Source organism: Triticum urartu, chromosome 1, assembly GCF_003073215.2.
Source record: "Triticum urartu cultivar G1812 chromosome 1, Tu2.1, whole genome shotgun sequence".
Taxonomy (NCBI): domain Eukaryota; kingdom Viridiplantae; phylum Streptophyta; class Magnoliopsida; order Poales; family Poaceae; genus Triticum; species Triticum urartu.
Genome location: NC_053022.1, coordinates 237440063 through 237512151, shown reverse-complemented (window position 1 = coordinate 237512151; position 72089 = coordinate 237440063). Strand labels below are relative to the sequence as shown.

The following is a 72089-nucleotide window of genomic DNA, read 5'->3' as shown; positions in this document are numbered from 1 at the left end:
CCCCATTGCAGATAACTTATCTAGGTTAGAGAATGTTCTTGATGACCCACTACCTATTGATGATAGTTTTCCTGATGAACAATTAAATGTCATAAGTACTTCTCGTAGTACCCCTTGGTATGCTGATTATGCTAATTACATAGTTGCTAAATTTATACCACCTAGCTTCACATACCAACAAAAGAAAAAGTTCTTCTATGATTTGAGACATTACTTTTGGGATGACCCACATCTTTATAAGGAAGGAGTAGATGGTGTTATTAGACATTGTGTACCTGAGCATGAACAGGAACAGATCCTACGCAAGTGCCACTCCGAAACTTATGGAGGACACCATGCGGGAGATAGAACTGCACATAAGGTATTGCAATCTGGTTTTTATTGGCCTACTCTCTTCAAGGATGCCCGTAAGTTTGTCCTATCTTGTGATGAATGTCAAAGAATTGGTAATATTAGTAGATGTCAAGAAATGCCTATGAATTATTCACTTGTTATTGAACCGTTTGATGTTTGGGGCTTTGATTATATGGGACCTTTTCCTGCCTCTAATGGATATACACATATTTAAGTTGTTGTTGATTACGTTACTAAGTGGGTAGAAGCTATTCCAACTAGTAGTGATGATCATAACACTTCTATTAAAATGCTTAAAGATGTTATTTTTTCTGAGGTTTGGAGTCCCTAGATATTTAATGACTGATGGTGGTTCACATTTTATTCATGGTGCTTTCCGTAAAATGCTTGCTAAATATGACGTCAATCATAGAATTGCATCTCCATATCACCCACAGTCTAGTGGTCAAGTAGAATTGAGTAATAGAGAACTCAAATTAATTTTGTAAAAGACTGTCAATAGGTCTAGAAAGAATTGATCCAAGAAACTTGATGATGCATTATGGGCCTATAGAACTGCATATAAAAATCCTATGGGTATGTCTCCGTATAAAATGGTATATGGAAAAGCATGTCACTTACCTCTCGAACTAGAACATAAGGCATATTGGGCTATTAAAGAGCTCAACTATGATTTCAAACTTGCCGGTGAAAAGAGGTTATTTGATATTAGCTCACTTGATGAATGGAGAACCCAAGTTTATGAAAATGCCAAGTTGTTTAAAGAAAAGGTTAAAAGATGGCATGACAAAAGGATACAAAAGCGTGAGTTTAATGTAGGTGATTATGTATTGCTATACAACTCTCGTTTAAGATTTTTTTTGCAGGGAAACTTCTCTCTAAATGGGAAGGCCACTATGTTATCGAGGAGGTCTATCGTTCCGGTGCCATAAAAATCAACAACTTCAAAGGCACAAATCCGAAGGTGGTAAACGGTCAAAGAATCAAACACTATATCTCAGGTAATCCCATAAATGTTGAAACCAATATTATTGAAACCGTAACCCCGGAGGAATACATAAGGGACACTTTCCAGAACGTTTCAGACTCCGAAAAGGAATAGGTATGTGGTACGGTAAGTAAACCGACTCCAAAACAATTTTTAAGGCAATATTTCTCCATTTTGGAATATTTAGAAAAATAGAAAATTAAGTAGCAGTCCGGGAAGGACACGAGGGCCCCACGAGGGTGGAGGGCGCGCCCTACCCCCTGGGCACGCCCCCCTACCTCGTGAGCACCTCGTGTGCTTTCCGGACTCCGTTTTCTTGCATGATACGTATTTTGGTCGGTAAAAATTCATTACATATTCTCCCGAAGGTTTTGACTCCCGTATCACGCAAAAATCTCATGTCTTTGTTTCGAGCTATTTTCTGTCAGGGTTGTTAAGGCCAGGCACTATGTCGTCTCCCTCCTCCTCCAACCATGAGGGCAACGATGCTTGGCTAATGAAGATAGAGCTGAAGAGAGAAGAACCTATGGAGATCAACAAGGATGAAGGGATCAAGAAGGTCGTGGAGGACCAAGTTCCAGCAATAGAAGACACCCTTCAACTGGATCATAATCTTCTTACCCTTGCAGAAATCGAAGCTTTCAAGATGATTGAGTTGGTTCGTATACAAAATAAGTATCTCACACGTGAAAATATTTTGTTGAAGGAGCATATCATCGCACTCAAGGGCATTATCCGCAAGTTAGAAGACCTTCTACGCTCGATGTGCGACTATCCATCATCAACAACACCTCCACCTTCTTCTCCAACAAAGAAGAATTGAGTATCTAGGTATGGGCACTCCACTTGGCAACTGCCAAGCTTGGGGGAGTGCCCCGGTATCATATCACCATCACTTTTATCTTTACCGTTTTCCTTAGTTCGATCTTATTAGTAGTATTTTGATCTAGTAGAATAAAGTTTATGGCATGATCTAGTTGTGATTTTTGCTTTATTATCCTTCTATGTAATCGAGTCCGTGAGCTATATAATAAAGATTAGTGTTGAGTCAAGGGCTTGATTATTTTGCCATGATCCCAAGTGAATAAAAGAAAAGAGCGGAAATAAAAAGAAACAAGGAGATCATATGGATCTCATGGAGAGTAATGAGCTCACATAGAAAAGGTATGATGGGTAAAAGTGTTGAGAGTTGACAAGCATAGTTTTGGTCATCGTTGCAATTACTAGGAGGTAATAAAGAAAGAGAGATCTTCACATATAGATATACTATCTTGGACATCTTTTATGATTGTGAGCACTCATTAAAATATGACATGCTAAAGAGTTGACATTGGACAAGGAAGACAACGTAATGGGTTATGTTTTCTTACATCTGAGATAAATTATATTGTCTTGGATCCTCCAACATGTTGAGCTTGCCTTTCCCCCTCATGCTAGCCAAATTCTCAGCACCAAGTAGAGATACTACTTGTGCTTCCAAATACCCTTAAACCAGTTTTGCCATGAGAGTCCACCATACCTACCTATGGATTGAGTAAGATCCTTCAAGTAAGTTGTCATTGGTGCAAAGCAATAAAAATTGCTCTCTAAATATGTATGATTGATTGGTGTGGGAGAAATAAGCTTTATACGATCTTGTGATGTGGAAGTAATAAAAGCGACGGACTGCATAATAAAGGTTCATATCACAAGGGGCAATATAAAGTGATGTTCTTTCGCATTAAGGTTTTGTGCATACAACCATAAAAGCGCATGGCAACCTCTGCTTCCCTCTGCGAAGGGCCTATCTTTTATCATTATCTTCTACCTTATGCAAGAGTCATGATCTTCACCCTTCCTTTTTACATTTTACCCTTTGTCAAGCACAATATGTTGGAAAGATCCTGGTATATATGGCTAATTGGATGTGAGTTTTCATGAACTATTACTGTTGACATTACCCTTGAGGTAAAACGTTGGGAGGCAAGACTATAAGCCCCTATCTTTCTCTGTGTCCGATTAAAACTCCACACCCATAAGTATTGCGTGAGTGTCAACAATTGTGAAAGATTATATGATAGTTCAGTATGTGGACTTGCTGAAAAGCTCTTATACATTGAGTCTTTCCTATGTTATGATAAATTGCAATTGCTTCAATGACTGAGATTGTAGTTTGTTAGATTTCAATGAAGTTTACGATTCATACTTGATATTGTGATTGAATTATTACTCTAGCATTAGAGAACACATGACAAAAATTATATAAGTTGTTGTTATAAGAATGATCATGATGCCCTCATGTCCTATTTTATTTTTATCGACACCTTCATCTCTAAACATGTAGACATATTTTTTGATTTCGGCTTTTCGCTTGAGGACAAGCGAGGTCTAAGCTTGGGGGAGTTGATACGTCCATTTTGCATCATGCTTATATATCAATATTTATTGCATTATGGGCTGTTATTTAACATTATGTCACAATACTTATGGCTATTCTCTCTTATTTTACAAGGTTTACATAAGGAGGGAGAATGCCGGCAGCTGGAATTCTGGGCTGGAAAAGGAGCAAATATTAGAGACCTATTCTGCACAACTCCAAAAGTCCTGAAACTCCACGGAATACCTTATAATAAATAATGAAAAATCCTCGCCAAAGATGAAGACCAGGGGGCCCACACCCTTCTCACGAGGGTGGGGGCCCCCCCCCCCCTTAGGACACGCCCCCCTACCTCGTGGGCCCCCTGGTGGCTCTCCGATGACCATCTTCTCCTATATGAAGTCTTTTGTCGAAAAAAAAGAAGCAACCTTTCAGGACGAAACTCCGCCGCCACGAGGCGGAACCTTGGCAGATCCAATCTAGAGCTCCGACAGAGCTGTTCTGCCGAGGAAACTTCCCTCCCGAAGGGGGAAATCATCGCCATCGTCATCACCAACGCTCCTCTCATCGGGAGAGGGCAATCTCCATCAACATCTTCATCAACACCATCTCATCTCAAAACCCTAGTTCATCTCTTGTATCCAATTCTTGTCTCCAAGTCCGGGATTGGTGCTAGTAGGTTGCTAGTAGTGTTAATTACTCCTTGTAGTTGATGCTAGTTGGTTTAATTGGTGGAATATTATATGTTCAGATCCTATATGCATATTAATACCGCTCTGATTATGAACATGTTTATGCTTTATGAGAAGTTATGTTTGTTCCTGAGGACAAGGGAGAAGTCTTGCTATTAGTAGTCATGTGAATTTGGCATTCGTTCGATATTTTGATGAGATGTATGTTGTCTAGCCTCCAGTAGTGTTATGTGAACGTCGACTACATAACACTTCACCATTATTTGAGCCTAGAGGAAGGCATTGGGAAGTAATAAGTAGATGATGGGTTGCTAGAGTGACAGAAGCTTAAACCCTAGTTTATGTGTTGCTTCGTAAGGGGCTGATTTGGATCCATATGTTTCATGCTATGGTTAGGTTTACCTTAATACTTTTGTTGTAGTTGCGGATGCTTGCAATATAGGTTAATCATAAGTGGGATGCTTGTTCAAGTAAGAACGGCACCCAAGCACCGGTCCACCCACATGTCAAATTATCAAACTACCGAACACGAATCATATGAACGTGATGAAAACTAGCTTGACGATATTCCCATGTGTCCTCGGGAGCGCTTTTCCTTATATAAGAGTTTGTCCAGGCTTGTCCTTTGCTACAAAAAGGATTGGGCCACCTTGCTGCACTTTATTTACTTCTGTTATTTGTTGCTCGTTACAAATTATCTCATCACAAAACTATCTGTTGCCACTTATTTCAGTACTTGCAGAGAATACCTTGCTGAAAACCGTTTATCATTTTCTTCTGCTTCTCGTTGGGCTCGACACTCTTACTTATCGAAAGGACTATGATAGATCCCCTATACTTGTGGGTCATCACATACGTGGCCGGTGAGCAGACCTAACTACCTCCTTCAACAAGGCAGGAGCTTATGCAGTCCAACCTGGCGCGCGTCGCTCAGTCGCTGACGTCTATTAAGCTTCGGCTGATGTATACGAAGCAGAACGCCCATACTATGCCCACGTGATGGTTAGTGCTATCAGGCCAGAGGCCCCTCGGATCAAATATCCAAATCGTAGTGGATTAGGAACGCGCGGTAACAAGCAGAGACTCACAAAAGATGTGACCCCGTCGCCCCGTCTCGAGTACTTGCGGCAAGGGCTAAGAATGCCCGGCCACGCCTCGTAGTTATCTCGCGGGCACCCTCCAGGTCAACCCGACTCCACATCACTCGCAATTAAGCTCGCGCGGGTACCCCTCAGGGCCGACCCGTCTTTAGCAACATGGTTCAGTGTAAAGTCATAGTAACCATAGTAACTGTGTGTCTAACACCAAGGGGAAAACACGAGGAATCACCCCCGGTGAATTCCACTCGATGTAACCATCAAGGTGAACGTAAGAGGATCCACCCTCGAGGTTCACACTTGAGGGGTTGCACGACAGAGCCGTATCGGAAGTGGTTAAGGAAGAAATCACCCTCGATGACCACGACCGGATAGCTACACTACAGAGGTCTCATCAGGAGTGATGTAAGAGGTTCCACCCTTGGCACTCGATGGTAACTCTACAGAGTCATACAACTAAGGGGGGTGATGTGCGGTGTCGGGGCCTGGACATCGATCACGTTGATCGAGTCATCAAACATAAAGCAAGGCAACTGGAACAAGGTGTGGTCACTGATGGATCTCTAACCAACCTATACTAAGCAATTTAGGATAAGCAGGTAAGGTATGAAAGCAGGTAACAACAACAGGCTATGCATCAGAGTACGATCATACATAAAAGCAGTAGCAGTTCTAATGCAAGCATGAGAGGGAAAGAAATGGGCGATATTGGAATGCTCAAGGGGGGTTTGCTTGCCTGGTTGCTCTGGCAAGGAGGGGTCATCGTCAACGTAGTCAATCACAGGGGCAACATCGGTCTCGGGGTCTACTGGAGAGAAGAGGGGGAAGAAACAGTAAATACAGAGCAAACAATGCATCACAAGGCATAACATGATGATAGGCAGAGCTAGGGTTGTCCTAACGTAGTACTACATGTTGCAGACGGAGGGGATAAACATCCGAGGATGAATCCCCGGCGTTAGACGAATTCCGGACAGATGAAAGAGAGGGGAAGGTTCCATGTTCAGCATTCTAGGGGCATGTGACAGGTGAAAGGATCATGCATTCGGATTCGTGGGATTTTTCTAAGCAACTTTCATATATAAAACTTTTTCATCCGAGTTACGGATTATTTTATATGATTTACTAAAGTTTTAGCAATATTCTGAAATTATTATTAATTCAAAAATAATGATTAAAATGCTAGATGCACCCAGCTCTGCATACACAGAAGTGTACCAGAGGGTGACATGTGGGTACATGGGGTCCCTGTTGACCAGTCAATGTTTGACTGGTCAACATGGGGGTGGGGCCCCTTGTCATACACACATCTAGTTAATTACTGATTTAACTTAAATAATCCAGTTCATTAGGTTAATTAAGTTAATTAATCACTTAACTAATTAATTAATTAATTTTATTAATATATATTTTTAACTCTTTTTTTAGGGGAAGGGCCCCAGTTGCCAGTGGCACAAAGGCCACTGGAACGGGCTAACGGGCGCAGGCGCTTGGGCGTAGCCCGCCCGAACACATGCGAGGTCGTCGGGCGATGGGGAGGAGCAGGGCGCGCGGGCAGCGGGACGCCGGTGGCCGCGGTGGTGGGCCGGCAGGGAATGGCACGGTGAAGGCCACGCGGCGGCGACAGGCGTGGGGCGAGCTGCGGCGGAGGCGGGCGGCACAGGGAGGCTGAGCAGCAGCAGCTTGAAGCAGGAGCAGCTAGCGGGAGCAGTAGGGGAGCGGGATGGCGGGCGGCTGCAGGCACGGCGAGCGCGTTCCAGGGGCGAGGCAGGGCATGGCCCAGGCGGGCACGCGCGCGGGGGTGCCGCAGGGGCGCTGCCGGATGCCCAGGGCTCGTGGGAGCGCGGCGAGGAGCCTGGAGAGAGAAGCTCCGACCGCGGCGGCTAAGCTCGGGGGAGGGCACCTACGGCGACCGAATTGACGGGGAAGAAAGGGGAATCGAAGGCGCAGCTCACTGTGGTTCTTTAGGCGAGCTCGAGGTGGTCGGGGATGAACCGGAGATGCGTGAATCGATGATGGGGTCGACGACCGTGGCGGAGCAGATGACGACTATGACGAGCGTACGAGGCTGCCCTTCTTGATTCGCCGCATGTAGACGAAGCAAATGATGGCGGTGAAGCTCCTGATCGTCACCGAGAAGCTCGGGGAGGCTCCGACGCACGAGGCTGACGATGGCGCGGCCATGGTTTCGCTCGGGCGAGCTCGGGATCGTGTGTGAGATGCAAGGGAGGGGAAAACTGAGGGCTTAGGGTTTCGGCGACAGAGAGAGCGTCGAGGGCTTGCTCTTATCCAACCCCTTGACCGTAGGATGGCCGACAGCAGCGGCTTCGGCGGCCATGGCGGGGTGGATGGCCGCCACGCCATCCCCTGGCGTACAGAGGAAAAGGATGAGAGGGGATGGGTTGGGCCTTGCACTATGGGCTTACGGCCCAGACCAACAGTGCGAGCTTTTATTTGCCTTTGCTCTTTTCTGATTTATTCTTTCTACTCTGTTTTCTATTTTTTCAGCTACTGTTTGGTATTTATTTGAGCGAGCAAACGATTTTTGTTATAGACGAAACTCGGCACATAAATACAATGCAGTAGCATAGGGCCACCCTCAAAGTTTCATGTGGATCAGGAAAAGTAAGAATATATGTTGGAATTTAAATGACCAAATTAAACGTTTGCTGGCCCACAAAAATATTGCTATGGCCAAAATAAAAAACCCAATTTGAGTTGATTTATTCATGACAATTACTTGGGCATTATTTGAAACATCTCGAACATTTTTGCTTCTCTGTTTGGAGAATTAATAGTTTGACTTGCAATTTAAATTTGATTTAGAACTTGATGTTTTCGACAAGTGGCAATTAGCATGGTAATCATGATTACATGGCATGATTAGTGGGAGATTGCTGTGGCATGATTCTCGGGTTGTTACAAATCTCCTCCACTACCAGAAATCTTGTCCCGAGATTTAAGAGGTGGAGTAAGGGGGAAGAATTGGGTACGAAATTCTAACGAATCTTCTTGTTCTTGGGGCTCTCATCGAAGAGGTTGATCCATACCGTTGATGGCTTCAATTCGCTACATCAGGGCATCATGATGAAGTCCTCATCCTTTCTTCAGAAATTCCATCATACTTACGAATAGGGTATAAGGGGAAAACTATAAGGACGTATGTCTAAAAAGATTGGCATCCGGTAATTATCTCAAGGAAGGAGATTTTAGAAGCACCAGAAACAAATCAAGAGTGCTATAAGGAGGTTCAACAAGTTTTAACCAGGTAGGCATCAAGCTAATGCCTATAACAGGTGATGAAGGGGTTCGGAGCAATGAAGAATAATGTTGCCTCTGATACCGGAATGAAACATGGTGAAGAAGTTAGCTCGTGAATTACCTACGAAGCCAAGTGCAAAGAATATTTCGGAATCAAAGTTGTACAGGAGAGTCAGGTTTCGATCTCGTGGAACTGTGGGTTATGGGCCCACCTTGTGTGTTCGGAGTAGGAAGAGCGGCGACATCTTGCACGGATATGATAGCAAGGCATGTCATAGGATAGACTGTGAGTTATGTTAGCAACAATGTTGGTACCAAGGGCGAGGGACGAAGAGAACCATTTTCCTGCTCGCAAGGCGAGGCGGACCAATAGGCAAAGTTCTCGTCCATCAGTGGCTACCGGAATGTCATCAACAATAGTAACAAGGGCTTAATGACAGAGCTTGTGCATCGGGGTTTTTTATAAGCAGGGATTTATTTCTGCTTATATCATATAGATCACAAGAAAGGTTCAAACAAAACAAGGGAAAGGGAAATGTGATTATTGATTTAATCAGAACAATGGAAAGGAAAATGTGTTTAAACACAAATATCAGGAGTATATTATTCCCAAGGACAAGCATAGGATGACATCCATGACAAGGTAGTAGATTACCTTCTAGGTAAAGGGGAGAGGAAATTCATGACGTTACCCATACAACAGTGTTTGGATAAGTGATCAAGAAACATTTAGCATTGCGCCTCCAAATGGTTTTAAAGAGGTTCGGAGTACCACAATCATGCTTTCGGATAGCATTGACATGGTCATCAGGTAAAGGTCAGACCTTAGGAGCACAAAGGATCCATCGGAATTTTTAGAACATATCATGATATTTTATCAGGGAAAAGATGAGGAGGTGGCCGATGGGTTCAGTAGCAATCCATCGACATGTCAAAAAGGATGTATACCCAAAATTAATATGAACAAGTTTGTGTTGGGGGGAAGACAAGAATGTTGTCGATGCTGACACAAATCATCGAGAGGTAAGGATGGTATTTCTCATCATGAATTCGGTTGATATCCTGGGAAAGTTTGGAATGATGATGATGATCACAACACATTTGTTGAGAGGTTTCATGAAGATGTAATCGATCGGCGACGACATCAAGTCAAAGGAATGATGAAGCGAAAAGTTATTGGAACCACGGGTACAACACAAACTCGAAATCAAGTTTGTTGTTCAAGGTGAAATGATACGACGAGGAAGATTGACGTAAGTTAGCTCATTATCGAAAATTGTGCTCCGGAAAGGTCCAGGTAGCACAGTTAAAATTTAGCATGACAATGATGTAGCCAATCAGGTAGGAATGATGTGACGGAGTATCACTTCAATTAAGAATTTACAAGAGGTAGTGCAATGACACAATATTCTCGAGATAACATGAGGCAATACTTGAAGGTAGATCAAATTAGACGTTGGACAAGTGAAATGACTTGCAGTAGACAAGTATTTTAACTTGTCCGGGAAATGGAATTAAAGAGAAACTATGGTCGGAACCGCGGTTATGAATGATCAAACCACCGATACCAGATGGACTTATAACAAGGGGTAATTATTCTTACGAGTAGCTTCCATGATAAGTTCTACACTAGGTCCATGGGCATGAACAAAAAGGTTCAAGGTCGACTCCCACTTCTTCAATGCATAATCTTTCATTCACTCCTCGTTTTCGAAGAATTTGTAGCACGAAAGATTTATCTGGTGAAGCACCAGAAGAGTATGACTCACATCTCTTTCGAGTCCACACAGATTTAGGAAAGGTATATGTTCAACCCGTAGGGGTATCTTAGGAACATATACAACTACCTTCCAGAGCATATAACATCAGCTCAATGACAGAGCATGGTTGACAATAAGCAGAGGATACAATTTACCAAAGGAAATATGTATCAGGGGGAAGAGCGCACAAAATTTTGAATATGAAGGACATTGCCGGATAATAATCCAACAAAGGATTCAGCGGTCCTCAATGTGTCTGATGTGAGTATCAGTACTCAATCAGATGAGGGAAAGAATGCGAAGGCATTAGATTATAGAAACAGCTGAATAATTCAACGTTCAAGTTGAAGGGAACTAGGTGGACAATCAACTACAACATGATTGGCCGAGATCCAACTCATGTCTAGAATGATGTATGAGCATGAAGGTCAAATTTCAGGGTGCGACTGATGATTGCGAGCAATCGCAACATAATGAATCAATAGGCTCAGGATGACAATGACAAAGGTTGTTAATGAATATTGCTGGACATATGGATTTAACCACAATGCAGGCAGACAAGACTTTTGGGAGCACTAGGCTGCATAGGATCTTCAGGAGACCGAATTGCATTCGAAGAATTTTGTGAGACATATGATCAACTAGGGATGAACAAATCCCTGATAAGTGTGTGGAATTATTCATAGGGGTATTCATGCGGCAAAGAACTTCAAGGCAGTTGCGGAAGGGGTTCTCGAAACATCGGAGTGTAATTCTAGGCATCTTGTAATAACAAGAGCAACCTGAAAATGATGTATGAACGACAGGTGTATGTAGCTATACATAGGTGTTGACGGTGGAAGTGAATTGCAAAAGTGATGAGCACATGTTCTCGGGAGAACAGCGTAGAGTATCTTCGAAGTCTTCTGGCGAAGCAAGCGATCATCGATAACGTCGGGGCTCTCTGGGAGGAAGTGGGTACGAGAGCCTAATGTTAGAGTTAGTAAAGTGTTTAACCCAAATAGACGAGAGATCGGAGTCCCAGAGTATAGACGAGAAATAAAAGATCCTAATACCACCCAATGGCGACGTGGGCCCGTAAGCCACACAGCCATGTTAGTAAAAGTTTTTTAAGTGACTAGACTCAACTTCGGCCAAGGAGTTGGAAAGGGGGCTACCTACAGGCAGTTGGCTCTGATACCAACTTGTGACACCCTCGATTCAATCGTACACTAATCATACACGCAAATGTGTACGATCAAGATCAAGGACTCACGGGAAGATATCACAACACAACTATAGACACAAATTAAAATAATACAAGCTTTATATTACAAGCCAGGGGCCTCGAGGGCTCGAATACATAGGCTCGAAAACACCAGAGTCAGCGGAAGCAACATTATCTGAGTACAGACATGAGTTAAACAAGTTTGCCTTAAGAAGGCTAGCACAAAACAACATCGATCGAAAAGGCAAGGCCTCCTGCCTGGGAGCCTCCTAACTACTCCAAGTCGTCAGCGGTCGTCACGTAGTAGTAGGCATCCTCGGGATAGCAGTAGTCATCAGTGGTGTCGTCTGGCGCCTGGGATCTGTCATCTGGTCGCAACAATCGGGTATGGGAGAAAAGAGGTAGCAAAGCAACCGTGAGTACTCATTCAAAGTACTCGCAAGACTTACATCAGATCTAAACTAAGTATGCATCTGTATCAAAGGAATGGGTTGTATCTGTGGACTAAACTGCAGAATGCCATAAGGGAAGGGGAAAGCCTAGCCTATCGAAGACTAGCATCTTCTGGAAACCACCATCTTGCAGCAACAGGAGGGAGTAGAGTAGCATAAAGTAAAGTAGTAGAAGTGTTATCAACCTCGGCCAGAGATCCTTTCTCGACTCCCTGCGAGAAAGAAATCCCAGAGCCATACTATCCATTTCTCATATCCATGTCTCATATCCATTCCTCATCTCAAGTATCCAGTTCTAGTTGTATCGATCGGGATACAACTCCAAGTGTCTGTTACCGTAGGACAGGCTATCGATAGATGTTCTCTTCCCTGCAGGGGTGCACCAACTTACCCACCACGCTCGATTAACTCCGGCCGGACACACTTTCCTGGGTCATGCCCGGCCTCGGCCAAACAATACGCCGCAACCCGACCTAGGCTTAATAGAGAGGCCAGCACGCCGGACTAAACCTATGCCCCCAGGGGTCATCGGCCATCTCCCCGGGAACTCCTGCACGTTGCGTACGTGGCCGGTGAGCAGACCTAGCTACCTCCTTCAACAAGGCAGGAGCTTACGCAGTCCAACCCGGCGCATGCCACTCAGTCGCTGGCGTCTATTAAGCTTCGACTGATGTATACGACGCAGAACGCCCATACTATGCCCACGTGATGGTTAGTGCTATCAGGCCAGAGGCCCCTCGGATCAAATATCCAAATCGTAGTGGATTAGGAACGCGTGGTAACAAGCAGAGACTCACGAAAGATGTGACCCCGTCGCTCTGTCTCGAGTACTTGCGGCAAGGGCTAAGAATGCCCGGCCACGCCTCGTAGTTATCTCGCGGGCACCCTCCAGGTCAACCCGACTCCACATCACTCGCAATTAAGCTCGCGTGGGTACCCCTCAGGGCCGACCCGTCTTTAGTAACATGGTTCAGTGTAAAGTCATAGTAACCATAGTAACTGTGTGTCTAACACCAAGGGGAAAACCCGAGGAATCACCCCCGGTGAATTCCACACGATGTAACCATCAAGGTGAACGTAAGATTATCCACCCTCGAGGTTCACACTTGAGGGGTTGCACGACAGAGCCGTATCGGAAGTGGTTAAGGAGGAAATCACCCTCGATGACCACGACCGGATAGCTACACTACAGAGGTCTCATCAGGAGTGATGTAAGAGGTTCCATCCTCGGCACTCGATGGTAACTCTTTAGAGTCGTACAACTAAGGGGGGTGATGTGCGGTGTCGGGGCCTGGACGTCGACCACGTTGATCGAGTCATCAAACATAAAGCGAGGCAACTGGGACAAGGTGGGGTCACTGATGGATCTCTAACCAACCTATACTAAGCAGTTTAGGATAAGCAGATAAGGTATGAAAGCAGGTAACAACAACAGGCTATGCATCAGAGTTGGATCATACATAAAGCAGTAGCAGTAATAATGCAAGAATGAGAGGGAAAGAAATGGGCGATATCGGAATGCTCAAGGGGGGTTTGCTTGCCTGGTTGCTCTGGCAAGGAGGGGTCATCGTCGACGTAGTCGATCACAGGGGCAACATCGGTCTCGGGGTCTACCAGAGAGAAGAGGGGGAAGAAACAGTAAATACAGAGCAAACAATGCATCACGAGGCATAACATGACGATAGGCAGAGCTAGGGTTGTCTTAACGTAGTACTATACGTTGCGGACGGAGGGGATAAACATCCGAGGATGAATCTCTGGCGTTTGACGAATTCCGGACAGATGAAAGAGAGGGGACGGTTCCATATTCAGCATTCTAGGGCATGTGACAGGTGAAAGGACCGCGCATTCGGATTCGTGGGATTTTTCTAAGCAACTTTCATATATAAAACTTTTTCATCCGAGCTACGGATTATTCTATATGATTTACAAAAGTTTTAGCAATATTCTGAAATTACTATTAATTCAAAAATAATGATTAAAACGCTAGATGCACCCAGCTCTGCGTACACAGAAGTGTACCAGAGGGTGACATGTGGGTCCATGGGGTCCCTGTTGACCAGTCAATGTTTGACTGGTCAACATGGGGGTGGGGCCCCTTGTCATACACACATCTAGTTAATTACTGATTTAACTTAAATAATCCAGTTCATTAGGTTAATTAAGTTAATTAATCACTTAACTAATTAATTAATTAATTTTATTAATATATATTTTTAACTCTTTTTTTAGGGGAAGGGCCCCAGTTGCCAGTGGCACAAAGGCCACTGGAACGGGCTAACGGGCGCAGGCGCTTGGGCGTAGCCCGCCCGAACACATGCGAGGTCGTCGGGCGATGGGGAGGAGCAGGGCGCGCATGCAGCGGGACGCCGGTGGCCGCGGTGGTGGGTCGGCAGGGCGTGGCGCGGCGAAGGCCACGCGGCGGCGACAGGCGTGGGGCGAGCCGCGGCGGAGGCAGGCGGCACAGGGAGGCTGAGTAGCAGCAGCTCGAAGTAGGAGCAGCTAGCGGGAGCAGTAGGGGAGCGGGATGGCGGGCGGCTGCAGGCACGACGAGCGCGTTCCAGGGGCGAGGCAAGCCATGGCCCAGGCGGGCGCGCGCGGGGGGGTGCCGCAGGGGCGCTGCCGGATGCCCAGGGCTCGTGGGAGCGCGGCGAGGAGCCTGGAGAGCGAAGCTCCGACCGCGGCGGCTAAGCTCGGGGGAGGGCACCTATGGCGACCGAATCGACGGGGAAGAAGGGGGAATCGAAGGCGCATCTCACTTTGGTTCTTTAGGCGAGCTCGAGGTGGTCGGGGATGAACCGGAGATGCGTGAATCGATGATGGGGTCGACGACCGTGGCGGAGCAGATGACGGCTGTGACGAGCGTACGAGGCCGCCCTTCTCGATTCGACGCATGTAGACGAAGCAAATGACGGCGGTGAAGCTCCTGATCGTCACCGAGAAGCTCGGGGAGGCTCCGGCGCACGAGGCTGACGACGTCGCGGCCATGGTTTTGCTCGGACGAGCTCGGGATCGTGTGTGAGATGCGAGGGAGGGTAAAAACTAAGGGCCTAGGGTTTCAGCGAGAGAGAGTGCGTCGAGGGCTTGCTCTTATCCAACCCCTCGACCGCAGGATGGCCGACAGCAGCGGCTTCGGCGGCCATGGCGGGGTGGATGGCCGCCACGCCATCCCCCGGCGTACAGAGGAAAAGGATGAGAGGGGATGGGTTGGGCCTTGCACTGTGGGCTTATGGCCCAGACCAACAGTGCGAGCTTTTATTTGCCTTTGCTCTTTTCTGATTTATTCTTTCTACTCTGTTTTCTATTTTTTCAGCTACTGTTTGGTATTTATTTGAGCGAGCAAACGATTTTTGTTATAGACGAAACTTGGCACATAAATACAATGCAGTAGCATAGGGCCACCCTCAAAGTTTCATGTGGATCGAGAAAAGTAAGAATATATGTTGGAATTTAAATGACAAAATTAAACGTTTGCTGGCCCACAAAAATATTGCTATGGCCGAATTGAAAAACCCAATTTGAGTTGATTTATTCATGAAAATTACTTGGGCATTATTTGAAACATCTCGAACATTTTTGCTTCTCTGTTTGGAGAATTAATAGTTTGACTTGCAATTTAAATTTGATTTAGAACTTGATGTTTTGGACAAGTGGCAATTAGCAAGGTAATCATGATGACATGCCATGATTAGTGGGAGATTACTATGGCATGATTCTCGGGTTGGACTCCTTTGAAGAATGTCAAGCAAGTCCGAAGTTTTCTCGGTCTCGCCAGCTATTGCCGTCGCTTTGTCGAGAACTTCTCCAAGATTGCCAGGCCTCTGACTAATCTGTTGCATAAGGGCGTCAAGTTCCAATGGACAGACAAGTGTCAGGAAAGCTTCCAGGCACTCAAAGACAAGTTGACTTCTGCCCCAGTGCTTGCTCCACCTGATACTAAGAAGGACTTTGTCATTTACTGCGATGCTTCCCGTCAAGGATTAGGCTGTGTCCTAATGCAAGAGCGCAGAGTGATTGCTTATGCCTCTCGTCAACTGCGCCCTCGTGAAGAAAACTACCCAGTTCACGACCTCGAGCTTGCTGCTGTCATTCATGCTTTGAACCAGTGGCGACATTACCTTCTCGGTAATCGTTGCGAGACCTTCACCGACCACCAAAGTCTGAAGTATCAGTTTACTCAGCCAGATCTGAACCTCCGTCAGCAGAGATGGATGGAGACTGTTGCAGACTTTGACATGGGTATATCCTATACCCCCGACAAGGCTAATGTAATGGATGATGCCTTGAGCCGCAAGTCTTACTGCAACCACCTCCAGGTTCACAAAGTTCAACCCTCGCTTGTTGAAGAATTCAAAAGGCTGAACCTTCATATTGTTCCCCCTGGTGCACTCGCTCCCCCTCCCCCAGAGTTTCAAAAGATGAATCTTCGTGTTGTTACTAAGGGTTCTCTAAATACCCTGGCTATCGTACCAGATCTCGTAGATGGTATAAAGACTATTCAAGGTTGTGACTCTGAAGTCCATAAGATTAAACGCCATCTAGCAGAAGGAAAGCCCTCATTCTTCACTATCGCCGATGATGGCGCCTTGTACTTCAAAGGCCGCCTAGTGGTACCATGTTCGAGGAAAACCTGGATCAGACTAAAAAGGTCATGAAAGAAGCTCATGATACGCCTCTGTCCATCCATCCTGGTAGTACAAAGATGTATCAGGATATTCGTCAGAGATTCTGGTGGTCTAATATGAAGCAGGACATTGCTCGTTATGTTGTTGAGTGTGACGTTTGTTGTAACACCCATGATGCGGCTATATCTCCCACGTGTCGGAGCACGACTTAGAGGCATAACCGCATAGTAGGCATGTCACAAGAGGGAAGAGGGGTAATCTTTACACATCCCATGTACTGAATATGAAAGGGATAAAGAGTTGGCTTACAATCGCCACTTCACACAATACATAAATATAGCATTACATCATCCAGAATACAATCAAGGTCCGACTATGGAACCAAATAAAGAAAGACAACCCCAATGCTAGATCCCCGATCGCCCCACTGGGCTCCACTACTGATCAACTGGAAACGAAACAACACAACGAACACGACTTCGTCGAGCTCCCCTTGAGCTCGGTTGCATCACCTGCACGGTATCATCGGCACCTGCAACTGTTTGAAGTATCTGTGAGTCACGAGGACTCGGCAATCTCACACCCGCGAGATCAAGACTATTTAAGCTTATGGGTAGAAGAAGGTAGTGAGGTGGACTGCAGCAAGCACTAGCATATATGGTGGCTAACAATACGCAAATAAGAGCGAGAAGAGAAGCAATGCAACGTTGTGAACTAGAAGTGATCAAGAAGTGATCCTGAAACTACTTACGTTCAAGCATAACACAAGAACCGTGTTCACTTCCCGACTCCACCGAAAAGAGACCATCACGGCACACACGCGGTTGATGCATTTTAATTAAGTTAAGTGTCAAGTTCTCTACAACCGGATATTAACAAATTCCCATCTGCCCATAACCGCGGGCACGGCTTTCGAAAGTTCAAAACCCCGCAGGGGTGTCCCAACTTAGCCCATCACAAGCTCTCACGGTCAACGAAGGATATTCCCTTTCTCCCAGGAAGACCCGATCAGACTCGGAATCCCGGTTACAAGACATTTCGACAATGGTAAAACAAGACCAGCAAAGCCGCCCGAATGTGCCGACAAATCCCAATAGGAGCTGCACATATCTCATTCTCAGGGCACACCTGATGAGCCAGACGTCGGGTTGGCATAGACCCTGGTTGCCCAGGGAGCGCCGAACATCGCTCAGGTTGGACCAACACTTAGAGAAGCACTATCCCGGGGGGTTAAAATAAAGATGACCCTCGGGCTCCTGAACCAAGGGAAAAAAGGCTAGGTGAGGCAAATGTAAAACCAAGGTTGGGCCTTGGCCTTGCTGGAGGAGTTTTATTCAAAGCGAACTGTCAAGGGGTCCCCATAACATCCAACCGTGTAAGGAACACAAAATCAAGGAACATAACACCGGTATGACGGAAACTAGGGCGGCAAGAGTGGAACAAAACACCAGGCATAAGGTCGAGCCTTCCACCCTTTACCAAGTATATAGATGCATTAATTAAAATAAGAGATATTGTGATATCCCAACATAACCATGTTCCAACATGGAACAAACTTCAGCTTCACCTGCAACTAACAACGCTATAAGAGGGGCTGAGCAAAGCGCTAACATAGCCAAACAACGGTTTGCTAGGACAAGGTGGGTTAGAGGCTTGGCATGGCAATATGGGAGGCATGATAAAGCATGTGGTAGGTATCGCGGCATAGCAATAGAGTGAAACAACTAGCAAGCAAAGATAGAAGTGATTTCGAGGGTACGGTCATCTTGCCTGAGATCCCGCAGGGAATAAGAACGAGTCCATGAAGAAGACAAACGGACGTAGTCGAACGAATCCTCACAAACACACGTTATCAGAACCAACCCGAAGAAGCAACACCGGAAAGAAGCAAACAGCATAGTAAACAACCATCACATAACATGGCATGATGCACAACCAAGTATGATGCATGTCCGGTTTAATGAGGCATGGCATGGCAAAGTGCAACAAGCAATCCTACAAATTAATTGGAGCTCAATATGCAACGAGTTGCATATTGATGAAACACCACATGACTTATTTAGTTCCATCTTGTTTATGTACTCAACAATATTAAATGTTGTTTAGCATGGCAAGGGGTGAAGCAAAGTAAAACTACCTATCTAGGCAAGTTTAAATGAGGCCGGAACAACAAGCAACAAGTCTGGAAAATCCTCATGTGCATATTAATGGATTTGGTACTGTTCTGCCCTAAACACGATTTTAGGGTTGTTAAACATGCAAAGTAAAGTCACCATGATAAACTAGGCATTTTCCACCCCATTTACATATAAAGTTTATTAAATTTGGAGCTACGGTTATTAAGTTATGAAATAAAGCATTTTAGCATGGCATTATGGAAAATACACACAAACACCATTTTAAACATTTTAAACATGGATGGAAGTTGAATATTATGAAACTAGACAAGATTCTAGGCATTTTTCATATATAAATCATTTCACGATTGATGAGTTATTAAATGCATGAACTCTAGGGACTTTTCTGCAAAACTGGCAGCCTCAGGATAAATCGGAAAAACGTCCTGGCAGGAAAAAAATACACAGGCCGAAACTAGCAGGCCCGATGGAACAGGGGAACTGGAGGGCTTCTCACCCATGGGCTCGGCCCAGTAGGAAGCAGAGGATGCCGGATGGGGCAGTGGTTGGGCTGGCCTGCGTGAGGCCCATGCGGCACTGGATCTGGGCCTTGAGCGCGGGGTCAATGCGCTCGGTCTCCTCGAGCACCCGCTTGAGCAGGATGCAGGGGCGGCGGCTACCACGTCAAATGCCGGCGAGGGGCGGTGCAGAGAGGATCGGCGAGGAGCGGGATCCGGCCTGAATGGATGCGGGGCGGCGCGGGCTTCCCAGATCTGCCAGCAGGGAGGCCGGATCGGGTGACTGACGGCTTATACCGGCGACGGCGGCGCAGATCCGAGCCCATGGAGGCTCTGCAGGAAGAGGCAGAGAGAGATGAGGATGAGACAGGGAGAAAACGAGGAGGGAGGAAGGAGAGGGGCGGCCGGGGACGCGACCTGTGGGGCGCCGGCGACAAGGCGGAGCACGATGGCGGCGAGGTTCCAGCGAAGACGACGACCGGCGACGAGGTTGGAGCGGCGCTGGAGTAGGTAGCGCGGGGAGGAACCATGGGAGCGGCGGTGGATGCGCTCAGGGCCCGATGGGCTTCCCGGGGCCCGATCTGAGTCCTGGCGAGCCCGCGGGCTTCGCGGCGGCGCGGGGTGACCAGGGCGACATGGAGGTGTGGGAGTGGCCCTCGGCGGCGACGCGGGTGGCGGCTCGCCCGCTGGGGCAGCGCCAAGTGGCGGCGGCGGGTTCAGGTGGCGCGGAAAGCGAGGTGGAGGTGGGAGGAGGCTGGCGGCGCACTGATTACGAGGAGGGTTTGTCTGCTGCCAAAAATGGAAGGTGCTTCCTTTTATAGCTAGGGCTAGGGCATGAGGGGGTTAGGAGGGGTTTTCGGACCCTCGATCGCGATCCGACGGCTCCGGACACGAGGAGGGGTAGGTTGGAGCGTGTGGGCTGTGCAGAAGGCCTCGGGCTGAGAGGAGAGAAGAGAGATAGAGGCCCGGCGTCTGTTTCCGGAGACCGAAAACGTCCGACGATAGACCGGCTATACTGCCGCTATAGTTTTACGGTTGGGCTATCAAACGAACTCCGAATGCGATGAAACTTGGCAGGCGTCCAACCTACAACATAACAACACCGTATGCCAACTTTCAACCCATTCCGAGAACATTTTCCGGCCACTTATAAAATAATATTTCGGACATGCCGCGGGCGCGTGCGAGTGTGTCTAGGCTCAGAACGGACAACGGGAGGAACTGGGAGATCGGGACAGATGCAAGTTTTGAAAACATGATGATGCAATGCGGATGACATGGCAAGATGCAACACGCAAGCGAATGACATGGCAACGTCGGCGAATAGCTGGAAGACACCTGGCCCATCGGACTCGGGGCGTCACATTTGCCGTCATATCAAAGCAGAACATCAAAGGCCTGCTGGAACTCTGCAACCTATCTCTATTCCTGAATGGAAATGGGACCATGTTGAAATGGACTTCGTCACTGGATTTCCCAAATCGCAGAAAGGTAATGATGCTATTCTTGTCGTCATTGACCGGCTTTCCAAAGTTGCACATTTTCTGGCAATCAAAGAAACAATCACGGCTAGTCAGCTTGCAACTCTCTACATGTCCAGAATTGTTTCACTTCACGGTATTCCACTGGTTATCAGTTCAGACCGTGGCAGCTTATTCACTTCAAGATTCTGGGCAAGTTTCCAAGAAGCTATGGGAACTCATCTGTCATTCAGTACTGCGTTTCATCCTCAGTCGCAAGGACAAGTCAAACATGTCAACCAAGTTCTCGAAGACATGCTTCGAGCTTGTGTAATATCCTTCGGCAAGAAATGGGAGGAATCTATTCTGTATGCTGAGGTCTCTTATAATAATAGCTATCAAGCTAGTCTGAAGATGTCCCCCTTCGAAGTATTATATGGACGAAAGTGTCGAACCCCTCTAAACTGGTTGAAACTGGGGAACGTCCACTCTTCGGTCCAGATATTATCCAACAAGCCGAAGAACAAGTCCGCATTATTCGCGAGAATCTCAAGACTGCTCAGTCACGTCAGAAGAGTCAGTATGACCATCATCACAAAGACATGGTCTATCAACCTGGCAAAAAGGCTTATCTTCGAGTTACACCAATGAAGGGTGCTCACCGCTTCGGGATCAAGGGCAAGCTAGCTCCTCGCTATATCGGTCCCTTCACTATTCTCGAAAGGCGTGGAAAAGTGGCATCTCAATTGGAGCTTCCGCCGAACCTTTCTCAGGTTCACGATGTGTTCCATGTGTCACAGCTCCGTCGTTGCTTCAAGGACCCAATCTGAGCAGCGGATCATGAACATCCGGTCCGCATTCTCGACCAAGCTGAACGCTGCACACGTCAGAAAGCGATCAAGTTCCTCAAGGTCCAATGGTCGCATCACTCTGAAGATGAAGCCACCTAGGAACGCGAGGACCGCCTGCGTGATGAATACCCCGCACTATTTCCTTCTACCTCCTAAATCTCGAGACGAGATTTCTTGTAGTGGAGGAGTTTTGTAACACCCAGATAATCATAATATAGTAATTCCACGTTAACGATGCCACGTCACCTCTGTCACTGTAGTTAATCTCGGGTTAGTTCAAAACCGATTCAAATTCAAAATTAAAATAAAGTTAAATAATAAAAGTTTTCAAAAGTTAAAACAAAAATGTTTGGGCAGTACGATGCCCTAATTTGCATATGTAATTATGGTGTAATAAACACATTTTTATAAAATGCCTAAGTATTTTAAAATGAATTAAAACAGAAAAAAATAAAAAGAAAAACTAAAACTAAAAGAAAAAAAGAAAAAAGAAAAAAGGGAGAAAGCCCCCCCCCCTCAACTGGGTCGGCTGGCCCAGCTGGCCACCGCCCCCCCTTGGGCCTCAACCCACCAGGCCGCCAGGCCGGCCCACCCTCACCCCATAACCTCCCCCACTCCCCCCAATACACACCGACACCCCCACTCCCCCCCCCCCCCGCAAAATATCTCCTCCCCCTCTCTCCGATTGGATCGGGATCGAGGAGGCCGCTCGTCGCCGCCGAACGACGCCGCCGCCCGGAGCCACGTCGCCTCGCGGACCCCCCCCCCTCGCGCCTGCCTCCCGCTCCGCCGCGTCCCCCGTCAACCTCCCCGCTGCCCCGTTGCCCCCCCTACAGCCCCCGTGAGCTTCCTCCTCTCCCCTCGCCCCCCCCCCCCCGCGCGCGCTCACCACCAAACCGCTCGCCCGCGCTGCACCTTGCTGTTGCTGCTGTTGCAGCCTCGCATCGTCGTCGCCCTACCGTGTCGCACCGCGCGCCCGCCCGCAGCTTGCCCCGCACGGCCCGCCACTCCTCTGGCCACGCGCCCGCGCACCCTGCTCCCGCGACCGCCCCCCGCCGCACCCTCGCTTGGACTCGCCCCTGCCTCCCCCTGCCACAGCTGCCCCGCTCCCTCCCCTCGCGCTCGCCTGCGCCGACGCAGGCCCTGGTCGCCCGTCGCCCCGCACCGGCAACGCCTACCCGTGCCCTGTCGTGACGCACCGGCCGCGCCACCCCGTCACCCCCTGCTGCCTACGCCGCCGCCCGTCCCGAACGCCTAAGCTCATAGCACAGCCGCGCCCCGTTGCCCCCTCGCGCTCACCCGCGTCGTTCCCCGCTGGCCCGCCGTGCCGCGCCTCGCCCGGCCATGCCCCGCTCGCCCGCCTCGGCTGCTTGCCGCCCCGTCGCCTAGTCTCCTCCTCCCCGCCGCGCCTGCTCCTGTCGGCCGAGGCCGCCGGCCGCGCCACCTGGCCGTGCCGCGCCGGCACCCCCGCATCCAGAACGGTCGCGGCCGTCGCCCGGGTCTACCCCGGCGGGCACCCCTCGCCCATTCGGGCTACGCCCGCATCCAGCGCCCGTTAGGGCCCTGTGAGCAAATGACAAGTGGGCCTAGCCCCAGAACAAAAATAGATTTAAAAAAGGAATAAATATAAATAAACAAATATATAAATAAATAATTAATTAATTAATTAATTAATTAGTGAATTAATTAACCCTGTTTAATTAATCTAATTAACTAGTTAAGTTAATTAAACCCTAATTAGACTAAACAGTCAATGACGAACGGGACCCACCTGTCAGGTTGACCAGGTCAACTGCTGACGTCATGACGTCAGCAAACACTTTTCTGGACAATGTTGATTTAAATAATTAAATAAATCCTAAAAATAATTTAAATCTTTTAAAATTATTATAAAATAAACCGTAGCTCAGATGGAAAAACTTTGCACATGAAAGTTGCTCAGAACGACGAGACGAATCCGGATACGTAGCCCGTTCGTCTGCCATGCATCCCTAGCATAGCGAACACGCAACTTTCCCCCTCTGATTCATCTGTCCGAAAACACGAAACACCGGGGATAATTTCCCGGATGTTTCCCCCCTTCACCGGTACCACCTCATACCATGTTAGGGCACACCTAGCATCATGCTTTGTCATGTCATGCATCGTCATGCATTTGTTTGCATTATATTTATTGTTTCTTCCCCCTCTTCTCTCGCTAGACACCGAGACCGACGCTGCTGCTACCCAGTACGACTATGGTGTTGACGACCCCTCTCTCTTGCCAGAGCAACCAGGCAAGCCCCCCCTTTGATCAACTCGATATCGCCTATTCTTCTCTCTACTGCTTGCATTAGAGTAGTGTAGCATGCTACTGCTTCCCGTTAATCCTATTCTGATGTATAGCCTGTCCTTGCTACTACTATTGTTACCTTTACCTGCAATCCTAAATTCTTAGTATATGATGCTAGTATTCCATCAGTGGCCCTACATTCTTGTCTGTCTGCCATGCTATACTAGCGGGCCATGATCACTTGGGAGGTTATCGCGGGTATATACTCATACATATATACATGCTATACAAGTGGTGACTAAAGTCGGGTCGGCTCGTTGAGTACTCGCGAGTGATTTCGATGTTGGGGGCTGAAGGGGCAGGTGGCTCCATCCCGGTAGAGGTGGGCCTGAGTTCCTGAAGGCCCCCGACTGTTACTTTGTGGCGGAGCGACAGGGCAGGTTGAGACCACCTAGGAGAGAGGTGGGCCTGGCCCTGGTCGGCGTCCGCGGTTACTTCAAGATAACACGCTTAACGAGATCTTGGTATTTGATCTGAGTCTGGCCATTGGCCTATACGCACTAACCAACTACGCGGGAACAGTTATGGGCACTCAACATCGTGGTATCAGCCGAAGCCTTCTTGACGTCAGCGAATGAGCGGCGCGCGCCGGGTTGGACCGCGTAACGCAACTTCCTTTGTAATGGAGGTTGCTAGGTCTGCTCTCCGGCCGCGTTCGCAACGTGCAGGTGTGCAATGGGCGATGGGCCCAGACCCCTGCGCCATAGGATTTAGACCGGCGTGCTGACCTCTCTGTTGTGCCTAGGTAGGGCTGCGACGTGTTGATCTTCCGAGGCCGGGCATGACCCAGAAAAGTGTCCGGACAAATGGGATCGAGCGTGTTGGGAAATGTGGTGCACCCCGGCAGGGAAGTTAATCTATTCGAATAGCCGTGATCTTTGGTGACAGGACGACTTGGAGTTGTATCTTGACCTTATGACAACTAGAACCGGTTACTTAATAAAACACACCCTCCCAAGTGCCAGATACAACCCGGTGATCGCTCTCTAACAGGGCGACGAGGAGAGGATCGCCGGGTAGGATTATGCTACACGATGCTACTTGGTGAACTTACCATCTACTCTCTTCTACATGCTGCAATATGGAGGTGGCCAGAAGCGTAGTCTTCGATAGGACTAGCTATCCCCCTCTTATTCCGGCATTCTACAGTTCAGTCCACATATGTTACCCTCTTTCCTTATGATACCAATGCATACATGTGTAGTGTAGCTCCTTACTTGCGAGTACTTTGGATGAGTACTCACGGTTGCTTTGCTCCCCCTTTTCCCCCTTTCTATACCCGATTGCTACGACCAGACGATGGAGTCCAGGAGCCAGACGCCACCGTTGACGAGGACTACTACTACTCGGGAGGTGCCTACTACTATGTGCAGCCCGCTGACGACGACCAGGAGTAGTTTAGGAGGATCCCAGGCAGGAGGCCTGCGCCTCTTTCGATCTGTATCCCAGTTTGTGCTAGCCTTCTTAAGGCAAACTTGTTTAACTTATGTTTGTACTCAGATATTGTTGCTTCCACTGACTCGTCTATGATCGAGCTCTTGTATTCGAGCCTTCGAGGCCCCTGGCTTGTAATATGATGCTTGTATGACTTATTTTATTTGTAGAGTTGTGTTGTGATATCTTCCCGTGAGTCCCTGATCTTGATCATACATGTTTGCGTGTATGATTAGTGTACGATTGAATCGGGGGCGTCACAACAATTTATATCTCATCATGTCTCGACCATATCACATCACAACATGCCCTACAAAAACAAGTTAGATGTCCTCTACTTTGTTGTTGCAAGTTTTACGTGGCTGCTACGGGCTTAGCAAGAACCGTTCTTACCTACGGCATAAAAACCACAACATGGTATAGTGATTGCTTTTTGATCTTCAGAAAGAACCCTGTTCATTGAATCCGGTTCAACTAAAGTTGGAGAAACAGACACCCGCCAGCCACCTGTGTGCAAAGCACGTCGGTAGAACCATTCTCATGAACGCGGTCATGTAATGTCGGTCCGGGCCGTTTCATCCAACAATACCACCGAATCAAGAAACAACTTGTGACGGCAAGCAATATGTATATACCCACGCCCACAACTCCTTTGTGTTCTACTCATACATATAACATCTACGCACAGACCTGGCTCGGATGCCACTGTTGGGGAACGCAGTATTTCAAAAAAATTACCTACGATCACGCAAGATCTATCTAGGAGATGCATAGCAACAAGAGGGGAGAGTGTGTCTACGTACCCTCGTAGACCGAAAGCGGAAGCGTTTAGTAACGCGGTTGATGTAGTCGAACGTCTTCGCAATCCAACCGATCCAAGTACCGAACGCACGACACCTCCACGTTCAGCACACGTTCAGCTCGATGACGTCCCTCGGGCTCTTGATCGAGTTGAGGCCGAAGGAGAGTTCCGTCAGCACGACGACGTGGCGACGGTGATGATGAAGTTACCGGCGCAGGGCTTCGCCTAAGCACTACGACGATATGACCGAGGTGTGTAACTGTGGAGGGGGGCATCGCACACGGCTAAGAAAAATCTTGGAGTGCCTTTGGAGTGCCCCTGCCCACGTATATAAAGGAGGGAGGAGGAGGAGGCCGGCCTAGGAGGGGCACGCCTATAGGGGGAGTCCAACTAGGATTCCCAATCCTAGTTGGAGTCCCCTTCCTTTTCCAAGAGGTGAGAGAGGGAAGGAGTAGGAGAAGAAGAAGGAAAGAGAGGGGGGCGCCGCCCCCTCCCTAGTCCAATTTGGACTTGCCATGGAGGGCGCGCGACCAACCCTTGAGGCCATTCTCTCCTTTCCCGTACGGCCCATTAAGGCCTGCTACTTCCCCCGGCGAATTCCCGTAACTCTCCGGTACTCCAAAAAATACCCGAATCACTCGGAACCTTTCCGATGTCCGAATAGAGCCTTCCAGTATATCGATATTTACGTCTCGACCATTTCAAGACTCCTCGTCATGTCCGTGATCTCATCCGGGACTCCGAACAACCTTCGGTACATCAAATCACATAACTCATAATAGAAATCGTCATCGAACATTAAGCGTGCGGACCCTACGGGTTCGAGAACTATGTAGACATGACCGAGACACATCTCCGGTCAATAACCAATAGTGGAACCTGGATGCTCATATTGGCTCCTAGATATTCTACGAAGATCTTTATCGGTCAAACTGCATAACAACATACGTTGTTCCCTTTGTCATCGGTATGTTACTTGCCCGAGATTCGATCGTCGGTATCATCATACCTAGTTCAATCTTGTTACCGGCAAGTCTCTTTACTTGTTCCGTAATGCAACATCCTGCAACTAACTCATTAGTCACATTGCTTGCAAGGCTTATAGTGATGTGCATTACCGAGAGGGCCTAGAGATACCTCTTCGACAATCGGAGTGACAAATCCTAATCTCGACCTATGCCAACTCAACAAACACCATCGGAGGCACATGTAGAGCATCTTTATAATCACCCAGTTATGTTGTGACGTTTGATAGCACACAAGGTGTTCCTCCGGTATTCGGGAGTTGCATAATCTCATAGTCAGAGGAACATGTATAAGTCAAAAGCAATAGCAATAAAACTAAACGATCATTTATGCTAAGCTAACGGATGGGTCTTGTCCATCACATCATTCTCTAATGATGTGATCCCGTTCATCAAATGACAACACATGTCTATGGTTAGGAAACTTAACCATCTTTGGTTAACGAGCTAGTCAAGTAGAGGCATACTAGGGACACTCTGTTTTGTCTATGTATTCACACATGTACTAAGTTTCCGGTTAATACAATTCTAGCATGAATAATAAACATTTATCATGATATAAGGAAATATAAATAACAACTTTATTATTGCCTCTAGGGCATATTTCCTTCACCTACATCATCAACAACTCCATCATCACTACCACCAAAGGAGAATTGAGTATTGGGTATGGGCACTCCCCTTGGCAACTGCCAAGCTTGGGGGAGTGCCCCATTATCGTATCACCATCACACTTCTATCTTTACCGTTTTTCTTAATTCGATCCTTTTGGTAATATCTTGATCTAGTAGAATAAAGTTTCAGCATGATTTAGTTTGGAGTTTTGCTTTATGATCCTTCTATGTAATCGAGTCCGTGAGCTATATATAATAAAGATTAGTGTTGAGTCAAGGGCTTTGCTATCTTGCTATGATCTTGAGAATAAAAGAAAGAATAAAAAGAAATAAATAGATCATATGGATTGTTGGAAATATGCCCTAGAGGCAATAATAAAATGGTTATTATAATATTTCCTTGTTCATGATAATTGTCTATTTTTCATGCTATAATTGTGTTATCCGGAAATCGTAATACATGTGTGAATATATAGACCACAACATGTCCCTAGTAAGCCTCTAGTTGACTAGCTCGTTGATCAATAGATGGTTACGGTTTCCTAACCATGGACATTGGATGTCATTGATAACGGGATCACATCATTAGGAGAATGATGTGATGGACAAGACCCAATCCTAAGCATAGCACAAGATCGTGTAGTTCGTTTGCTAGAGCTTTTCTAAGTGTCAAGTATCATTTCCTTAGACCATGAGATTGTGCAACTCCCGGATACCGTAGGAGTGCTTTGGGTGTGCCAAACGTCACAACGTAACTGGGTGGCTATAAAGGTACACTACAGGTATCTCCGAAAGTGTCTGTTGGGTTGGCATGAATCGAGATTGGGATTTGTCACTCCGTATGACGGAGAGGTATCTCTGGGCCCACTCGGTAATGCATCATCATAATGAGCTCAGTGCGACTAAGTAGTTGGTCACGGGATCATGCATTATGGCATGAGTAAAGTGACTTGCCGGTAACGAGATTGAACGAGGTATTGGGATACCGACGATCGAATCTCGGGCAAGTAACGTACCGATTGACAAAGGGAATTGAATACGGGATTGATTGAATCCTTGACATCGTGGTTCATCTGATGAGATCATCGTGGAATATGTGGGAGCCAACATGGGTATCCAGATCCCGTTGTTGGTTATTGGCCGGAGAGTTGTCTCGGTCATGTCTGCATGGTTCCCGAACCCGGAGGGTCTACACACTTAAGGTTCGGTGACGCTAGGGTTGTAGAGATGTTAGTATGCGGTAACCCGAAAGTTGTTCGGAGTCTCGGATGAGATCCCGGACGTCACGAGGAGTTCTAGAATGGTCCGGAGGTAAAGATTTATATATAGGAAGACCAGTTTCGGCCATCGGGAAAGTTTCAGGGGTAATCGATATTGTACAAGGACCACCGGAAGGGTCCCGGGGGTCCACCGGGTGGGGCCACCTATCTCGGAGGGCCCCATGGGCTGAAGTGGGAGGGGAACCAGCCCCTGGTAGGCTGGTGCGCCCCCTATGGGCCTTCCCCTGCGCCTAGCGTTGGAAACCCTAGGGGTGGGGGCGCCCCACTTGGCTTGGGGGGCAAGTCCCCCTTGGCCGCCGCCCCCCTTGGAGATCCCATCTCCTAGGGTCGGCGCCCCCCTAGGGGCCCTATATATAGTGGGGGGAGGGAGGGCAGCCGCACCAAGTCCCTGGCCCCTCCCTCTCCCCTCGTAACACCTCTCTCTCTCGTTGGAGCTTGGCGAAGCCCTGCCGAGATCACCGCTGCTTCCACCACCACGCCGTTGTGCTGCTGGATCTCCATCAACCTCTCCTTCCCCTTGCTGGATCAAGAAGGAGGAGATGTCTTCCCAACCGTACGTGTGTTGAACGTGGAGGTGCCGTCCGTTCGGCACTTGGTCATCGGTGATTTGGATCACGACGAGTACGACTCCATCAACCCTGTTCTCTTGAACGCTTCCGCTCGCGATCTACAAGGGTATGTAGATGCACTCCCCTTTCCCTCGTTGCTAGATGACTCCATAGATTGATCTTGGTGATGTGTAGAAAATTTTAAAAATTCTGCTACGTTCCCCAACAGTGGCATCATGAGCTAGGTCTATGCGTAGTTTCTATGCACGAGTAGAACACAAGTTGTTGTGGGCGTTGATTTTGTCAACTTACTTGTCGTTACTAGTCTTATCTTGATTCGGCGGCATCGTGGGATGAAGCGGCCCGGACCGACCTTACACGTATGCTTACGTGAGATTGGTTCCACCGACTGACATGCACTAGTTGCATAAGGTGGCTAGCGGGTGTCTGTCTCTCCCACTTTAGTCGGATCGAATTCGATGAAAAGGGTCCTTATGAAGGGTAAATAGAAATTGGCATATCACGTTGTGGTTTTGGCGTAGGTAAGAAACGTTCTTGCTAGAAACCTATAGCGGCCACGTAAAAAAACTTGCAACAACAATTAGAGGACGTCTAACTTGTTTTTGCAGCATGTGTCATGTGATGTGATATGGCCAAAAGGATGTGATGAATGATATATGTGATGTATGAGATTGATCATGTTCATGTAATATGAATCACGACTTGCATGTCGATGAGTATGACAACCGGCAGGAGCCATAGGAGTTGTCTTAATTTATTTATGACCTGCGTGTCAACATAAACGTCATGTAATTACTTTACTTTATTGCTAAACCGTTAGCCATAGTAGTAGAAGTAATAGATGACGAGACAACTTCATGAAGACACGATGATGGAGATCATGGTGTCATGCCGGTGACGATGATGATCATGGCGCCCCGAAGATGGAGATCAAAAGGAGCAAATGATATTGGCCATATCATGTCACTATTTGATTGCATGTGATGTTTATCATGTTTTTGCTTCTTATTTGCTTAGAACGACGGTAGTAAATAAGATGATCCCTCACAATAATTTCAAGAAAGTGTTCCCCCTAACTGTGCACCGTTGCTAAGGTTCGTTGTTCCGAAGCACCATGTGATGATCGGGTGTGATAGGTTCTAACGTTCACATACAACGGGTGTAAGCCAGATTTACACACGCAATACACTTAGGTTGACTTGACGAGCCTAGCATGTACAGACATGGCCTCGGAACACGGAAGACCGAAAGGTCGAACATGAGTCGTATAGAAGATACGATCAACATGAAGATGTTCACCGATGATGACTAGTCCGTCTCACGTGATGATCGGACACGGCCTAGTTGAATCGGATCATGTATCACTTAGATGACTAGAGGGATGTCTATCTGAGCGGGAGTTCATTGAATGATTTGATTAGATGAACTTAATTATCATGAACTTAGTCTAAAATCTTTACAATATGTCTTGTAGATCAAATGGCCCACGCTAATGTTGTCCTCAACTTCAACGCGTTCCTAGAGAAAACCAAGCTGAAAGACGATGGTAGCAACTATACGGACTGGGTCCGGAACTTGAGGATCATCCTCATAGCTGCCAAGAAAGCATATGTCCTTGAAGCACCGCTAGGTGAAGCACCACCCCCAGCAAACCAAGACGTTATGAACGCTTGGCAGTCCCGTGTTGATGATTACTCCCTGGTTCAGTGCGGCATGCTTTACAGCTTAGAACCGGGGCTCCAGAAGCATTTTGAGCAACACGGAGCATATGAGATGTTCCAAGAGCTGAAAATGGTTTTCCAAGCTCATGCCTGGGTCGAGAGATATGAAGTCTCCAACAAGTTCTATAGTTGTAGGATGGAGGAGAATAGTTCCGTCAGCGAGCACATACTCAAAATGTCTGGGTTGCACAACCGCTTGTCTCAGCTGGGAGTTAATCTCCCGGATGATGCGGTTGTTGATAGAATCCTTCATTCGCTCCCACCTAGCTACAAGAGCTTTGTGATGAACTTCAATATGTAGGGGATGGAAAAGACCATTCCCGAGGTATATTCGATGCTGAAATCAGCGGAGGTGGAAATCAAAAAGGAACATCAAGTGTTGATGGTGAATAAAACCACTAAGTTCAAGAAAGGCAAGGGTAAAAAGAACTTCAAGAAGGACGGCAAGGGAGTTGCCGTGCCCGGTAAGCAAGCTGCCGGGAAGAAGCCAAAGAATGGACCCAAGCCCGAGACTGAGTGTTTTTATTGCAAGGGAAGTGGTCACTGGAAGCGGAACTGCCCCAAGTACTTAGCGGACAAGAAGGCCGGCAACACCAAAGGTATATGTGATATACATGTTATTGATGTGTACCTTACCAGTACTCGTAGTAGCTCCTGGGTATTTGATACCGATGCGGTTGCTCATATTTGTAACTCAAAACAGGAGCTGTGGAATAAGCGGAGACTAGCGAAGGACGAGGTGACCATGCGCGTCGGGAATGGTTCCAAGGTCGATGTGATCGCCGTCGGCACGCTACCTCTGCATTTACCTACGGGATTAGTTTTAAACCTCAATAATTGTTATTTAGTGTCAGCTTTGAGCATGAACATTGTATCAGGATCTCGTTTAATATGAAATGGCTACTCATTTAAATCCGAGAATAATGGTTGTTCTATTTATATGAGAGATATGTTTTATGGTCATGCCCCGCTGGTCAATGGTTTATTCTTATTTAATCTCGAACGTAATGTTACACATATTCATAGTGTGAATACCAAAAGATGTAAGGTTGATAATGATAGTCCCACATACTTGTGGCACTGCCGCCTTGGTCACATTGGTGTCAAACGCATGAAGAAACTCCATGCAGATGGACTTTTGGAGTCTCTTGATTATGAATCATTTGACACGTGCGAACCATGCCTCATGGTCAAAATGACCAAGACTCCGCTCTCCGGAACAATGGAGCGAGCAACCAACTTGTTGGAAATCATACATACTGATGTGTGCGGTCCAATGAGTGTTGAGGCTCACGGTGGCTATCGTTATGTTCTCACCCTCACTGATGACTTGAGTAGATATGGGTATGTCTACTTAATGAAACACAAGTCTGAGACCTTTGAAAAGTTCAAGGAATTTCAGAGTGAGGTTGAGAATCAACGTGACAGGAAAATCAAGTTCTTGCGATCAGATCGTGGGGGAGAATACTTGAGTCACGAATTTGGCACGCACTTAAGGAAATGTGGAATAGTTTCACAACTCACGCTGCCTGGAACACCTCAGCGTAATGGTGTGTCCGAACGTCGTAACCGCACTCTATTGGATATGGTGCGATCTATGATGTCTCTTACTGATCTACCGCTGTCATTTTGGGGCTATGCTTTAGAGACTGCCGCATTCACTTTAAATAGGGCTCCTTCGAAATCCGTTGAGACGACACCGCATGAATTATGGTTTGGGAAGAAACCTAAGCTGTCGTTTCTAAAAGTTTGGGGATGCGATGCTTATGTGAAGAAACTTCAACCTGAAAAGCTCGAACCCAAATAGGAAAAATGCGTCTTCATAGGATACCCTAAAGAAACTATTGGGTATACCTTCTACCTCAGATCCGAAGGCAAGATCTTTGTTGCCAAGAATGGATCCTTTCTAGAGAAAGAGTTTCTCTCGAAAGAAGTAAGTGGGAGGAAAGTAGAACTTGATGAAGTATTGCCTCTTGAACCGGAGAGTGGCGCAGCTCAAGAAAATGTTCCTAAGGTGCCTGCACCGACTAGAGAGGAAGTTAATTATGATGATCATGAAACTTCACATCAAGTTGCTACTGAACTTTGTAGGTCCACAAGGACACGTTCCGCACCAGAGTGGTACGGCAACCCTGTCCTGGAAATCATGTTGCTAGACAATGGTGAACCTTCGAACTATGAAGAAGTGATGGCGGGCCCAGATTCCGACAAATGGCTGGAAGCCATGAAATCCGAGATAGGATCCATGTATGAAAACGAAGTATGGACTTTGACTGACTTGCCCGATGATCGGCGAGCCATAGAAAATAAATGGATCTTTAAGAAGAAGACAGACGCGGATGGTAATGTGACCATCTATAAAGCTCGGCTTGTCGCTAAGGGTTGTCGACAAGTTCAAGGGGTTGACTACGATGAGACTTTCTCACCCGTAGCAAAGCTGAAGTCCGTCCGAATCATGTTAGCAATCGTCGCATTCTATGATTATGAGATATGGCAAATGGACGTCAAAACGGCATTCCTTAATGGTTTCCTTAAGGAAGAATTGTATATGATGCAGCCGGAAGGTTTTGTTGATCCTAAGAATGCTGACAAGGTGTGCAAGCTCCAACGCTCGATCTATGGGCTGGTGCAAGCATCTCGGAGTTGGAACATTCGTTTTGATGAGATTATCAAAGCGTTTGGGTTTACGCAGACTTATGGAGAAGCCTGCGTTTACAAGAAAGTGAGTGGGAGCTCTGTAGCATTTCTCATATTGTATGTGGATGACATACTATTGATGGGAAATGATATAGAATTCTTGGAAAGCAAAAAGGCCTACTTGAACAAGTGTTTTTCAATGAAGGATCTTGGAGAAGCTGCTTACATATTAGGCATCAAGATCTATAGAGATAGATCGAGACGCCTCATTGGTCTTTCACAGAGTACGTACCTTGAAAAGATATTGAAGAAGTTCAATATGGATCAGTCAAAGAAGGGGTTCTTGCCTGTGTTGTAAGGCACGAGATTGAGCATGGCTCAATGCCCGACCACGGCAGAAGATAGAGAAAAGATGAGTGTCTTCCCCTATGCCTCGGCCATAGGGTCTATCATGTATGCCATGCTGTGTACCAGACCTGATGTAAACCTTGCCGTAAGTTTGGTAGGAAGGTACCAAAGTAATCCCGGCATGGAACACTGGACAACGGTCAAGAATATCCTGAAGTACCTGAAAAGGACTAAGGATATGTTTCTCATTTATGGAGGTGACGAAGAGCTCGTCGTAAAGGGTTACGTCGATGCTAGCTTCGACACATATCTGGATGACTCCAAGTCACAAACCGGATACGTGTATATTTTGAATGGTGGGGCGGTTAGCTGGTGCAGTTGCAAGCAAAGCGTCGTGGCGGGATCTACATGTGAAGCGGAGTACATGGCAGCCTCGGAGGCAGCACAAGAAGCAATCTGGGTGAAGGAGTTCATTACCGACCTAGGAGTTATTACCAATGCGTCGGGCCCGATGACTCTCTTCTGTGACAACACTGGAGCTATTGCCCTTGCCAAGGAGCCCAGGTTTCACAGGAAGACCAGGCATATCAAGCGTCGCTTCAACTCCATTCGTGAAAATGTTCAAAATGGAGACATAGATATTTGTAAAGTGCATACGGACCTGAATGTCGCAGATCCGTTGACTAAACCTCTCCCTCGAGCAAAACATGATCAACACCAGAACTCTATGGGTGTTCGATTCATCACAATGTAACTAGATTATTGACTCTAGTGCAAGTGGGAGACTGTTGGAAATATGCCCTAGAGGCAATAATAAAATGGTTATTATTATATTTCCTTGTTCATGATAATTGTCTATTATTCATGCTATAATTGTGTTATCCGGAAATCGTAATACATGTGTGAATATATAGACCACAACATGTCCCTAGTAAGCCTCTAGTTGACTAGCTCGTTGATCAGTAGATGGTTATGGTTTCCTGACCATGGACATTGGATGTCATTGATAATGGGATCACATCATTAGGAGAATGATGTGATGGACAAGACCCAATCCTAAGCATAGCACAAGATCGTGTAGTTCGTTTGCTAGAGCTTTTCTAAGTGTCAAGTATCATTTCCTTAGACCATGAGATTGTGCAACTCCCGGATACCGTAGGAGTGCTTTGGGTGTGCCAAACGTCACAACGTAACTGGGTGGCTATAAAGGTACACTACAGGTATCTCCGAAAGTGTCTGTTGGGTTGGCATGAATCGAGACTGGGATTTGTCACTCCGTATGACGGAGAGGTATCTCTGGGCCCACTCGGTAATGCATCATCATAATGAGCTCAGTGTGACTAAGTAGTTGGTCACGGGATCATGCATTACGGCATGAGTAAAGTGACTTGCCGGTAACGAGATTGAACGAGGTATTGGGATACCGACGATTGAATCTCGGGCAAGTAATGTACCAATTGACAAAGGGAATTGAATACGAGATTGATTGAATCCTTGACATCGTGGTTCATTCGATGAGATCATCGTGGAATATGTGGGAGCCAACATGGGTATCCAGATCCCGCTATTGGTTATTGGCCGGAGAGTTGTCTCGGTCATGTCTGCATGGTTCCCGAACCCGGAGGGTCTACACACTTAAGGTTCGGTGACGCTAGGGTTGTAGAGATGTTAGTATGCGGTAACCCGAAAGTTGTTCGGAGTCCCGGATGAGATCCCGGATGTCACGAGGAGTTCCGGAATGGTCCGGAGGTAGAGATTTATATATAGGAAGACCAGTTTCGGCCATCGGGAAAGTTTCGGGGGTAATCGATATTGTACCGGGACCACCGGAAGGGTCCCGGGGGTCCACCGGGTGGGGCCACCTATCCCAGAGGGCCCCATGGGCTGAAGTGGGAGGGGAAGCAGCCCCTGGTGGGCTGGTGTGCCCCCTATGGGCCTCCCCTGCGCCTAGGGTTGGAAACCCTAGGGGTGGGGGGCGCCCCACTTGGCTTGGGGGGCAAGTCCCCCTTGGCCCCCCCTTGGAGATCCTATCTCCTAGGGCCGGCGCCCCCTAGGGGCCCTATATATAGTGGGGGAGGGAGGGCAGCCTCACCAAGTCCCTGGCCCCTCCCTCTCCCCTCGTAACACCTCTCTCTCTCTTGTTGGAGCTTGGCGAAGCCCTGCCGAGATCACCGCTGCTTCCACCACCACGCCATCGTGCTGCTGGATCTCCATCAACCTCTCCTTACCCTTGCTGGATCAAGAAGGAGGAGACGTCTTCCCAACCGTATGTGTGTTGAATGCGGATGTGCCGTCCGTTCGGCACTTGGTCATCGGTGATTTGGATCACGACGAGTACGACTCCATCAACCCCGTTCTCTTGAACGCTTTCGCTCGCGATCTACAAGGGTATGTAGATGCACTCCCCTTTCCCTCGTTGCTAGATGACTCCATAGATTGATCTTGGTGATGCGTAGAAAATTTTAAAAATTCTGCTACGTTCCCCAACTGGATCTTATGGAGAGTAACGACTTCACATATAAAGAGTATGATGAATAAAAGTTATTGAGAGTTGACAAACATAGTTTTGGTCATCGTTGCAATTAATAGGAAGTAATAAAGAAAGAGAGGTTTTCACATATAAGTATACTACCTTAGACATCTTTTATGATTGTGAGCACTCATTAAAATATGATATGCTAAAAAGTTGACGTTGGACAAGGAAGACAACGTAATGGGTTATGTTTTCTTACATCCGAAATAAATTATATTGTCATGTGCCGGGGCTGCTGATCCACGGGCACCTATGGGACCGGCGGACCGGGTCCCTTTTGGTTCGGCGGGGGCGGAGGTCACGCAAAGAGCAGATCGAGGCGAGTCACGCGAGCGATTTACCCAGGTTCGGGCCGCACGGATGCGTAAAACCCTACTCCTGCTTTGTGGATTTGTGTTGATTTCTAGCTCGGGAGCGCGGAGTGCTATGGTACACACCGGCGGCTAGCAGGACCGAGCATGGGTGGACGAACTGGCTAACCCCCTCCCTCGTTGCACTCGGGCCTCCTTTTATATGCTCAAGGGGTTACCGACATAGCAACGGAGGTAAAGGGCAAAAATGGAAAGGTGCTTGTGGTAGGTACAGCTACCTGCTACAGTGTTATCATACCTAACCCTGGCGGCAGGGGACAAGGGCATTAATTGCCCGTCTGTGTCGCCTAGACAGTACCGAAAGGGACCGCTAGGGACGCCACCATTTGCCACGATGGTTATCTTGTCAGCGCCTGCTTGCCACCTCGCACCCCTAGCAGCACGGCCTCCTGCCACGTGTGCTTGGGAGGGTCCCAGAGCGACACGTTGGCAGGTGTGCTGGAGCGCGGGCGCGAAGTGGGGTTTTCCCGCGGCAAGCTCCTTGCCGCGGTCGTCGTCTTGTCGTGTTCGGGAGCTTGTCGCTCACCGGGCCTTGCCGGGACGCACGGCGCGTCGCGGCAAGCTTTCTTGGTATGCCTTGAGTGGTCTTCCCGACAAGCTCCTCTTGCCGGGGCCTTGTTTTGAGTACTTTGTTCTTGAATGGTCTTCAAAGTAGCCGCGGAGGGTCTTGGTGGCCACCGCGGCAAGCCTTGCCGCGGGATGCTGCGACTGCCCGTGCACAAGTTCGGGATACTAGGGTACCCCTACTCTAGTACACCGACAGGAGCCCCCGGGCCTGGGCCAGACACGGTGCCGAGCGCTGTTGGGCCAGGCCCAAAACAGTGCACGGGCACGCGCGGCCTAGGTCACGCCACATTCCCCGCTTCTACCGCGCACGCACGGAACGGCACGCGTTGAATGCGGCGTCGCGGTCAAGTTCGTGGGTGGTTATTTTATTCGGAAATGCGGAACGTCCGCCCCCCTCCCCTTTTATAAGCAGAGGAAATGGGGGCAGTTCGCACATTCGCCCGTTGCTGTTTCCAATCTCAGAAACCTCCGCCGCTCCCTCGCCTTCCCAGAGCAGAGAGAGAGAGCACCAGTCCACCCACATATCAAATTATCAAAGTAACGAACGCGAATCATATGAACGTGATGAAAACTAGCTTGACGATAATTCTCATGTGTCCTCGGGAGCGCTTTCCTTTATATAAGAGTTTTTCTAGGCTTGTCCTTTGCTACAAAAAGGATTGGGCCATCTTGTTGCACCTTATTACTTTTATTACTTATTACCCGTTACAAATTACCTTATCACAAAACTATCTGTTACCGATAATTTCAGTGCTTGTAGAGAATACCTTACTGAAAACTGCTTATTATTTCCTTCTGCTCCTCGTTGGGTTCGACACTCTTACTTATCGAAAGGACTACGATAGATCCCCTATACTTGTGGGTCATCAGTGAGCAGCCTATATGATGCAACAACAATAAGCACACAAGCAAGCAAGTGATACAACACAATATAAGCTTGCACAAGTAAAGGTGAGAGATAACCAATAGTGGAGCCGACAGAGACAAGGGTATGTTATCGAAGTTCCTTCCCTTTGAGAGGAAGTACATCTTCGTTGGAGCGGTGTGGAGGCACAATGCTCCCCAAGACACCATTAGGGTCACTGTATTCTCCTCACACCCTCACACAATGCAAGATCCCGTGATTCCACTATTGGTGCCCTTGAAGGCGGCGACTGAACCTTTACAAACAAGGTTGGGGCTCTCTCCACAACCGAATTGGAGGCTCCCAACGAAACCACGGAGCTTCACCACAATGGAATGTGGCTCCGAGGTGACCTCAACCGTCTACGGTGCTCAAACACCCAAGAGTAACAAAATCTACACAAGAAAGTATGGAGGAATCAAGTATCCTTTGGTGGAAGTGTAGATCTAGGTCTCCTCCTTCAATCACTAGCAACTCAACAAGTTTGAGTGGCTAGCTAGAGAGAGAGAGAGATCGGGCAAGAAAGCTTGAAGGGAATTAATAGTGGAGAGAAAGAGGCAAGAGGTGATAGTGGTAGGTGGAAGAACCTCCCTTATATAGCAAACCCTAAAATCCAACCGTTACTGCGAAAACAGCACTGCAGTGGTACAATCGCTCCTCATCCCGGTACAACCCGAACTCACGGGTATACTGCAGAAACCCTACCAAGCGGTACAACCGGACAGACAAGCGGTAGTACCGGTTGTGAAGAACAACCGCTCAGCCACCGCTCAACCACCCCTTTGAAACAGAAGGGAGTCACCCCTGTGAGCGGTGATCGAGCGGTACTGCGTCGGTGCAACCGCCTAGCCCTGGTACCCCGGGTGGCTAAGTCCTTGTGGTAGAACCGCTTAGGGCACCGGTGGTACTGGTGTGTAGAGTACAACCGGAACAACCGGGCCACCACCGCCCGAGTACCGCATCAAACTAGAACCATGTCTGGTAGTTGAGCGGTACTTGGCCGGTTTAACCGCCAATGAGCTCCGCAGATACTTTTAAGCGTGGTGGCGGTACCACTGCCCAAGGGCAGCGGTACAACCGCTTGGTCATATACTGGGAAGTTCAACCCCAGGGTATCACCCCCAGGGGGGAGGTTGGGCCGGTACCAAGGGCCAGCGGTACAACCGCTCGAGCGAGCGGTACAACCGCTGAGAGATCACAACAACGGTTGAAAACTAAGGAGAGCTCTCTCTCAAGCAAGGAACAAAAGGCCAAGGTGGGTGGGGAAAATGTGTACGTGCAGTGATTCACCCAACTCCTTCCGATGTGGATTCCCTCTTAATAGTACGGGTTTCCTACGACCAAAGAGATAAACACATAGACAAACACCGTCTTCGATCTTTTCCTTCCAGAGAGAATAACTAAATGATGCAAGCCTAATCACCGAGAACCTGAAGCACCTAACACAAGATTAGACCAACGGAGAGTTGTCATTATCATCCAAAACACAAAGTAGGGAAATGACCTTACACAGAGGAACAAGACGTTGGGTTTCTCGCATAAAACTAACTTCTAGAGCATCCATGTCCCAAAACCAAGCAAGAAAGATGGATTCCACCTCCTCCATCTCATGATTGAGTTCAGCACGGATCACCAAAAGCTTCGCATGACAAGCAGAAACAATGATCATATCCGCAAGTGGGTAGAATCTCATGGAGAAGCAGATTATAAACTTAGAGATGACTTCTTTCGCATCCAGAGGGACATTGCGACGATCACCATGAAAGAAGTCATCGATGAGAAGGGGATGTTCCACCACGGCCCTATATCGCGAGCTGACGTCCGAACTCGCATAGGCATGCAACGTTGGGACCTCACGCCATTCAAGAAGCTAGGGTCCATCCTCGATGATATGGAAGGATGGAACTACTAGTGATCTACGATGCTGATGATGATATATGTCGGTTGAACTTGTATACTTTCTGCAGCGATGAAACTTTGTGATGTCTACGGTCCATGCCGAACTTGCGTAACACTACTTTGTTAGTTTGGGTACGATGACCTACGTACCTCTAGTTAATTAGTTTGCGTACTATATGTTGCATCTAGTTGCTAACCCTTTCTTTTTCGTGTTGCTCTAGTATTTTTTGTTGCATATGATTGTACATTCTCTAGATGAAGATGCATCTCTAACAAGTACCTAGATTTTTGATGATGAAGAAGCAATGCTATGTTGTGTACAAAGGGAAGGTTCCAGGAGTGTACGACGAGTGGCCTGAGTGTCAGGCACAAGTGGATGGGGTCTCGGGCGCCAGCCATAAAGGCTTCAAAAGCAAATAAGAAGCAGAAGTAGTTACTTGAGGTTCACGCTAGCGCGAGAGAGGACTCATAACCGTCGCCTCATGTACTGCATAGTTTCACTCTCACTCATAGTGATAGCTCTTCTCGCGTATATCATTGTTTAGATGGATGACGATGTAGTTGCAAGTATTCGAGACTTGTATCGCTATATTCGAGATGATGACGAGAGACGACTTTGTGTTGGATGATGATTATGATGATGATATGATTTGATGAGACTATTTGTATGTATATGCTATAGTTACATTTGTATGTGTATGATATGATAGAGATTATTGTATAAAGCCCTAAAAAATTCAACAGCACAAAATATGGAGGAGAAAAAGAAAATTCAGAAACTAATAATAGTAGCGCGGGGTATGACTTTAGCAGCATCGAGTTCTTAGCAGTAGCGCTCTTTGTTCAAGGGCGCTACAGCTATTAGCAGCAGCACGTGTTGGAGACCGACGCTGCTGCTATCCCTAGATAGCAGTAGCGCGGGTCAAACCGCGCTACTGATAAGCGTTAGCTGTAGCGCCGTATGAGTAGCATGGCCACCCGCGCTACTGCTAAGCATTTAACCCGCGCTACTGTTAGGCTTTTCACTAGTAGTGCTTGAAGACTTACCTGAGTGATTGGGCGAGAACTAAGTGACCTTAACTCAAGGGGAATAAGGTGAAGACGTGGTCTTCTCAGTTCAATCTCAGCCTCCCTAACCAGACGTATAGTTGTCACAACAGCTGGAATTGGTCTACCAAATCTTTGTCTTCGTCAAGCAACTGGTTCTGTCACTTCACCCTTTACTTACAGTTTAGCTTCGTGAAGTCTATGCTTGTCTGTTCCATTTTAATTCATTGTGTGAAGACTATCATCTCTGTTTGCATAATTGGCTTCATAATGTCTTCCTATTTTGATCTGCCCTACCTAGCTGCTATCTGTCTTCGTGCTTTCATTGTACTGTTTCCTTGACTGTAGCATGACCAGTGTAGGTTATCCTCCGCTGCATCCTGTTTAGGTATTATTTGATTGTCTATCTTCGAAGACATTGCTTGTCTTGAAGACTTTCATAAAAATTGCCTATTCACCCCCTATAGTCGATAACTAGTACTTTCACTTTGCCAGCGGAAGGGCTATGTTTTTCAGATGTTTCTTCGAATTATGTTAGGGTTTGTGCCCTGTTCAGGAAGACGAGACGATGGTGGCTCCCTGAAGATGGAATAAGGTCCTCCCCGTCCAGCTCCGTGCCGGTGGTGTGTCTAGCATTGTCGGTGGGGCGTGTGGAGATGTGTCTCTGGTGGATCTGTCTTTGATGGATTTGCTCAAATCTAGTCATAGTTCCTCTACATTCGTGTGACTTCAGTTTGGATCCTTCCGATCTACACTACTCTTCATCGGCGACGGTTGCTGTTCTACTGCGCTGGTCCTATGGGGCCTTAGCACGACGACTTTCCGACTGTCTACTACAAACGTTTTGTCCGGCTCCAACGAGGAAGGGGCGATGACGGCGGCGCACCTTCGGCTCGCTTCAGTGATTGTAGTCGTCGCTAGATGGTCTACGGATTTAAATGTAATTTTTATTATTTCTGGTATTTATTTTACTGTTATGATTGAAGATAAGTAGATTGAAAGTTTTCTGTAAAAACATGACATTATTCTGATGAGTTTTTTTTCGGTGAGTTAAGTTTTTTTTAGGAAAAAAGGGTAGTGATGATACGGAGGGTTAAATTTTACACGTTAAATTTAGCAGAAGGGCCCAAGATGCTCTTACCGTCTCAAACTAAAGATCTTCTGTTCATCCTCGATCCAACGGCGGTGGTCAGTCCTTATTTTAAAGCTTACTAACCCCACACCACCACTCCCCAGCCCCCGGGTCTCCGGCGAAGTCTCCTCGCCCCTCGCGCTCTGCATCTCGTCGGCGACGAACCCAAAACCCTCACAAATCCTTTCCTGATGTGCGGTTCACAGTCCGAATCCTCTGTCGTGTAGCAACTCCGATCGAAGCGGCGGGAGGGCCTCGGGTCGAAGCGCACCTCCCCCATGGCGACGACAGGAGGGTCCCGATCTGGGGTTTCGTGGGCGGCGTTCGCTCTGCTAGCGGTGGTGCTCGTGGGATGCCTCGGTGGTGGCGTCTCGGTTGCCGAGATCAGGCGACAGAAGAACGTGCAGGTGGCGCTCCGGGCCAAGTGGGCCGGCACGCCGCTGCTGCTCGAAGCCAGGTGAGTGGTTTCCGGCACGATATGCTGGTATACTTGTCCTTGTTTGATCGAGATTTTTCGTTTTGCACCGATTTAGTGGTCCTCAGTAAGTTCATTCTGTGGTTTGCTGGTTTACCACTGGGACCTGGCGATCCTGGAAACTAGTAGCGAGCCATTCTGCCGATGCCTGGTTAATTAATATGTTTAGCTAATTGTGCTAAGAATTCAGTCGTTTCCTTCTAATTGTTAGAAGCGTATTAGTATAGTATGTTGTCGAACAGTCATGCGCACTATGCAACACACTAGAATACCACTCACCGGTCAGTAATATGCACTCGTGGTTCAGTAACACACATTCACCAGATGAATTATGGTGTTTATAATAAACCGAATCCTACCAAATTACAAAATTATTGCAGTGAGAGATTAATGAGGTTTTATGTTTCATAAACTATTAGACTCTAATGTGACAGATAAGAGCACCATGTCTCTTCTGTTCACTTGAAGGCTGAAACATTTGCTTTCGTTGCGACACTTGAAGGCTGGTAGTAAATTTATTTCATTGTTCTTGACTCAAGATTATCTTTGTGTGCTATTGTAGCCAAATTTATTATATGTAGTCTAATGTGACAGATAAGAGCACCATGTCTCTTCTGTTCACTTGAAGGCTGAAACATTTGCTTTCGTTGCGACACTTGAAGGCTGGTAGTAAATTTATTTCATTGTTCTTAACTCAAGATTATCTTTGTGTGCTATTGTAGCCAAATTTATTATATGTAGCCAGATGCTGTACTGGTACGTTTTAGATCTAATCGAGAAATATCTTTCCATGAGGAAACATAGATAAATGTAGTACATGCTAATGAATATTTGCATCACTATTGTTGTTGGCCAATATTACTTGTTATTTTTTCTGGAAATACCTAATCCTGTCCGTTTACTACTTTGATTAGTGAACTGCTTTCAAAAGAATGGAAGGATTATTTTTGGGATTTTATTGGCCATTGGAAGGAACTGGACAAAGGATCTGAATGTCTGACAGCTAAATGTTGTGCCCAGAAGATTGTTGAGGATGTTCGCTCATTTCTCAGCGAGCCACTGGCTTCAATTTTTGAGTTTTCTCTTACACTTAGATCAGCATCGCCAAGATTAGTGCTTTATAGGCAGCTTGCAGAGGAATCTTTATCTTCAGTTCCTGTCAAAGATGATGCACTAGAGCAAATTTCTGGCAGCGGTGCTGTGGAAGGAACTTGCTGCTGGGTAGATACAGGAAACACTCTGTTTTTCAACTCAGATGATCTACATAAATGGCTCGAGGGATCAGGCGAAGGGTAAGCATCTTCATCTTTTATTTCTTAGTCACTTCGTTTAGGGCTTCTGGCTACAGGGTTGAAACTCAGAACTTATGTTGAACAGAGCTACGGACTCCACTGGACAACCTGAACTATTTGACTTTGACCATGTATATCCTCGCTCAAATATTACTGCTCCAGTTGCTATATTTTATGGCGCTGTTGGGACAAAATGCTTCAAAGAGTTGCATGTTCATCTGGCAGAAGCATCAAAGCAGGTGACATACTCTTGACTTGTTTTCTGGTATATTTCAAGGCATCCGAGGTCTTGAGAAAACAATGAACCATGGAAAGTAAGATACATGGTCTTATACAGGGGCATTGTATATCAAATACCCATTAATATATATGGTGTTAGAGCGATACTTTTAATGAGTGCTTAGCTACCATGTCAACATATGGACTGTTTGTATTGGAGCCCAAGTGCGCCATGCTAGATTTTGGTATTACCAGCCACTTTTTGCTAGGTTTTGCTCTTAAGTCATCGTTCAAGCCGAATATTTAATTGTGCAGCTTCAGTTGAATCAAGGAACAGAGAATTATCTTCCACCAGCCTGTTTTGCTTCCATGTCGGACCTTAAATTCCTTCCCACCTTCTCTTGAATTTGCTCTGTAGCTTCAGATGTAGCTGCCATTCTTTTAGTTGCATGTACCTCGTTGATTTCCTTGCTATTCACACATAACTAACATAGATAATAGAGAGTAGAGAATAACTGTGGTTGTTTTAAGTCCCAGAGTATCTTTGGCTCGTTCATGATTCTATGTTGTAACATGCATGTTGATGCATGGAAATGTTGGTAGTCTATTTCTTTCCAAACCAGTAGCCTATGCAACTTTGCCAAGTACATCTAATTACCAAAATACATGGCTTGCCAATATTTTGTCATGGCAACTTGGGGGTGAACAAACCAAACAGCCTCGTAATCACTGATAGCCTATTGCTTCTTGCTGTTTCTAGTTGATAGTCCTAATAACTGGAAGTTCATCTTCCACATGGTAATAGAACTTAGATGAATGTAGTCATATCACTGGTAATATTTGTGAGCAACTGAACATATATTGTTTCAATGAATCATGTCAAACCTCTGCATGATAGTACTTGGTTATCCTACTATTTGGATCCTGAATAATTTGTATATGTATTAACCTCTTCCTGGACAGCAACCGCATATGTAATGGTTTTAACTTTGAACATGTCTGTAGATAGTCAAATGTGTCTTATTCTAATGGTGAAATTGATTCTGTTTTTATTAATCTAGTTTTCTTTGCCATCATATCACACTTTATGTCTTCTTTTGCTTCTCTAATTTTGCTGCATTGGCTGTAAGCTGCAAATGTCTAATATATAGTATATGTTGTATTCAGGGAAAAGTCAGATATGCACTGCGCCCTGTTCTGCCATCTGGATGTCAGGCTACATCTAGCTTTTGTGGTTCCATTGGTGCTGCAGATGCAGTCACTTTGAGTGGTTATGGGGTGGAACTCGCCCTAAAAAACATGGAATACAAAGCCATGGATGACACTGCTATAAAGAAGGGTAACTCTGCTTGTGCTAGGTGTTTTATTTGCACCGAGCATGCACTCATCTCCACTCAGCTCTTAATAAGCAAGAATTCCAATATGTGATTTAGTAAATCTGCTGCATCCCCTTGAAAATGACCAAGTAAAAATAACTTACACACACCTCTTTGTCTGAAATAAATCAGTTGGGAAGACGAGTTCAACCCTTTTTGTCTTTTGGCTGCTTGATGCTGTGTGCGTACGGGTGGGTGGCTGAGCTGGGCATCGTAGCTGGCAGCTATATATGTTCTCTCTTCTTGTAAGGTGTGAGATTCAGCATGTAGGAGTAACTACACCGGGTTGAAACCTCTGTCCTACAACCGAGTGTAGGTACTCCCACATGCCAAACCTTAGGGAGTAACTACACTCCATTGAAACCTTTTTCCTACAACCAGGTGTAGTTATATTGACATGCCGAATGTCACAACTTAGAGAGTTTGTAGCGGTAGTATGTAAAATCACCTAACCACACTCATTTGTAAGATGCATTTTCCGTATATGTTTGAACATAAAAAGGAGTATGTCCAAAAGAATGCATACCACCTAAAAAATAGTAACTATATACTACCTACATGGCCTTACATACTTTGTATTGTGGCCCGCACTCCACAGTGTGCTATATACTCTCTAGTCTCTACATTTTTAGAGTCGTATCGTGGGCGCGCACTCTACAGTGCGCTATATACTCTCTACATTGTTAGAGTTGGCACGTGAGAGTAGCCACACCTGGTTGTAGGAAAAACGTTTCATATATATATGTATGCATATTTCAAATCTTAATGATCCTTATTTTGTTCTTCCGTATAACACACACTCAGTCACAAATTTCATATCTTAATGATCCTTACTATGTTTTTCCAGGTGTTGCACTGGAAGATCCTAAAACTGAGGACCTCAGTCAAGAAGTCAGAGGGTTCATATTTTCCAAGATTTTGGTTCGTTTAGTTTAGTCATAACAATAACTATGGTGACTATTTATTGCATATGGAGAAAGTATTCATCTTTTTTTATCCTCGTCTATTGTTCTCTAGGAACGCAAGCCAGAGCTAAATGCTGAGATAATGTCCTTCAGGGATTATCTATTGTCATCAACAGTATCAGACACACTTGAAGTTTGGGAACTCAAAGGTATTGTTGGCCATTGTCTTGATTCTATCTGTCCTACAAGTTATAACTGTGCATCATGTGATGACATAGAAGCACCTCTTTTATATATGTTCTTCTCCACACTACAGATTTGGGTCATCAAACAGCACAGAGGATTCTTCATGCATCAGATCCTTTACAGTCAATGCAGGAAATCAATCAAAATTTCCCAAGTGTAGTTTCTTCACTATCACGAATGAAGGTAAGTGCCATATCTGGAGCTCCCTTTTAACCTTCAGCTATGCACACAAGTAATGACATTTGAAAAAAAGTGAGTTGTAAAGGTGTTGTTTGTAAGGAAGTTCATATGAACTACTTCCACTGTTCCAGGTTCAGATTATTAACAACTTTTTAATATCGTACAGGTTGACGATTCAATCAAAGATGAAATCATAGCAAACCAGCGAATGGTGCCACCTGGCAAGTCATTAATGGCTTTGAACGGTGCTTTGATTAATATCGAGGATCTTGATCTCTACCTGTATGTTCTACCATACTTCCTGGATAATGGTGTTTCTGATTATTTACTTTGTTTCCTCACCTTGATGAGCTAACTTCAACTTAATTTGCCTTTGTGTTATGCCCAATGTGGATTTTAATCAGTGTATCCTGGCAACAACTGACAACTAATTTTTTGCTTCTACTTGTCATTAGAAACCTGGCAACAGAGCATGCATTATCACAAGTGACAGTTTCGAAATCATAATGAAAGAAGATTGTACAAATAATAGTGTGTTGGCTCTTTTCAATTTACTCAGAGAGAAAAATGTCGTGTTTTCTCCCAAAGCGTGGCATACACCATTTATCCTGTGTCTGATAAGCCCCTCTCCAACTGCAACAACACTCAGCTATAACCAAACAAGAAAGAAAGAGCAAGCGCGCAACCAACTGATTAGAGAATTTTAGTCAAGAAGATTATAACAAATATGGCTTTTATTCCTATGATTTTGGGAGCATATGAAGACAATGATGGACATGTGATTTGCTAGTTGCAATTCCGGTTCACTTATGTAGCATATAGGGGTTTGCTAGGTTTTGCGGTGGGGTTGGCATAACCGTATAATAGTTATTATTATTGAAGCAGATCAATTTGGGATTCATTTCATTTCTCTACTGGTCTACTTCCTTCTCCATCAGCTCTTTGTATTTCCTGACTCTGGCCCTTTTTCTTTCTTTGCTCTGGTTTTGGGCTCTACTTGACATTACATCACTAACTTCAAAAGTTTGTGTTAAAATGCTCATTGATTTTACAGTTTGACATAAATATATTATATATAATAACTAGCAAAATAGATATTTAACTATGATTTATCTGGCAGGTTAATGGACATGGTCCGTGAGGAATTGTCTTTAGCTGATCAGTTCATCCGATTAAAGGTGAATTTTATTTAAGTGTACTATTAGATGTGTTACCTGGCTAGTTCTTTTTGTTTGTTAGTATTAGTAATGGACAGCGCATCAGCACCTATCTGTATATTATTGGAGAAGCTAGTTGAATCTCGTTGTTGAAAAAAGGAAATCTAGTTTGGCCAACTTGATTAGGGCATCTCCAACGTTATCCCCCAGCAGACAACCCCTAATTGTCTGCGGACACGTCAACCGCTAGGAGTGCAGTTACCCAACGCTAAACCAATTTTTTTTACCCGGTATCCGGACATTTAAACGATTTCAAACTAGATTCAGATATAGTTCGGATATATTACATCAAACTTAGTTCAAATTTACATAAAACTTAGCTAAGCTACTCTAATCTACCTAATGAACTGAACTTGGATCTCCAACACCATCTGGGTTCTGCCGTTGCCGCCAACGCTGCCGTCATCGTTGCTCCAGTCGCCGCGGCATCCGTCCTGGGCTGCGGCGACACGCTCGTGGCGGAGCGCCTTGGCTTTCTCCTCCGCCCGCCGGCCGGCCTCGCGCTCGGAGATGAGGATCCCCTCCCGTGGCGCCTCGGTGTTGAGCCGCCGGTGGCGACGGGCGTCATATTCCTTGGTCATCTTCGAGTGGTCGAGCGCCCACTCGATAGCACGCTGTGGGTCGGCGAGGATGTGCGGCGGCGCCACCTGCCACATCGCGAAGGACATCGAGTGTTGCGAGGATGTGACCGCTCCGCGCTACGAGCTGCTTGAGCCGTCGAGGACTATTTCACGGCGGCAGGGAGGGTAGGCGCTGACTCTGAGGAGGTGGGGGGCGCGGCGGCTGGGACGACAATGCATGAGAGGAGCCGCGGCCCTGTGGGGGCGGCGTGTTGAGCAGCGAGGCCTGTAGCGCCTCCGAGAGCTGCTCGCTGACCTCCCTCTCGATGTCTGACCAGTTGATGTCGTCCTCCTCCTCGCCGGAGCTTGATTCAGCCCCGTCCAGGGACGCGGGCGCCACCTGGGAGGAGGATGGCTGCGGGATAAGGACAACGATCGCGCGGACGAGAAGGGTCCCGGTGACAGGCGGCGGCTTAGGGGTGCGGACAGGGTCAACCATGTTGGGAGCCCGATCCGCCGTCGCGTCGAGGCGGCAGCTGATCGGACCGGAAGGTGCCGAGCAGCCACGCCATCTGGCAGCGCTCCCGCAACTCCTTGGTTATCCGGCGGGCCATCGCAGGGGTACACGGGGTGGTGGTTGGCCGCTAGGGTATGGGTGGGCGGTGGAGAGTTGAGAGTGGGAGTGAGGGAGAGGGGCCGGGTTAAAGAAAGGGGGGAGGGGACTGGGCTGACGTGGCGGACAGTCCGGACCCCCCCCCCCCCCCCCCCCCTGCGCCCCCACAACACACATTTGGGACTGGACATGGGATATCGTACTGCCCGGGCTGAAATGGTGGAGCCCGTTGAATGGCATTTTTTGTCCGGACCGGACAAATAGGGGCGGAATGGGGGAGCCTGTTGGAGATGCGCTTATAGTTTTCTTGTGAGTTGTGAAGCCTTCACATGAAATGCCGAGTAGAAATGCAGAATGAAATATGTGGGTTATATACTTCCACCTTTGTTGCTCATTCTAGAACCTTTATACCACAAATACTTTTTAGCATTGCTGTCTATATACATTTTCTTACCGTAGCTTCCGGCATTTGATTTTGACTAAATAAAAGGCTATCAGAGCATTTCTGCTCCACAGTTAGGTTGTATGGAGTATTTCTTGGCGATATCCGAATGACACTTTCATTTCAGCAGCTGTCCTTTTATAACCAATATTTACCAAATGCTAATACATTCAACCTTTTAGATTATTACCGTGTTATGAGTCAACAGAATTATATTATCTAGCTAATGATTAAATAGATGTGCCATATCCCTCTATTCTGAACATGTGATTGTTCGGCTGGTGCCTGGGGACTCCGTGAGCTGCTCCTAAGGTCGCTCACCCCAGACACTTAGTCCTTCTCCTGGGCGAGCTGGTCATGTATATTTGTGTCTGTGTAACAATCCTTTACTAGCTTATTTCAGTGTGTGTGGGTGTGGCGTGTGTGTTTGAGGCGAGGGTCTTTATGCCCTCTCCTCTGTACATTTCCTTCAACTTAATGAAATAACAGGCAGCTCTCCTGCTTGTTCTATTATTTACTTTGCTATTGTTGTCAAATGCCTTCCAGTTGCCTCAAAGTGCTGCCCGCAAGATCCTGTCAGCAGCGCCACCAGCAGAATCTAATTCATTCCGCGTTGACTTCCGGTCTTCACATGTTCACTACCTTAATAACTTGGAGGAAGATGCCTTGTATAAAAGGTGGCGAAGCAACCTCAATGAGGTCTGTTCACTTATCTTTTATCAACATATTGAACGGAGATTGTCATTTGACCGTTGCTTCTGTGGCAAGTCAAATGAGGAACTTGAATTCAAATATATTATTTTCATGCTTTAGGGGCATAAGGGAATTGCATGTATGTCTTTAAATCTTGTCCATAAGATATCTTAAACAGCAGTATCGCCATGGTTTCACTTATCGTCAATTTTTTCTAGCATGGTTGCTATTGGTTTGTTGCAATGCTGTTACGTTTTTTAGTTTTCTCTATCATCTATGGAAAAGTTCATTGACTATCTCTGTTGGGGTTCTAACTGTAAGTAGTTTATGCAATACACCATTTATTTGGCTGTTCCTCCCCATACCCTGGTTAAATTGTATCACATAACTACTTGCAATCTTTAATGATTATCTCTTCTTTTTTTACTTCTTTCTTTGTAGCTATTGATGCCAGTGTACCCTGGTCAGATGCGTTACATCCGTAAAAATTTGTTCCATGCTGTGTATGTGTTCGATCCAGCTTCAGCCTGTGGTGCAGAGGCTAGTCTCTTTCTTACCTTTTCTCTTAGTACGCATTTGTTTTTCACACACTCTTTATGCTGTGCTCATTTATTGGCTTGGTATTTCCATTTCACTTGAAACTTTACAGACTATTGACACAATCCTGTCTCTGCACCAAGATAGTGTCCCTGTAAGGTTTGGTATCATAATGTACTCTTCTAGACTCATAAATGTTATTGAAGAAAATGATGGATCCAAGAGCGATGAAGACACTTCCACTTTGGTAATCATGTTTTCTGTATTTCATTACTGTGATTTGTTGGGAGCTCTTTGCTTGGATGTATACAACAGCAAATTGGTTTTACATCATTGCTACCTATGTCTGGGACAATTTCTACCTCTCTTTTTCTAGCCCTTGTCATTACTAGTGCTTTTTGGGTACATGAAATAATAGAAGCACATAATTACACTCGATTGCATATTATCATCATGATGTCCAGCTTTTTCACAGCAAGGATTTGTATCATAATACTATATATTAAAGCAACATTAATATGGTCTTCCAGCTTCACATAGGTTCCTTTCTTACACTTGTAGGGTGATACTAGTGTAAACTTGATATTTGGGATAACTACCTTGCAGAGGATGGCTACACACCCTCATAGAATGAGGAGATAAACTAAACTGGGATGATGAAATTTAGATGGGATATGGATAATTCTTTTTGCTTGATCTTGTAAGTTGCCATAGCCATTATAGGCATGCTTGATTTATCCCTTAGGACTGAACTTGATCTCACTCAAAACTCTCAAGCATAACTTTGTAACCAACTAATAACCTATCCCTTTAACCATCTAATCAACTAACTAATCTATCCCATTTCCGTGCATGCTATTTTCACATGTGCAGCACATGGCACATGCTGGACTTAGCACGTAACTAGAAAGGAAGAACATTGGGCCAGTGTAAAACTTATTAATCTATGTTATATTCCTGTGACACAATTCTCTAAAACTTACACTGGATTATGACTACTTAATTGCATAGCGTCATTATTCCTGTGACATAATTCTCTAAAACTTGCTCTCCTATCCATTCATACCGCGCCCCCAACTAATGTATTTTCTTTTGTACAGATAATGAGGCTTTTCTTGTACATCAAGGAGACATACTCGACACAATTGGCATTCCAATTCCTAAGCGATGTGAGTTAGCTCACCAAATTTGAATCAGTTATAAGCTTAACGATTCTAGCCTGTCTGCTGATAATCTTTTGCGTTGCTGGGTTATGTGCATTTTTATTATTCGCAGCGCTGCTATCTGTTAGACGCGTGTATATTAGCTGTGTGATCACCATTGTATAAGGGGTTTCTTGCATACATGCCTTGTGTCATTTATACATTTTGGTCTAGAGCCACATAATGGATGAAAATGCTATTCATAAGTTATAACATGGTATTGTAGAAATGTAGAATTGCATGCACCAACCAGTTCACCCAAAAGTTCAAGCTGATGGTAAAAGGTGGGCACTGCGCTTATACTTCAACACCCCCTCTCATGTGTGGCTATGTCAGGTCTAAACGCGGGTACCAGCCAGTTCACCCAAAAGCTCAGGCTGAATAACTGATGGGAAAAAGCGGGCAATGTACTTATCCTTCAACAGGTATAAGAGGGAAACTAGGGCTTTCTCCCGCCCTAAGGTTTCCTGATGGCAGCCACGGATGCTCCTCCCACCACCATCATCATTACACTTGCGCCGCTTGTTTTTTTGGCCACTACCATCAGATCGATCTCCGCCGCCTTCATTGTTTTAGCCTCGCCAATCTCTGCTGGCTTTGTCTGGCCAGGCTCATCCCCAGCTGGTGCTCTCCCCAACACCATTGTCCTCTCATCCTGCAGAGCTCCCCCCCCCCCCCCCCCCCCCCCCCCCCCCTCACTAGTTTCGTCCTTGCTAGCTCCAGCTCCTAGGGTTTTATTGTTCTCACCCCCACTGGCTGCCTCCATCAGTCCGTGCCACCTGCTGCCTCCTTCTCAACGGAATACATCTTTTGTTGTATTACTAGATCAGTGCTTGTTTTGAGCACGCCGCGCTACTGTTTGTAGTGGTTTCATTCCATATCTTTAGGCATGCAAATTTGGAACCTTTAGGGTACCCTTCGGCCCTACTTAGTTCAACCAAATGAACTAAAATTTCAAAAATATGTGAATTCCGAAAATTTAATTTATTTAGTTGAACTAAGGAGGGTCGGAGGGTACCCTCAAGGATCCAAATTTGCATCATCACATATCTTCCTACGAGTACTGAAACCAGCATTAATATTGCAGATTCTCGATCTCATTAGGCTGACATGGCAAAGCTAAAAAATGTAGACCAGGCTCCTGCATTGCGTTGATTTTTTTTGCTGACATGGTTCCTTTCCTGATTTTATCGCTGAAACTAAAAGTTGAGATTTGTTCCATATATCCTGTCAATGATTCCTTTGCATAGCTATATATTTGTTTCTTCAGAATTTTTTGCGATGGGTGGTGGACTTATGTCAGGCATAGCTTCTTAGAAATTAGAATATAATGGCATAACTTTAGGGTCATGTTGAATGTTTTTCATTGTTCCCTTCAACAAGGTAATTGCAGTGTGTTACAACTTGAAACTTGTCGTTATATGGTTAACATTACCATGATCATGGCCTTTGTATCCTTTTTGGTTAATAATCTGGCCGCCAAATGGTACTCTGTCTGTAGATATCCTGAATTTCATATAGCTGAAGTGCAGTGATATTTTCTTGTTCAGATACATAGATTGAGGAATGGTGGTGATGACTATAGTGAAGAGCCCGTAGAAGTTCATCATGTGGAGGAAGCATTTGTTGACTCATTATTGTAAGCATGTTCACTAAATTTTATATATTGTTGGTTCTAAATGCCCAAACAAAATCAGTGTATTTACTTATGTTACTTGTATTTTGTAATGCGCAGGTCAGGTGCAAAATCTCACCCTCAGGATGTGCTGCTAAAGTTGCAAAAGGAGAACTTGTACAAGCAAGATGCTGAAGAAAATTCTCGTTTTGTTCACAAACTGGGCTTGTATAAGCTCCAGTGTTGTTTATTGATGAATGGACTCGTTCATGATCCTAATGAGGTAATAATTGGCTATCTAACTTAAAAATTGTCAAAATTGGAGAAGCATCAAGCCTCCATAATATATAAATTTAAGACGGTAAATTCATCTTTTCTACATTAGAATGTTTCTTTAACAGCAGTAAATTCGCTGGTACTAAGGAAATTACACAAAAATGCTGAAGCAATAGTAGTAGCTAATGTCGTGCCTTTCTACTACTCTTATATTCTAAAGGACGCGACCATGAATGCTATGAACGATGAGCTTCCTAGGATACAAGAACAGGTCTATTATGGGCATATCCAGTCCCATACAGATGTTTTGGAGAAATTTTTGTCGGAAAGTAGTTACAAGCGGTACAACCCATCGGTAAGTACCAATATTTCTAAAAAACTGTGGCGGCATTGGCTCTTGATTTACTTAACCATATAATATTTACCCTCAGATTACTGGCAAGAGCACAGAGAAGAAGAGATTTGTCTCGCTGTTTGCATCGTATCACCAGGAAGATTCTGTACTTCATGATATCAGCTACTTACATTCCCATGGAAGTATGCTTCCTACTATTCTGTGCCTGTACCTTGTCATCTATCGTCAAAGTTCGCTGGTGTTGAAATGTAGTTGTTAAATCTATTTGCAGGCGGAGATGATGTGAAGCCCGTAACTCATCTACTTGCTATTGATCTTTCTTCGGTGACCGGGACCAAGTTGCTTCACGAAGCCATACGTTATCTGGTAGATGAAGCAATTGCCTATCTAACATGCTATTTATATTGTTTTCTTCTGATTATGTCCCTTTATTCAACACGATGCAGATGGACGGGTCTAATAGAGCTCGTATTGGTCTACTACTTTATGCCCGCAGTGATAGTATTTCCACTATTTTACTTATGAAGGATATCATTGATAGAACCATTTCTTCTTTCAGGTTTGTTCCTCTTTTTCTTTCCTTTTTTTGTCCATTTTCCAGTAGAGATTCAGAATGGTTTAGTCTATCACTTTTTCTTTCCTCTCATCATTGAATACATCAAGCTTGTCTCTGATCTTGTGAGTCATCTTGTTCTAGTGGCAAGGAAAAGGTACTGGACTTCCTATATGGGCTCTGCAAATATTATGAAGGTCAACATATGGTTGCTTCTTCTGCTGCTGGTGATACGCTTAGTTCTATTAAGGACAAGGTGTATAGCTTAGCTGCTGAGACTGCCTTGCCTGTTGATGATTATAAAGCATGGCTTACAAGTTTTTCTGCTGATACAATTCTCGAAGGGATTGATAAGGTCTGCATCTGAGGACTGAGCTTTCTTGACCTCTTTGTGAAATTCTCTCTTTGCACTGTTAGTATGTGTACTTTGTAGTTTTAACCTTTAAGTGTCTTTGAAACTTAACATACATTAAGGGACTGAGCTGGGTTCAAGCAAACCCTATCAAGACTTGATTTTTATTCTGCTCATTTCATGTCTCAGTTTAATTTGTCTATGAGATTGATTGATCATGTCAAGCTCACCATTATGGAAATTGGAGCTAGCTAGAGTTTGGCTTGAACGAGCATATCAGCTGTAGAATTTCCAGAAGTTTTAGCCATCATAACTTAATATTAGCTTGGCTAACATAGTAACATTGTGCTTGGCTTTTAGCTTAAGAGCCCCTAGAAACTGCAATGCATATGTACTTGTTGGTTGTAGGTGTTTAAGTTAAGCTTGAATTGAAATTGATGTTAGACCCAGTATTAACTCAATTTCTGTAAGAAACGAGCCCAAATTTGAGCAGAAACCAGACTATATTTTAGTACTCCCTCCGCCTGGAATTACTTGTCGTAGAAATGGATGTATCTAGATGTAGCATCCTCTCAGGACTCATGACAAGCATACTAGGTCATCACTACTTGCTTTGTGCCAGTTGGCCACTGTCTCACTCATTGTTCAAGACGAGTTTAGCCTTTCATATGAAAGCCACTGTTTATTTTTTTCCCATTTCTTTATACCTTAACACACACACACACACACACACACACACACATGCAGCGCTCCTGCATGCTCTAAAAAATAATAACAGACAAAACAGTACAAGGTAACCTACTGTAAACAGGCAATTTTTCGGTAAGAACCACAAAAATGATTCACAATCTTTTCCTATGTTCAGTTTTCAAGTCAATACTTTTCTGCCAGTTTCCTAACAATATTGTTCAGAACTTCTCACGCATATTTATTCGGTTGTGCAGTTGTCAGACTTTTTATTTGGGCAACTGGGGCTTGAATTCGGTAGCAATGCTGTGATCACCAATGGACGAGTAAGACTATGTTTCCCTCATTTTGTTTCTGTTCATATCCAAACTAGTTCCATGGTCTTTGTCCTTTTGGTGTCTGGCAATGCATAAATACTCCCTCTTTGTCTCAGTACAAGTCATCAGCACGGTCTCCAACTTGACTCTTTCACCCATCAATTTCTTTGATGGTGCTTCAAATAAAATTTGTTATATTTTTAGTAGGGGGGAGCCTGACTGACCATATATATATTAAATAAAGAGACAGAAAACGTATTTTGATGCGTAGCAGTAAGTGCGAGCTCGACTGAGCATGCATCAAATAAGGAAAACAGGAACAAATCCATAACAATTATACATTATGAAAGTATATTTTTTTCATCGGCCTTGTAATATGAATTTGATTTTGTCAATGCTGTATTATTTTGTTGTCTGAAATTTGAATATGAGAATAATGATCGAGAATATATACAGTATAATTTATTGTATTGGAGTATTATATAATTGTATTTTTTATATAAAATATAAGCAATATTTCTCGTGCATGTTGAAAGAAATAAGAAGTAGTGGGATTGGTGAAGTGAGATGTGTGCATGTTGAGAAAATAGTATAAGTAGCATTTTCCATGTTGAGAGAACAAAAGTAGTGGAGTTGATGAGGTGGCATGTGTGCATGTTGAGATAAATAGAAGTAGTGGGGATCAACTACTTAAGCATACTAGATGATAAGAATGTTTGTGTCCTCAAGGTTATTTCCACCTGATTTGTAAGCTGCTTCTGTAGTTTATGACTGTTATTCCACCTTGCAGATTTTTGTTGTGGATGATGGTGACTCGTTTTTAAACGACGATTTAGGTCTCCTTGAGTCTATGGAGTATGAGTTGCGAACAAAATACATACATGAAATAATTGAGGAGGTTGAATGGGGAGGAGTTGACCCTGATTACCTGACAAGGTAAGATGTAAGCGTGCAATGGTTTCATTGGCTTTCCTATAGGGGTTTAATTATTTACAATTGAATGATTAGTGTGAGGTACATATTTGCACTAGCAGTAGTGCCTTTATCTGTTCATCCCTTTTAATATATTAGACGACAAGCTCTGGATAAGCACATTTTTTAGGTGACAGCTAAATACGGATATATATATTTAAAAGTTAACAGGTTATGCGTCTGAAGTAGTAATATTTTTCCGACAAAACCCAAAAAGCTTTGCATCTCAATGTATTGATAGAAGAAAAGTTATGTACAAGCCCAAGGAAGGGCAGAATCCATAATCACAATGCTGCACTAGTGCTGGGCGCCACTAGGAGCAACACTGCTAGACCCACCGCCCCTGTTTTCGCCCACAATCGAACTTCGGCCTGATTGTGTCGAGCAAGCTTGCAATGTTGGGCTGCACGTCGTCGAAGATACACATTGCCTCGGCTCTGATATGTGCCTGAAGGAATAGTTATATCCAAAAGGCTTATAATAAAGATATAATGCTAAAACCTTCCATTTTTATTTAAAAAATCCTAACTGATGCATCCTATTTGCAGCAAATTCTACAGCGATATTACCATGTTGGTCTCATCATCAATGTCTATACGTGAAAGGCCATCTGAAAGAGCCCATTTTGAAATTTTAAATGCGGAATACAGGTAAACTACCTCTTCTTTTACATGTATAAACATTCTGCTGGAATATATGTTGCTATGAGGTACCAGGCACATTACACATTCTGGCCATTGTTCTGCACTACAACTGACCTTCTATTGACTAAAACTACACTTTAGGAAGGAACTTATAACTTGGCTACAGATAGTTTCTGACTAACTCTGGAATCGTCAGTGAGAAATTTACCTCGTCATGGATCATTTTAGCTTGGAGTAATAATCCTGCTTTAAAGTCTTAAACATCTCGTTTGAAATAACTGGGTGTAAGTATTTCTTGCTGCCTGCAGTTTAATGTGCATGCCAGAAGAAATAATGTGTGCGAACACAAGTTTCATCTATCCTGGTTCATATTTTAACTGATCCATCCCATTCATTTGTCAATATCATGGCCAGATATTATGCTGTCATGCTGGGTTTTGTAACTTTGTTGTTTTAATAATAATATATGCTGATGCTATGATTTGAAATGCTAGGAGTATGTTCAAACTTTATTCAACTGTTTTGAGCTTGGGTTTTAATTCTTAAGTCACCCATCACATTTATGATTTATCTATATATGCAAGGAATTTTCAACTTGAAAGCAGTGAAGACAAACACAAAATGTTGGGTCTTAATTCTTAAGTCACCCATCGCATTTATGATTTATAGATATATGCAAGGAGCTTTCAACTTGAAAGCTATGAAGATAAACACAAAGTAGTCACACACACGGCTCAAATGCATGTCGCGTCCCTGTTTAGCTAACTGTAAATTGCAAGCACTGAGTTTTCACTTGAACCTACTTAAAACTTGGACTATTCTTGGATTTATGATAACTTCAGACAGTTTGATCTCATTTTGTTCTCTATCATGCAGTGCAATTAAGCTGAATAGTATGAATTCAAGTGTTCACATTGATGCTGTCATTGATCCTCTAAGTCCTGCTGGGCAAAAACTTTCTCCACTTCTACGCATTCTCTCTCGACAGATTCAGCCGAGCATGAGAATTGTCCTTAATCCAATTGTATGTATATTTTATCGTTGTTATCAGTTAGCATATGTTCTGCATCTAAAATTAATTGATATCTGTACCCACTGCTGCTGGGTAATTTTATTGTTTTGAAGTTCTGAAATATCAGTATGAGAAATGAACCAACTAATCTAACAGGGCATCTGATCTTTTTCTACCTGTTGAGGCTACTGAACACATTAAGTCTTTTAACTAATTATAGTCATTTAAATGACTCAGTTGTTGCCAAGGTTAGATGATGCACCTTAATAGTCCAGAGGCCTATCTCTGTTCTTGAGCTATCTGGTTGTGGTCATACTTGCAATCAATTGATTCAGTTCAACAATTGGAACATTTTAACCAACTTCACGAGCTAGAGATTTGCTGGCATGATCCATTCATCATTGTACGCAATCATATTTTTACACAATTTCATGTTATTGCAATGACATGCCTCAACTATAGCAAAAATTAGTCTGGTATGCATCTGTAGTGACCACAGCCCTGTAAAACAATTGTTTTTATCCTGTTAATTATTCAGTTCTTTGTGTGTCTTGATTTGATTAAATCATGCTCAGTTCATCTCCATGAGCATTTTTTTCATGTTTTTTGTTTGTCCTATTGATCGTAAGAAAGTACTCCCTCCGTCCAGAAATACTTGTCGAAGGAATGGATGTATGTAGACGTATTTTAGTTTTACATACATCCATTTTTATTTATTTCTCCGACGAGTAATTCCGGACAGAGGGAGTATGATTTACCATCTCTATTTGAAATTGAAGTCTATGAGTAGAGAAACTATGGTGTGATGTATTGTTTGAAGCCTTATTAGTATGTCTAGGTGGATCATGGATGGAAATGCTTCTATTCTTGAGCTTGTGCTAGCTGCAATCCTACAAATTTCATGCTAACATTTTCTGATTATTTTCAGAGTTCTCTTGCGGATCTTCCTTTAAAGAACTACTATAGATTTGTTCTTCCGTCGATGGTAAGAGTACACATATTTACTAGCCAGAACGTCCCCACTACCTACAATGATGCTTGACCATTTGATATGCAGGATGATTTTAGCAGTACAGATTTTTCTGTACATGGACCTAAAGCTTTCTTCTCAAACATGCCGCTATCTAAAACACTTACAATGAACATCGATGTTCCTGAGCCCTGGCTTGTTGAGCCTGTCGTTGCCATGTAAGCCAGCCACCAAGTATTAAGAAAAATATCAGAATTTATATTCTACAGTAGAGTCTAATCACATTATTGTGGTCGTTTTCTGTGTTTCAGCCATGATCTGGATAACATTCTGTTGGAGAATCTCGGTGATGTTAGGACATTGCAAGCAGTATATGAACTTGAAGCACTTCTTCTTACAGGTATGATCATTTAATAATCATCTCTTTGATTGTGGTGGATTATTTAGCGAACAGAATTTGTTTTTCAGGTCATTGCATGGAAAAGGATCGAGAACCTCCTCGTGGTCTGCAGTTTATCCTTGGCACCAAACAAAGACCACACCTGGTAGACACACTTGTCATGTCCAACTTGGGATATTGGCAGATGAAAGTCTCCCCGGGGGTGTGGTACCTACAACTCGCTCCTGGGCGGAGTGCTGATTTGTATGAGTTACCTTCGAAACTCATTGCCATAGATAGCCTGAGGGGCAAACTTTTACATATTGAAGTGCAAAAGAAAAAGGGCAAGGAGCATGAGGACTTGCTAAATGCTGATGATGACAACCATGTCCAGGAAAAGACGGTCTGTTTTTATTAATTTAGTTGTAAAACATATCAATTCTAGACATTCTTTTTTCCTAAATGCTTTTTAATGCAGGATAATAAAGGGTGGAATACCAACCTTTTGAAATGGGCTTCTAGTTTCATTAGTGGGGATGCCTCGTTAAAAAAGAAAGCTGAGAAAAACACTGTTAGTATTTCTTCTGTGAGTTATTTAATTCCACTGCATGTTATTCCGATCAGGCTACAGAAACAAGCTTTGGTCTAGGAAAATTTGATTGTCCAATTTTTCATGATTTTCTTGCTGGGGTGGACCCAAAACTTCCAGGAATATTGTGTAGAGATCTACTCTAGTGTTATGTATGGAAGTACTTTGCTACGGATTCTAGACCAGCCTATAAACTGTACAGTGATTCCTTGGGGAAAAACATGACTGAAAGAATGAGATAGTTTCTGAAAACATAGATTATGTTACACATTTAATTTTACTGAAAGGGAATTACACTGCGCATACAAAAACCTAAAACACTTGGGAAAACTGAACTTTGTTAGGAAGTCTGAATATATCTGTTTGATGAAAGGTATCATGGAACTGTTCCTAGTTACACCTTTGCTCTTGCTAATGCCGATGAAGATATTTTCTGTAATACGCATATGTAGTAATTTGAGTAGAATAATGGTTCTACATGTAAAAGTTACAGGGTAGTTCATGCATGTTTGTATCTTATGTTACTGGTTACATACTCCACATTAGTTGCTTAGAGAAAATCCAACGGTTTTGCTTTGCACTTCTATTCAGGACCTTAAGGATGCAAGACAAGGGGAGACAATTAACATTTTTTCTGTTGCTTCTGGTCATCTGTAAGTGTCCATTTCGTGAAAATATGAATTGCATTCTCTGTGGATGCCTATGCTGTTCATTGTTGGTTATAGTTTATCGTGCTGACACTTCTCACTTATGCGATTAACCTTGAGAGCCATGTTTCGTGTTAGCTGCTAGCACTGTTGCCTTTCTTTTCCTTGAACTACTTGCTGTCGTTATTAGAATAACACATGTTTTTTGCAGTATTCTGTATACTGCACAAATAGCTATTCTTGCACTCTAGTCTAATGTTGCTGCAGCAAATCCTAGTTACACATCATACACCATTTTACTCTTGGAAGAATATCATACCGAAAGGTATGACTTGAGAACATGTGATTTAGCTGCAAATTTTCATGTTGCAGGTACGAGCGTTTCCTAAAAATTATGATCTTGAGTGTTTTAAAGAAAACACAAAGGCCAGTGAAATTTTGGTTCATAAAGAATTATCTATCTCCACAATTTAAGGTAAATGAGCTGCTTTTGAGTCGATTAATTAATGAGCAGATGGAAGGTGTCTCTGCTGTTATCTAACCAGTAATCCTGCCAGGATGTCATACCCCACATGGCTCTGGAATATGGATTCGAGTATGAGCTTATCACGTATAAATGGCCAACATGGTTGCACAAACAGAAAGAGAAGCAACGAATTATATGGGCATATAAAATCTTGTTTCTGGATGTTATATTTCCACTTTCGCTGAGGAAGGTACTTTTGTCTATATTACAATTACCTTATGATCCTGCTTCATGTAACTATGTTCTTCAGTAGGTAGAAGCAGTTATAGCCTGATTGAGTTCTAATGGTATTCTTTTTCTGATGCTTTGTAAATAGGTTATTTTTGTTGATGCTGATCAAATTGTGAGAACAGACATGGGAGAACTGTATGACATGGATCTGAAGGGCCGTCCCCTTGCGTATACACCATTCTGTGATAACAACAAGGAGATGGATGGCTACCGATTTTGGAAACAAGTTAGTTACCAACTTAGCACAAACCATACTACTGCTGTAGACCCGATTATTCATGGCAGGTTAAAGATGTTCTCAAGTTGTCTGCTGACTCCTGTTCTTTTTCCCGTGTGTTTAAAGGGTTTCTGGAAAGATCATTTGCGAGGAAGACCATACCATATCAGGTTGTTGATCTGTTGCATCAAGTATGCTTAAATAGATTATTGCTGTTATTTTGTAACATGATCGTTGTTTCAGTGCCCTTTATGTTGTTGATTTGGCGAAATTTCGACAAACTGCTGCTGGGGACAATCTACGAGTTGTTTATGAAACACTCAGCAAGGACCCCAATAGTCTATCAAACCTTGATCAGGTACATCTATTTGTTCCCCTTTACGCGTAACATTTGATGGAGTGGGTCACAGCCTCACAGGCCAGTGCTGCATGATTAGTGGCTTCACTGCTACAGTCTACAGACCAGAGTTCATGTTGCTGATGAACTGGATTTCTTGGAAAGGCCCAATCTTGAAAGATATAACTTCATTATTTGATTCAAACATGATTTCGCGCAATATGTATATGTGCAATTATCGTTTTTAATTGAATTTATATTGATAATTCAACAACAACAACAACAACGAAGCCTTTAGTCCCAAACAAGTTGGGGTAGGCTAGAGGCGAAACCCATCAGATCTCGCGACTAACTCATGGTTCTGGCACATGGATAGCAAGCTTCCACGCACCCCTGTCCATAGCTAGTTCTTTGGTGATACTCCAGTCCTTCAGATCAATTTATATTGATAATTCAAATATTTAATTTGAAAGTTAAAAAGCTGCATTGCAAGAGGCAAGTTCCGTAGCCATATCAGTTCTTTGTATTCATGAAAGCTCGAATAATAATAATAATATAGGTGCAATATTTTTCTAGTGGTTACCATTTTCAACTTGCATCGGGATGAGCTGGTTTCTGTTTCCAACAGTAGAATGCTATATGTAGAACCAAGCTCCAGACTACAAAATAGTCATATAAGTGAAGATGAGTGCAATGCTTACTTGTAGCACTTTTATCCAGGATCTCCCAAATTATGCTCAACATACTGTGCCCATATTCTCACTCCCACAAGAATGGCTATGGTGTGAATCCTGGTGTGGAAATGCCACAAAGGCAAGAGCAAAGACCATTGATCTTTGCAACAATCCAATGACAAAGGAACCAAAGCTTCAGGTAAAATTGTGATTTGCCATGATCTGTTCCCTATTGCTTTAGTGTAGCACTAAAGGTTTGGCTATTCATAATATTTTCCTCGCACTCTCCAGGGTGCTAAGAGAATAGTTCCAGAGTGGGTTGATTTCGACGCTGAAGCTAGGCACTTCACCGCGCGCATCTTGGGGGAGAATGTGGAGGAGATTGCAGAGGCCACTCCCCCATCCTCTGAGTCTGATGCACCAAAGCCTGATCATGAAGACTCAAGCCAGGACTCGAAAGACGAGCTATGAGCACCAGCTGAAACCTAGCTTGATCATTTTCAGGAAAGAACAAAACTATACTTACTGGTTTGACGCCCCAGCAGAAAACATGGTGCAGAGGATAACCAAGCACAGGCGCAGGTATCAACCCAATTGTAGACGGGCCATACCCGGAGGCCGGGGCATATTGACTGCGTCCCTGAGGAACTCTTCAACATCAGTAAAGCTTTTTGATACACCCGTAATCCCGTAGGGATAGGGGTCTAGTAATCAATAGCAAGAAAGCATTGTAACAGTCGACAATTTATGTACTTTATGATTATGTTTTCCATGAGGCACCATAAACTATTTTTGGCATCTGATTGATGATCGAGAATGTACTTGGAAATTTTTGACATGATTTTTCTCACGAGCCATTCTCCAAAGCCACACGGTTTTCAACTCTGCGTTCCGTCTTATTTCCATAATGAATTGCAGGAACATTTTAACGCAGGATAACGTCGTCTGGAATTCGAATAAACTAGACTGTTTTCATGGAATTTTACATTACACATCACATCTTGCAAACTGGGGTCTGACTGACATTCGAGTCGAATGCAAGCTCTGCGGCGGCTAGTGCCACTCCATGCCGCCGAGCGTGATGGAGCCCATGCCTTCCCACATGTCATCGGTCCACCCGACCTCCTCGCCGTCGACGCCCTCCTGCTCGCCCTCCCACAGCCCACCGCCGCTCGCGTCTGGCAGGCAGCCAAAAGCACCACCAATCAGCTCAGCTCATCGCTCCCCACCGTTTACTCGACACAGAATGAATTCGGCGAGAGATCATCTTACAGTGGTTGTACAGGCCACGGCTGCCCTCGCCGCGGCCAGCGAGCCTTCCCCTTCCCCTCCCCCTCCTCGTCGCCGGCGGCCTCGGCTTCGGGTCGTCCCCGAGCACCACCACGTGCCCGGCGTTGCTGCTCGTGCGCCCCTCGTTGCCTCCTAGGGAAGAGGCGAGTGAGATCAGTGCCGTGATAGCATGAAGAGTAACTCTGCAAATGGAGGGCGCACGCACCGAAGGGGCTCTTCCGCTTCCGCGACTCCCAGCGGCGGCCCCCCGCCGCGATGTCCTCGACGTCGAGCCGGACGCCGCCATCGCCGTCGTCCGCGTCGCCCCCCGCCTCCGCAGCGGCGGCGCCACCGCCAGCTCTCGCCGCTGGGGGCGACAAGCCGTTGAACCGCTTGAACACCGCCGCGTCCAGAGCGCTCGCGCCAGCCCCGCGCTTCGCCGAGGAGCCCACCGACGAGAACGCGCTCGCCTTCTCCTGCCAGGTCCCGCCGCCATCAAGAACGGAGAAGCGTGAAGTAAGGGGGAAGAACAAGGGCAGAACGATTGATACCCTGATGGTCTTCTTGGTGACCCTGACGATCTCCCGCTTCGGCGGCGCCGGCGGGGAGTTCGGAATCTCACCGTCCTCCGCTACCGGCGGGTAGGGATTTTGTTCCCCATCGGCGACTCTGGAGGATCCAAGAAACGAAGGCAAGGGTTAGAGAAGCAGAGATCCAAGATGGAGCAAATTTCGGAAGAGGAAAAGATTCCCCTCCACCTGGGCTTGACGAGGAACGATTGCAGGGTGGTCTGGCCGCCGGACGATCGGATCCTGCTCGGGTACGTCTTCTTATTCTGCTTCCTCATTCCGCCTCCCCAAGATTTTGGTCCTCTGTCTCTCTCCTTTCTCCTTTCTCTCGTAGATAGAGTACGAGTGCTGTACTGGACTAGACGAGACTAGAGTCCGCCCAAATTTGTTGGCGCCAAAGTTCTTAAAAATGCAAGCGCTCCCGCCAGAATTTTTGGGGATAAAATCACTAGGCGCAGCCCGCTACCGCCTTCTTGCCAAAGGCCTGCTCTTACGAGTTAAGACTAATATCCACTAAAAAAAGGTTAAGACTAATACGACATAATGAGGCTACGATTAATCATACTCCTACATTCCAAATCTTAAGAGATCAATCTGATGCAAAACCGCAAGAGCACAAGATAGTACTATTAGCATTTCTTGGCAGGAATGTGTTTATACTTTATCCTGGACAATCGCAGCAGCGTTGCTTGCTTCCAATCAATTAAGCGAATTAGCGTGATGCAGCCCCAACGGAGTTCAACACAAACAAGCAGAAAGCAAAAGATAACAACAAGTGAGACACCAGAAAGGAGCAAAGTATTAGCATTTCTTGGCAGGAATGTTACAAGTGCAGAACTGGAGTTAACATGTTGGCCGCCTACTTTTGGTTCAGGAGCCTGCGGTACATCCAGATGATGAACAGAAGCTGCGCCACAGAGACGACAAGGAGGACGATCACCAAAACCGGGCTGATGCTCCACGTGTTCCCAGAGCTGTGCTTCGCCCTACGGTGGCGATGACGACGGCGGGAGGCCATCCTGTGGTGGTGCTGCATCGAGCTGAGGAACCGAGCTCGCAGGGTGTCCGTGTCGGTGTCGGCCCAAATGGCGGTGTACACCTTTGGTGCCTGATGCGAGTCGTCGGCCTTGATGTCGATGGAGAAATGAGCATTGTCGTTGTCAGCGTAGCTGCTGGTGTGGTGTCTGTATGCCATGGTTGCTTCAGTTGTACCAATGGCACAATACGGTGTGCACGCGGGGTTCGAATGTGGATCGGTGTTCTTGGATGCTCCAGTAGATGGATGTTCCATTGGCCCAGCCTTGCTTTTGTAGGTAACTTTCTCCGAGGTTTTGTTTGTCATGCGAGGAATTTTCTTGATGGATGCGCCTATGCCACCGCCTGCACCTGCGAAACTGGCTTCTTGCTTCTTCAGTCCCCGTTGCTTGCGCCAGGCTAAACTTGCAGGCAACATGCAAGGCTCTGAATCGCACGTGGTTTCAGTAGCGCTGCATGCTTTAGATTCTTCATGATTTGGATTGGCTGGCAAACTGATGCTCCTGTCCTCCATATGACCACCAGTGTTATCAACACCAGTACAAGTAGAATCTTTAGTAATACTTACTGTGTGATGAACTTCAAGGATTAAACTGCTATCAATAGTGCCAACAGATTTTGGTGCCACTTCTCTGTCTGCTGGAATTTCTGGCATTGTTGTCGCATTTGTGCTTGCACTTGCAGAAGTTGTTGTCACTTTTACCTTGCCGACATTCTTCTGATTAATTGTGTTCGGTGAATGTACATCGGCGTCAGCATGATCGTCTTCTCTTATGTTGAATGTTACTTGCCTGGAGCGAGCCATGATAGCAGGTGAACTATTTTCAGTTTTATCATTACCAAATACTTTAGAGTCACTGCCAACTACTTGTGTTGGCACCTTACTTGCAGTGTCATGAACCCTCCTGGTCTGTTTACTGATGTTAGCAAAGTCCTCTCCTTTATTCAATGTGCATTCCTCGCTTTGACGTACACTGATGTTTGAATTTTGATCAGTTTCAGTACAGTTGATTACTCGAGATCCTTCACGGACCAAGTTATGACCAACTGCAGCAGCAGATTTGCTAACAGAAGAATCCCCAGCAGCGCCAGCATCAGTATGAACATCCTCTCCCATCTTTGACCTTCTTCGCCTAGTTGCATCAGGACCAGTTTCTTGAGGGGTAACTTTTGACAGCAAGCCTGTATCGTTATTGCCACTACGATCATCTTTAACAACAGGACGCTGTTTCTCCACTCGTGAATGTGATTTAGCTCGATGATCAGGAAAGAGCACAACTGAATCTGCATCTTCCTCAGCTTCACCCTCCTCAGGAATAACTTCTGCCAGCTTATGCATGCGACGTTGGCTATTTCTCCTTTCTGTGTTCCTATGGGTCACATTTCCTTCAGCCATGGGAGCTCCTTTTTTCACTGCTTTTGAGTCAAAGAAGCCACTGATGTGCATATAACCAGTACCTGAAGCTGTAACCCCAACATCTTGATTGGCATTTCTGTTTTCTGCCGACGCCTCGTCAGCACTATCAGAAGCAGCAGTTTCAACGTTTCCTTGAGCATTCACATTGCTATCGAAGATGTAAGGGCTCTTGGAATAGTATATGTAATCACCGGAACCAGTCGTCGACCCGTGTACCTGTACAATGTCCTTGATCAGGGGCCAGTCTGGGCCATCCACCAGGCACCTCTTGAGCAGTTTGATCGTGCTTGTGACATCCAGCGAGCGCAGCTTTGCCGCACGTGCCTCGATCCATCTTGGGATCTCCTGCAACTGATGATCAAATATGTGCACTGCTCGCAGGCTGTCGACGTTCTCCAGAGTCTGCAACACTGGGCAGTGGGATATGCTAAGGTCTTCAAGGGAAGGCATGTCTGATAACTTCTTCAGATCAGGTGCGTTCCAAACGCTCAATTCTCTCAGTGCAATAATGTCCTCCACAGCCTCGAGACTCGCCATGTCCACTATGCGCAGCTCCACCAAGGATGTCACGTGTCTGAGGCCGCCAGGCAGGCGTCGCAGCTCAGGGCAGCTCTCGAGTTGCATCGCCTGCAAAGAGGGCAACGTTCCTGCCTCGATATCCATCCATGTTTCAAGCTTAGGTAATCCTTGCAAGCGCAGGTTCTCGAGCTTTGGAAAAGGTACCTCAGGGTGGTGGCATTTGCCCATGAACTCTGCATCGATTGACGTGAGAGCTGAAGAATCGACAATGCTCAACGATCTCAGCTCTGGCATCAGGCCTAGTGGAGGGAGGGACTGGCACAAGTTGCACCCGATGATGTCGAGGCGGCGAAGATTTGGGAGGGAAATGTCTGAGAGCCAGCTGGGGAACTTGGCTCCAAAATAGCCAGCAATCTTTAGCGACTCGAGGCACGGTGGAGGGTTGAGCTCTTCCAGCACATCCTCAATCTTCCTGACCGCCGTTGGTGTGTGCGGCAGACTGACAGTGTCGTCGCTGGATGACAGCGCGAGCTCCCTGAGGCTCATCTTGCTGGCAAGTGCCACTTCAGCCGCCTCAGACCGACCGGGAGCCCTCTGGAGCTTATGCACATGGAGTATCCTCAGCTGGCACAAGTGCTTGAGCTCAGCCAGAGGCCACCCACCCCGGTCCTCTTTGCTGGCCACGGCGAAGCACTGGAGCGACGTGAGGCTTCTCAGCTGGCCTACCCTGAACGCGGCAATGTCGATCGTTGTTCCAGCAAGATCAAGGTCTCTGAGCCCCCTCAGGTGCTTCATGCCTTTGGGCAGAGCATGCAGTGACTTGCACTCCCTCAGCAGCAAGAATTTCAGGCTCCACAGGTTGCTGATGGACTCTGGAATCGCCTGTATCCCTGTCCGGGACAGGTTGAGGAGCCTCAGGTGAACCATATTCCCCAGAGTCTCTGGGATGAGCTCAATTCCTGTTTCACTCAGGTCGAGGACTCGCAGTTGATGATGCAGCCTCGTGAAGATGTTTCCTTCGGTTGCCAGTGGGTTCCTGGGAAGCAGCAGCGTCCTTATCATCTCCGAATTCAGGATGCTCTCTGGTATCGTAGCCATGTTTCTTCCTGGAAGGGAGACGCGCCGTGGCCTGAAGGAGGTGTCGCCGTCGTCGGGCAGCCGGTGGCCGTCGCCGGTGAAGCCCTCGCCTTGCAGGAGCAGCTGCGCCAGAGCATGCAGCGCTTCGTGCATCGTGCATCCGCGCACGTCTTCCTGCGTCGTCTGGAGAAGGTTCCTGCCAACGAGCTCATCGTAGTACCCCTCGGCTACCTCCTCGACGGAGGCGCCGCTCCTGGTCTGCACCAAGCGCTCGGCCATCCAGTGCTGCACGAGCACCCGCCTCTCGACGGCGAAGCCCGGGGGGAACAGCGAGCAGTACAGGAAGCATTGCTTCAGGTGGTGCGGCAGGTCATCGTAGCACAGGTACAGCGCCTTCATGGCGTCGTCCGGCAGCCCCTTCACCGACCACGCGGGGCTCGCGAGCACCTCGCCCCACACGTCGGCGCTGGCCTCCCGTGTCCTCAGCACGCCGGCGACCGCCTTGATGGCCAGAGGGATGCCGCCGCACTTCTCGACGAGCCTTTCGCCGACGCTCTTCAGCTGGCTCTCGTCGTCAGCCACGCACGCCGCCGTGCGGAGCAGCAGCCAGCCGTCGTCGGTGCTGAGCCTCTTCACCCGGTGGACAAGGCTGGCGCCCATCTCGCGGGCAGTGCTGCCGCGCCGCGCTGTGACCAGCACCTTGCCGCCGCGGCCCAGTGGGTTCTGCAGCACGTCCTCCCACACCCCGCCGTACCACACGTCGTCGACCACGAGCAGGAACCTCTTGTTCGCCACCAGGCCTGTCAGCATTGCCTGGAGGTCGGCGACGCTCTCGCCGCCCTTGGTGTCGCCCCCAAAGGCGTCGATGACCTGCGAGAGCAGGCCGGCCTCCGTGTACCCTCTGGAGAGGCGAACCCATGAGGTTGTCCCGAAGCTGCAACGCACCCTCGCGCTCTCGTATACCATCCTCGCGAGCTTGGTCTTGCCGAGGCCGTCCGGTCCGACGATGGCGACGACTTCGCATGTGGCTGGCCTGCCCGTCTGCGTCAGCCGATCGACGAGCAGGCGGGCGTCGTCCTCGATCCTTGTGCCGACGATGCCGGGATCAGTTGGCTGGCGCCTCAGCAACGTCCGCGTATGGACGGTGGGATCGGCCGCGTACGCCGCGTGGAGCTGCAGCCGGCGCTGCTTCCTCAGTATCGCCTGCAGGTTCCGGTTCACGCGCTTGAGGTCGGCGGCGATGTCGCCGTGGGGCTCGGCGTCCTCGCAGCAGGAGGATAGCAGCCAAGGCAGAGCCTGCACGCCATGACGAGAGCACAAGGTAATAATTAATTAACAAAACCTGCAATGCAATGCAACAGTGTGATCCTAGTTTGTTCAAGTCAGAGGCAGTAATCTCGCCTGCTGCTGCTGCGGCGGCGGCGGCTTGGGTTCCCTGGCCCCGAGCCGGCGCGCGGCGACCCTGCACCGGTCGACGGCGCCGTCTGCCTCGTAGGCCGCGGCGCGTACCTCGGCGAGCCACCGCGCTGTGGCCTCGTCCCCGCCCGCCGCCTGCGCCTCGGCGTCGCCCAGCACGGCGGCCACGCTCTCCAGCCTCGCCGCCAGCTTCCTCGCGGCCGCCGCGACGCCCAGCTCCTGCGCCACCCCCCCTTCCACCACGCCGCGCCACCGCGCCGCGGTGTGCGGCACGAACGCGCCGAGCACCACGGCCATGTCAACCGCCTCCGATCACGACGTCGTCTACCCTCGCCGAGACAGTTGTTTCGTTCGTTCGTTTGTTTATTATGGAATTGATTTGTTCATTGGATGGAAGAGAATAAAGAGGATCACCTACGCACTAAGTCAACTACTAGGAACTAATAATTCAGAATGTAATTGCGCCCCGGGGATCGCGTCATGATGAGCATACACTTGGAATAGTTCCAGCCTACCAAGATGAG

At 46.1% G+C, this 72089-nt stretch overlaps 2 protein-coding genes across 4 annotated transcripts; one reads left to right on the top strand and one right to left on the bottom strand.

Moving 5' to 3' along the window:
* Positions 1-43020: 43020 nt before the first annotated feature.
* Positions 43021-65101, top strand: LOC125555400 (UDP-glucose:glycoprotein glucosyltransferase). 3 transcript variants are annotated; one of them, XM_048718372.1, is made up of 37 exons: positions 43022-43410; positions 44343-44720; positions 44806-44959; positions 46107-46278; positions 47163-47236; positions 47333-47429; positions 47537-47649; positions 47813-47928; positions 48767-48824; positions 51025-51177; positions 51613-51711; positions 51821-51955; positions 52809-52877; positions 54461-54549; positions 54646-54808; positions 55022-55156; positions 55233-55338; positions 55428-55522; positions 55603-55715; positions 55854-56064; positions 57006-57074; positions 57856-58001; positions 58586-58687; positions 59558-59705; positions 60622-60678; positions 60751-60881; positions 60975-61063; positions 61132-61445; positions 61521-61628; positions 62223-62284; positions 62651-62753; positions 62836-62994; positions 63121-63261; positions 63379-63422; positions 63496-63610; positions 64310-64462; positions 64555-65101. In XM_048718372.1, the coding sequence occupies exons 1-37, from the start codon at positions 43232-43234 to the stop codon at positions 64732-64734; spliced, it is 4830 nt and encodes a 1609-aa protein (XP_048574329.1). In that variant the 5' UTR covers positions 43022-43231; the 3' UTR covers positions 64735-65101. The 3 variants fall into 3 exon arrangements, with proteins under 3 accessions (XP_048574338.1, XP_048574329.1, XP_048574333.1); XM_048718376.1 differs by having other exon boundaries at positions 43023-43410; positions 61521-61613; XM_048718381.1 differs by lacking the exon at positions 61521-61628 and having other exon boundaries at positions 43021-43410.
* A 37-nt stretch (positions 65102-65138) lies between these two features.
* LOC125555421 lies at positions 65139-66566 on the bottom strand. The gene is made up of 5 exons (XM_048718389.1): positions 66291-66566; positions 66084-66201; positions 65759-66008; positions 65536-65685; positions 65139-65441 (listed from the first exon to the last, which is right to left on the bottom strand). The coding sequence occupies exons 1-5, from the start codon at positions 66377-66379 to the stop codon at positions 65317-65319; spliced, it is 732 nt and encodes a 243-aa protein (XP_048574346.1). The 5' UTR covers positions 66380-66566; the 3' UTR covers positions 65139-65316.
* Between the last annotated feature and the right edge of the window lie 5523 nt (positions 66567-72089).

What these genes read in the sequence shown, in the direction of transcription:
- LOC125555400 (XM_048718372.1), top strand. Translation starts at nt 43,232, where the DNA reads ATGGCGACGACAGGAGGGTCCCGATCTGGGGTTTCGTGGGCGGCGTTC. An exon ending in GTTGAGCCTGTCGTTGCCAT is followed by an intron (nt 60,882 to 60,974) that starts GTAAGCCAGCCA and finishes TCTGTGTTTCAG; the next exon opens with CCATGATCTGGATAACATTC. An exon ending in TTCCACTTTCGCTGAGGAAG is followed by an intron (nt 62,995 to 63,120) that starts GTACTTTTGTCT and finishes CTTTGTAAATAG; the next exon opens with GTTATTTTTGTTGATGCTGA.
- LOC125555421 (XM_048718389.1), bottom strand. Translation starts at nt 66,379, where the DNA reads ATGAGGAAGCAGAATAAGAAGACGTACCCGAGCAGGATCCGATCGTCC. An exon ending in TCGTTCCTCGTCAAGCCCAG is followed by an intron (nt 66,202 to 66,290) that starts GTGGAGGGGAAT and finishes TGGATCCTCCAG; the next exon opens with AGTCGCCGATGGGGAACAAA. An exon ending in CCGTGGCCTGTACAACCACT is followed by an intron (nt 65,442 to 65,535) that starts GTAAGATGATCT and finishes GCTGCCTGCCAG; the next exon opens with ACGCGAGCGGCGGTGGGCTG.